This window comes from Nanorana parkeri, unplaced genomic scaffold (genome assembly GCF_000935625.1).
Source record: "Nanorana parkeri isolate BGI_ZX_2015 unplaced genomic scaffold, ASM93562v1 scaffold782, whole genome shotgun sequence".
Lineage (NCBI taxonomy): Eukaryota > Metazoa > Chordata > Amphibia > Anura > Dicroglossidae > Nanorana > Nanorana parkeri.
In genome coordinates this window covers 687,197-759,285 of record NW_017307050.1, presented here as the reverse complement: position 1 = coordinate 759,285, position 72,089 = coordinate 687,197, and positions in this window count along the sequence as shown.

Below are 72,089 nucleotides of genomic sequence, written 5' to 3'. Positions count from 1 at the left end.
AACATTTTTTAAAGGTTTTAACACACTTGTTGCATATTTTTCCTTTAGGGATTTTTTACATTGCTTTATCTTTTAAGATACACAAGACTGAAGTTCTTCGAAGGGTAGGTTGTGTTCCTTTTTGCCAAAATAGTTAACACCTTTAACTTCTGGTTTGTGTCTAAGATGATTACCATTTTCCTGTAACAACTACATGAGTAGAGCATGGTCAATATGGCAATATGAGGTTCATATACAAAGTACACAGCACGAGATTTCTCTGCCCATGCTAAACACTGTGGATGGAGGAATCTTTTATATTTTTTTGCTTCAGCCCACAGCTTGAACATAAAATAACTATAACTGTGTATCCCCTTACTTAAGCAATGATCATAGCAATTTATTTGTTGGTATTTGTTAGGGTACACTAAATATAGAAATAAACATTACTTAATACCAGATACTGATCTGATCTTGACTATTTTCCACTGCAAGATTCAGGTTTTCTGCTGCTGAGGGAAAAAGGATAGTTTAGCCTATAGATTAAAATGAGCCAACATACACTATATATAATTATTTTTTAGAAAGGCAAATTAGACTGCTTTGCAAGGAAAACTCAATGGGGCCTAATTATGGCTATTAATTGGCTAATTTGAAAGTGCAAGAAAAAGTACTCACAGAATATTGAGCATGTGACAGCTATGGGACATATGAGAAAATACACCAATCAGACTTTGTCGAATTACCCTAATAAGAGTACGGTTTGCTAGGCGTATAAAGTAGTTAAAAAGCAGACAGCATGAAGATGCATGCTAAGACATGTGCAATATGCTTTCATTCCCGCAATCCTGCGTTGGCATTTAGCATTAAGCCGCAATCCATTTTTTTATATAAGGTTAGATATATGCTAAGATTTGGTTGGCACTATGACCTTTATAAATGATTACTTTAAAAAGCTTGGTCTTCAACATTTAATATTTTGTTGCATTCCATGCCATTGTGCGCACGTTACTATATGCTCATCATGGTGTGATATTTTATAGCATAGGTTTGTTTTGAACATGATTTTGATAAATTCATCCCAGTGTGTCTGTGAATCAGTGTAAATATGGATGTTTTCTACAATGGCCACTAGCATCTAACTGTCCCTGTAAACACTATCAAATCTTTCTGTAACCTGCTACATCACTGTACAACAAACTGTTTATGTGTCTGGAACTACAGGAAAAAATATGAGTTTTGTTTAGTAATATGCACCAGCACTATGATGTACCTTAACCTGCAGTCTGTGAACTTTCCCTAACTACACGCATCCTCCCACACTGAACAAAGGCTGCTGGGAACCCTGACTTTTATAGGGAGGGGGCTGGCACATTGGAAAACCCCCATGATTGGCCCTTCTAAGCCAGTTCAGAGGCTAGAAAATACATTGGTAATGAGTTGCTATGGAAGCAAATGATGACAAAGGTTTGCCATTTTCTTGAACTGCAAACGGTTGGGTTCAGGTTGAACTCATGGTGGAGCCAAACCTGAAGTTTATCTCTAGTGACAGGGTGACAATGCAGCAGAACATATTTCTTATTTTGAATCAATTAAAATAAGAAATTGTATATGAATACCATGTTTACTACTTACAACCAAGAGGTGGATATCTCTATAAGAGCAGTAGCTATCTGTAAGTTCATGTAGCACTTATTGTACTGAAATAAACCCTAACAGCAGTGTACTGAAATAAACCTGAACAGCAGGGAGATCAAATATACCCTGCTTAATAACCCTCAGACAAGGGACACACACCCTCCACCATAAATAATACAAACGTTTCCCTTTATAACGGTGAAGGAAAATTAATTAGAGGGTTATTGTATAGTATTTTTGTGTACCCTTTCCAGACTATTTCCATTTGTAAGTGCAACACAATGTTTGGCACACAATGGAATCCTATCTTTTTATACTTGTTTTTATTTTGTGGCTCAATATGAAGCATAAACAATTAAACATAAGTAAATCAAACTTCTTTTTTTCTTCTGTCACTCCTATATTTAAAACTGCACATAATTTGGTTCAAATTATTTTATCAAATCTGTCATTGCAGTACACAATATAAATACTAATACTTGTAGAAAGCACAGTTACCTTTCCTTGACAATAGTATATAAATGATCCTTTTTGAAAGTTTAAGGAGGCTCGGGAGCACTCAATCAAACTCCAGATGGCAAATTATTTTTAGTATAATATGTCTATTTTATATTTCATTGTAACCTGCCAAAGGAAGCTGGTTCCTGCCAAGCAGAGGTAATTTTCAAAATGTTACTTTGTAATTGTTTTACAAACCGTCCTGTGAACTAGTTTGTAGAAACCTATTCATGCTATTTTATTGCTATGTTTCTTTATTAAATTAAATGTTCATGTTGTTTCTTGGATGAATTCTATACTGCAGCATATTTTAATCTGCCTATACGATATGTTGCACTTTATTCATTTTGCTTTTGACTTATTTCAGAAAGGTACACCTTCATATTGAAGAAACATAAAATATTTTAAGGTTATAAATATAAGAAACACATTTTAAATCAGGAGTTGTCATATAAATTCTTAAAGATTAGTTATATTTTGCCAAAAATATTAATACATTTTACTTTAGATTTTTTTCACATTCTCCAAATGTTGTTTTCTATTTTCTTCTTAAATCAATATGTTTTTAAAAGGAACCGTTTTTGATTTAGATTTTTTGAGGTACCTACAAATACATCCATACAAATGTTTTCATGAAAAAATCTCTATTTTCTATTTACAAAATCATTAAAATTGTGATTTGACATTCCTCATGCTCATAGTTATCCCCAGAATGTAAAATACAAAAAGCTAAACTGTACTATATAGACCCTCATTTAATACACCGCCTAATCATGCTCAACATATTATGACACATAATTGCATGGATATAACTTGTAGGATAAAATCATCCTTTCATCAATATTTAGTAGTTCATGCACATCCAGTGGCTGAATGGGAAAAGATCTCTATGCATTTCATAGCTCAATACAATGCTTCCTCAGAAGATAATAGAGGTTTCTAGGAGGTATAAAATAACATTGCTCATTAAATAAACTACATACAGGTCTCTACAATAATTTCATTAACATTTCATATGTGAAATATTATCAATGTATGTGATATCAAATATCCATACCATCATATAGGAGTTTTGAAGGGGGCTGGCAAGGAAGCCTGACTAGATTAGTGGATTGTATAAAGAGATCTGTTCTAAATAAATATCATAGAATCTTTTTTTTTTTAGCAATATTGTTTATTGAAAGAAATTGAGCTTGTTACAGGTGATGTGATAATAAATTCAGGCATGAAACTCGATATGCATTACATGACATTCATCGTATACACTGAATCACATATTTTCATAATAACTCAGAAGTTGAATTGATATCAATTAAAAAATAACAAGGTATACAACATACTATACAAAGCAAATTAAGAACAGAAGATATGGATAGGAATAAGACCAGAGCAACTATATCAGAGGGATGTGCTTTTGCAGTGAATGTATTTGAGCGGGACATGAAACAGGGTTTAGTGGGTGTGAAAGGTCTAGATCTCGAATGTGTGGGGGGCAGTTAGGCTGGTCGCTAAATTAATGGTCGGCCGGTCGTAGTTAATATGAATGCACGTAGGTCCACTTTGTGATGCACTGATAAATCCTTGTGTATAAAGCCTTCCCAGTCTGAGATATAAAATTTTTGTTTGGTGGGTTGGGCGTTTGTCGCTAACAGGTCCATGGACAAAAATTTGAACATTATGAGTGTCAGATTAGATATACTAGGAGGGTCTTTTACTATCCAGTGTTGGAGTATGCACTTTTTTGCCCCGAGTAGGCATAGGTGTTCCCAGCGTAGCATCGGCGGGATGAGGTGGGTGCCTACTACTGCAGAAGAGTGGAGAAGGCATATCAGAGGGTGCTTGTCTCGGGTAATACCAGTGACATTATGCATGTATGATAACGTCTTCATCCAAAAGGATGCAATTTTTGGACAGTTCCAGAAAAGATGGTTCAGATCAGGTAAGGGAATGTCGCATTTAGGGCATGAGGTAATTCTATTAGTGTTAGCGGAGTTAGGTTTAAAATTGAAGACACAGTAGGCTCTGTTAATCAGTTTAAATTGTAATTCCCTCCATGTCTCGCTGGTGGTGACTTTGCGGATTCTGTGCCAGCTTCTTGTGAGCATGGCTTGAACCTCTTCCGAGGGAAGATTGAGGAAGAGGGCCCATTGCCTTACATGGTTTTGGGGAGAATGAGCATCGGTGGTGGTGTGATCTCTGAGTGTCCTTTTAGATGTGAGATAATGACATTTTCGTTGGTATGGATCGGGTAATCATGGTATAGGGGGTAGGTGGGGAGTTCCCATATGAGGGAGGCAAGTTTCCTCTATTGTAATGGCTGATCTGGTAGTAATGCACTGAATGGGATGACAGGATATTGTAATTTCTCTGCAAGGTATGAAATGGGATGCAAATGCCTTGAGGTGTAAGCAGGTGTTGTAGAAGTGATATCCCCTTCTCCTCCCATAACCGAAAGGGTTTAGATGTTGCCCCTTGTGGGAAACCTGGGGTTGATGCCACTGGCATGAGTGGAGAGACCTGACCCGGGATCTATAGTAGTTTGCGTGTTTCCCGCCACGTGATAATGGTGTCTCTGAAGAGGACATTATGTTTTATGTTTGCGGGGAGTATAGAGAGTGGTGTATGAAGAACCCCTGCTAGGGACCATGGAGGGGTAGCCTCCTCCTCCAGAGAAAAGTTAGAATAGTCTGATGATCTGAATAGCCAGTCCCGAACGTGTCTAAAGATACATGCTAAGTTATACAGTAGAGGCGTATGTTAGGTAAGTTAGTCCCCAGCTGTGAAGAATGTTTGTATAATTTGTGGATGGCTATGCTGTGTTTATTCCCCTTCCAGAGGAAATTTAGGAAGGCGTTTGTGAGGGATTTGATATCCCTATGTTGATATAGGATCGGCAGTAGTTGCATGGGATAACGGAGGCGCGGGAAGCTAATCATTCTGATAAGATGACTTCTGCCTAGTAGGGACAGGGGCAGGTCTCTCCACTTCTGCAGATCTTGTGTTATAGATTTAATGAGCGGGGAGATGTTGAGAGAATATAAATTAGTAGCCGAAAGCGGTATATGGATGCCTAAGTAGGTAATATGTTGAATTTGCAGACGTAAGCCATAGCTTTTGACCCATTGGGCTTCGGCGCTAAGGCAGGGCCCGTTGAGTTACATTAATCCACTTTTTTCCATATTCATTTTTAGTCCTGAAAAGGTATCGTATAGAGTGATGAGGTCAAACACATTTGAGATTTGGGCCCTGGGGTGGGATAGTAGAAGAATGATGTCATCTGCGAACATGGCCATTTTAAACTCTTTAGTACCAATCTGAAGGCCTGTAAATGTGGATGATGACGAGAGTGACCTAGAGAGGAGTTCTAATGCTATGTTAAAAAGCAAGAGTGAAAGGGGGCATCCCTGGCGAGTCCCCTTCTGTAGTGTAAACGGAGAGGAAAGCAGGGTTGAAGTGAAGATTTGGGCAGATGGGGCCGAGTACATTGTGGAAACCAGATTAAGGAATGAACCTGAGAATCACATTCTTTGTAGTACCTTCAGGAGCCACAGCCAGTTGACATTGTTGAAAGCTTTTTCCGCGTCTAGGGATAAAAGAGCCATAGGGATAAAAGAGCCATGGACAATCGGGCGTGTTCCATGGCCAGGATTATCTTTCTGACGTTTATGCCTGCTGAGCGGTCATGCACAAACCCTGACTGATTGGGTCCAATAAGGTGTGGTAGGATCTTGGCCAGTCTGTCAGCCATAATTTTGGAGAGAAATTTGGTATCTTGGTTGAGCAGCGAAATTGGTCTATATGAACCAGCTTGTAAGGGGTCTTTACCCTTTTTTGGTAGGAGTCTGATATAGGCCTGGTTAAATGTGGGCGGATATATGGAGATTTTCAAAAATATGATTGAAGAGTGGAGTTAGGATTTGAGGAGTTTCATCTAGTAGGATTTTAGCCTTAGCAGTTTGGTTAATGAGGTCCTGGACCTCCTGGGCCGTGATATCTTTGTTGAGGGCAGTTAGGTCCTCTGCAGACAGAGAGGGCAAGTCGACCAAGCCTAGAAAAGAATCTCCTCCAGTGGGATCAGTAAAGCTAGCAGTATAGAGGTTCTTGTAGAAGGAGCAACATATCTCCGAAAGTGATTCCGCGTCATGTCGGACATTGCCCTCAGAGTCTGTCAGGCGAGTGACGTGTGGAGAGGACCTTTGTCCCTTAACCGGATTCGCTAGTAGCCTACCCGATTTGTTGCCGTATCTAAAAAAGGCCAAATTGGTGGCTGATCTAATTTGCCTATGGAGAAGTTGAATCCAGTGATCACACTGTTTTGCCAACAGCCAGCGAGAGCGAGCTGCCTCAGAAGGGATATTTTTGAAAAGGAGGTAGGTTTTCCCGACTTTAAGACATGCTGCTCTGTATTTATTTTTTGCCAATTTCTTCTTGCTAGCCGCATATGCCAAGATCCTGCCCCTAAGCACTGCCTTAGCAGTTTCCCAAAATAATACATGGTCATCAATAATTTGTAAGTTATCAATACAATACTCAAGTTTTAAGGGCCTGGCAAAAATCTCCATCAGCACTCAGGTAAGTGGGAAATCGCCAAACTACTGGTGGAGTGGAGCAAATCAGACCCTGCAAGGATACCACAATCGGTGCATGGTCTGAGATGATCATATCTTCAATACCAACCGATTCGATTTTGTGAAGGGTGGAGGGTGCAGCGAGGAAGAGGTCAATCCTGGAAAAGCTGTGGTGCACGTGGGAGAAGTGCATTAAGTCTCTGTCTAGGTGGTGGTAGTAGCGCCACACATCTTCAAGTCCACTAGCAGACAGGGCGGATGCAAAATGTTTGTCCTGTGGGGGTCCAGGTAGGATTCGAGCCATCAGTCCGTCGGCGGTCTTCTGGAGGGGAAGGTGACACATTAAAGTCCCCTCCAACTAGAAACATAGCGTCTGAGTGTTGTGAGGTCGCTTTGTTGAGGAGGAAGTCGCAAAAGTTCTTGTTGTCTGAGTTAGGTCCATATACGTTGAGAAGGTCCAGTTGTCTTGTTCCAATGCGTAGGGAGAGAAGCGACCACCTGCCCTCTCAAGTGTCCTGTTGATGATGAAGGACTTCATGGGGGAGGTGTTTGTTGATAAGCGTGATCACGCCAGCTTTCCTCCCTATGGCCGGGGCTCCAAACACCGCTCCAACCCAAGATTTCTTGAGTCTCTGGAAGTCGTCGCATGCAAGGTGAGTTTCCTGGAGAAGTGCTACATCAGCCTGCAGTTTTTTGAGGTGTCTAAGAATTTTGGACCGTTTGTGCGGGGATCTTAGACCTTTCCCATTCCAAGAGATGATCTTCAGGGGGGGTCCCATCAGACAGACCTAACGATGAAGGTCCAGGTAGAAGGATATGTTGTGAAAGAAAGGTCGTGATAGCTAGGTGTCCCAGTGCCCCTAGTCTCCCCTGAAGTATCATGATCCGCAGATTGTGGGCTGGTTAGTTTGGTTGCAAAATTTGAAAAAAACTGTGATGGCAGGGGTGCCCCATGCTGTATCCCCGTTAGCCAAATAATGGTGGTACTCTGGTCGAGAGAATGAGAGAACAAAATAAAATGCAAAACATAAACCTGCAAGAAGCAGCAACATGTCGAGGTTAAGACATCTAGTGGGTGACTTCCTTTTTTCCTGAGAGCTCGCAATCGGCTTGTAGGAGGTATAGATCCCCCCCAGCATGTAGGCTACAGCCAGGGCCTCCAACAATGAAAGATCTGCAGAGATTGCCGGGTGCAGAAATTAAGTATAGGGTCTCAGTCCCGCCGGATGATTGATAGGTGGTGTAGTGCACCACAAGTCCTCACGGGGCAACATCTGACCTCTTCTTGCGTGGGGGGCTCTTGATAGGTGAGGATGAACAGGCGTCCGCCATGTACTGAAGAAAGATTTGTGCTTTATCTGGAGTTGAGAAGGAAGAAACAGTGCCATCCGAGCAGATGATGCGCTGTATGGCCGGGTAAGCCAGGGCGAATTTAACCTGCTGATGGACCAGGGCTTGCCATATCTCCTGGAATGATTTTCTACGTTTGGTAAGTTCGGCCGAGTAATCAGCAAACATTAGGATTTTGTGACCTACCGCCACCAGGTTTCTCTGCGTGCGATAGGCCTGGAATATTTGATGTTTGTCCTCAAAGTTCAAGTATCGGGCGATGACCGGCCGTGGTCTGTTATCCTCTCTAGGAGCACCTAGCCTGTGGGCCCTTTCCACTGTACAGGGATGTGAGAAACCTAATGCCCTGGGTATTGCTTCCGCACAAAACTGGAGGAGGTCGCACGGCTTTACTGATTCAGGCAGGCCTATGACTCGCAGGTTGTTACAGCGAGCCCTATTCTCTGAGAACATAATCAATTTATATGAGGCGGCTTTGAGGTATGTGCTGTTATCAGCTGTATCGGATTCTAGGCTGTCAATACGTTTTTCCGCAGAAGACAGTCTTTTATGGTGAGAGTCTATTGCAGAAGATATGTTCCCCAGATGCAGTTTAATGGCATCCGCCACAATAAGGGATATATCATTTATCAGGTGAGATGCTACCTCAGATGCCAGCTTAGTGTAATCAATGGGGAATAGGGGTTGGGAGGTTTGCATCTCACCTTCCGAATCTTCTGTGGCACTGTGTGAGGTGATTGCAGCCGGCGCCATCTTGGCTGCAGTGTGTTCTCCCTCAATGCTGTCTGATAACGATCGTTCTGGGGCCGGGAGACGAACTTGTCCATGGCTGGCAGCAGGGTTGTGTGGTCCGGTCGGCTGGATTCTGACATGAAAGGTGCCATTGTGTGGATCGATCGGGTGTTCGGCGGGACGGAGAGGACGGGAGCGCCGCTAGCTCATCAGGCGCCGGAACCGGAAGTCCATCATAGGATCTTTACAAGCTTTGATAATCTGTTAGACACAGATTTTCAACTTTAGTTAATATTTTGTGGTTACCTGATGTTTTCTTTTTAGCTCTACAACATTGCAGTTGAAACACCCCCCTGAAATGGATACCAAGATAGAAAGGACATTGCACTCAAATGCTTTGGTATATGTGTGAAATGAATAGAACCCAATGACGAGGGATTAAACTCATTTTGCACATGCCCGCTCTACTTATTCTAGGATTGATCATATTTTTGTTTCCTTTTCCATATTACCTTCAGTGGCATCAGTCCAAGAAGATAAATGTCTCCCACATAGTCTTCTCCTTTGTAAAATAGTAAATACCCAACTACAGCTTAATTTGGCTATAACCACTAAAGCCAAAAAAAAGCATTAATTGGTCTGAAACCAATGGGCACTTAACATGCAACCAAACTAACCCCTAGTCATCTAAAAGAAGGTGTGCAAATGGTGCTTACTCCACCAATTGTAAAATGGTACATCAAAAATATACATTTTACGAGCCCTTATATAGTCAATCTTCTGATTCACTTGACTTGGCAATTAAATAGTTCCTTTGGGGAATGGGCGCTGGAGCCGGGTCCTGCAGTTCCTGTGCTCGCCTGCGGGTGTCTCCAGCAGCCAGGAACTGTAAGGAACCTGCAGCTCCAGTACTCACCTGTGGGTGTGCCCCAGCTGTGACTGATCATCCCATCACCTGGTGCTTCCTGGGAGGGTATTTAGGCCCTCCCTGCAGTCAGGAAGCTGGGTCAGTATTGTGTTGCTAAACCTGACTGATGCCCATGTCCTGAACCTTGCTTCCTGAACCTTGCTTCCTGAACCTTGCTTCCTGAACCTTGCTTCCTATCTGAAAACCTGTCACCGACCCACCTTGTTACACGACCACTCTCCGTTGAATCCTGTTCCTGTACCGCGCTGCCCTCCTGTTGACGACCCGGCTTGCACCTGACCACTCTTCTGGTATCCCGAGGCCTGCTGTACATCTGCAGGCCTGTTACCCCTCTTTGTTGGGTTTGTAGTTTTGTTGATGTGGAACCAATAAACTGTGCATATAACCCTATCCTGTGTGGGCATATTCATTTGGTCATCCTATGTGGGTACCTGCATGTGGTGTGAGAACGCCTGTGCAGGGTACCCTGACGTGCACTATTTGCTGATGATCTATTGCTACTCCTAACTTCCCCACTTCCTACTATCCCAAAAGTATTACATATTCTAGATTAATTTGCAGTTATCTTAGGTCTTAGGCTTAAGAATTAATTAATCAAAATGTGTGGCCTCAAACGTCAACATTTCAATTGGATTTATGGTCCCATCTACAACTGCACTTTCACTTCTTGCAGCAAAGGTCTTCACTTAAAAAGCTATATCATGTTAACTTCCCCCTTTCTTCAGGCAGTTGATTGGTGACATGGACAGGTGAGTTTCATATAATCTGCCCTGGCTGGGCAGAAAACATCCAAAATGCATAGCAGACCATTATCTTTGATCTAGCAAGGCATCCCCACAGCTGGTCCTCAAGAAAATAAGTACCATTTACCCATTCATGTGAGAAGCCAGGTATCTAGGGGTCCCATATCTTAAAGGGGGCTTCCATAATCTGATAAGTCCCTCCCCACAGACCCCCACATCCTCTTGGGGACCATATGTGAGGATGAGGCCCTTATTTTTACTTTTGCAAGGCGTTTCCCTTAGGCTGGTATGGATCTTTTTTTTTTTTTAAAGGGGTAAAAAATTCATACCAAATCCCTATCAAACCCACACTTTTTAAATGTTTTTTTTTTTCCTTTGCAGAACATGAGGCCTAATATGTTTAAGAGGATGGGGGTAACATGACAATTAAAAAAATGAGCCCCCCTTGATAAGGGTCTGGTATAAACTGTGTATTTAGTTGTTTGCCTTAAGTTAAGCTTTAAATATATACAATTGATCTAGGAACTTACGTTTACTCAGAAATAGACCAACTGAAGTGTAATAGAGAGAGTAAAGGGGAAAAGGAAAAATATAAATACTGGTATGCTGCTAAAGCAAGTAATACAGTATGGGTTTTGCTGTATAAACACCACCAAAGACATAATCAAAGAACAGTAGCTGAAATCAAAAGCCTTTATGTATTTTTTTATTTTTCTTGTGTCAGACATGAAAACAAAACCCAAGATCTAGCTTGGTCTCTGGAAAAGAAACTGCAATTACTGAAATCATAGCTATTAGTGGCATGGAATACTGGTATGTTTTCATAATTCCTTTCTACCTCCGGCTAACACACATATTAAGTGATATTTTTTTCCATCTCTCCTACTTACACAATGACTCAAATTTCCACTGTGATGTTGCAATTCAGAAAAGTATAGTTTTCCTTCAGGGCAATTTGATTACCAGACAAATCGAGCATGAAAAAGACTGTTCCACTCTGATAAAATTCTTGTTAAGCTGTTGGGCCATTTATATCACAACCCATTATCTGTCAGTACTTGAACTTTTTCTATTTCCTTTTCCTGTACTAGTCCTTAATAACCAAAATTTCAAGGCTAATAATAAATGCGTTTTGCTCTTTGGAAGTGTAAATATATCATTGATCACTATGGAAGACATTTATTACAACTGTTATTGAAAAAAGCTTGAAATAAAATGAATGACATTATACACTAAGCAGTGGATAAAATGGTGTCCTTTATTCTATATTGATTGATGTACATATGCCTTCATAAAGCATGAGACATCATTAAGCTGTCCTATAAATCATCAGTATAGGGCTCCTTATAAGGAAACTGGCTACTCAGAAACTTCTAGAATTCATGTTTCACTAAACTAATGTTGCACATTTTCCACTAAAGTATTTGCAAGGACATGGCTTATACTATGGGTTTGTTGCTAGGCCTGTAAATTACCCATGACACCAGGACAAGGTGCCTTGAAGAAATGGTTGTGTAACCAAAATATGGATTTGGCTTATGGACTAAACAGCAACAGACACTTAATATACCTTTTATAGAAGTACGCACATGGCAAAATTATTTGCGTAACTTATTCCATTAACATGCCAGACATTCCATTGGCATCTGCTGATGTCTGAAAGTGGGTACAAATAAAATATAACACTGCAAATCCAGGCAAAAACTGGTGTAACTCATTTAAAGTGGTGTATTGCTAAACAATTTGCAGAGGCATTAGCCCTGCAGGTGCATACATTCTGTGCGAATGAAAAAAAAAATTAATGTCATTAGCATATTTTCTTTCCATGTCAAATGTAATATTAGGAAATACCTCATAATGGCTACTAGATGTAGCTGAGGAGCATACAAAATAAACACTTCTTTCTAATACTCTTTAGCTTCATCTAGTGGCCATAATGCAGTAATTACCTGATATAACATATTTTACCCAGGATAGAAAATCTACTAACAAAGTTTGTTTTTGCTTCTATTTAGACAGAATGAATGTACATGCAATTTCACAGGATGGATGTCTCTTTGAGTGTCTACTTTTGCCTGCCATCTCCATCTTTTCATCTACTACAAAGGCTACTACCGTAATGGAATTTTTTAAAATTACTTTATATTGACTACCCTTTTTCTTGTATATTATATAAACTTTGCCATAATATTATTTTTTTACATTTGACTTTTTGTAATGCTATCTTTCAAATAATTTAATGAGATAACCAATGATAGTATGGTAGCTGGACTGGGGAAGTCTTCCAGAATTGGATTTCAGTTACTATTATATTAGTTCAATACTAAACTCATTGACAAAGGATTTAGACTCTCCAGAAGAGTTTTGTTCTACAAACATATAATCTCTGACAAGAAAATTGATCCCACTGCAGGACAAACATACTAAAGACCTCTAAGATTTCTGCGTCACTTTTTAAGTTGTTAAATGGAGGGGAGTAATGCTTAATAATTTTTTTCACTCTTGAAACAATTTGACCACCCCAAGCAACAGGTTTACATTTATGCTGACTGTACAAACAATTCACCTTCAATTTGTTTTCCTAAATCTCCATCTGTTAACTGGAGTAAAGGGATATACTGTACCCAGTATTTCCAGGTACAGGGGAGCATGTCACTCACTCTCCTTCCTTCCACATGACATGACAGTGATTGACTGTTTAGACATAGGCATGGAGTATCCTCAGCCCTTTATAAGTACTAAATTTCCTCCTGGGGTGTGTACAAGACGTCCCCTATCTCCCATAAGCAATAGGAGTATTGTGGGAGGGAAAGTACAGTATATATAAAGACATATCAGTTGTTACCATCATAGTAAGAGGACTGCACATGTTATCCAGGTGAAGTGGATATGTAAATATATTTTAATCACTACAATAATATTCACATACACCCCTAAATCTGAGGATTCTTAGACAAAATAAGTAGTTCAATCAGCAATGTACATTTATTGGTAGGGTTACATATTTACAAATAACACACAAAACAATATTTACAAGACAATGTACAGTACAAGTATGGTAGAGTTTTACCTCCCAGCTACTCACCTGTTCATACTGAATGCCTTTGTGTCCTAAGTAAAAGAGAACACATGGCTTGCTAACAATATACCCTTCTTTCTGTACAGTGGCTACCAAATGTACATTGGGCGTAACTTGATTGGAGGATTTAAATAAGGTTGCTGTTTACCCCCCATTTGAGATGCGATAAGCAAACAAAATAGCTAGGCCTTTAAAGAAGACAGATTCACAGTCCCATAACATGCAGATAGTTGCAGATATATATATATATATATATATATATCAACATATCTAATGAAGATATTACACAATCAAAACTTTATATGGCCACACACACTTGCAGCCCCCTAGCCATGGGCTAAAATAATCCATATATTTGATGTACCAGGGAGGTAAAAGTATGCCTTTCTACGTTAGAAAAATGGAAAAAACTTAAGGAAAAGCATAGAAATTGAATTACTGGCAGATTAGAGCACAGAAGGGAGATTGCAAGTGCAAATCAGACTGCAGAACAGATTTTTAATTATTGACTGATGATGATGTTCTGGCCAACACATCAAAGAAAATATACAGCATCTGTCCCAGGTAATTGATTTGCTGCTCCTGTGCTTGAGCAATATTCCTATAGGGATTGGATGATCTTTTTGGTTTTGTTGATTGTGGCAGGACCTTTGCTCCAAGTGCCAAGCATTTGTATTCTATTATACATCTGACAGACTTTGGCTGTGATGCATATGGCTCAATACATTCATCTATTTGTTGCCTCCAGAATTATTTAGGTGTCTTTTGATTCTCAGTTTTATGTATTCCCAACCATACCAAAAATAAATATCCATATATTTATTTCAGTACTTTAGATTTTACATTAACGTATTATGAGGAATGATATTGTTATTTTTTATGTAATACTTACAAAGACAAATGCATCCATCTTTTGATTCTCAGTTTTAATGTATTCACAACCATACCAAAAATACATATCCATATATTTATCTCTGTGGTTTAGATTTTACCCTAATGTATTATGAAGAATGATAATGTTATTTTTTTATGTAATGTTTACAAAGACAAATGCATCCATCTGAAAGTTCAGAGCAAAAATATGATTTTAGTAGTTCAATGGTTGACAGCCCACCATTAGTAGCTTTCAGGATTGAAAACAAGTTAAATTAAAGTAAAGCTATGACCCCTAAAATTAACCTAGTCCTTAAAGGAAATTGGTACAAAAAAATGAGGTTGTCTTTCTGACTCCTTGTACAAATGTTAAGCTGCTTGACTTTCCAGGGTGTCAATTCTTGAAGTCAATCATTATTAAGAATTTATGATTTTCATATTTTTGTTTGAGGCCTGTACCACGAGTTGTGGACTTGTAAATCAGCATGACAGCCAGACAACAAGCATTTCCAGTATGAAATGTTAGCAATGGCAGTCTCCGTGTTTCCATATTCCTTGGTTTCTAGTAAGTTGGCATTAACACTTAACCCTACCCTCACCTGAACCCTAAAACCTAGCCTAGCTTCACAAATAAACTTCATACACTTATCCTTTAACCTCTAACTTAACCCCTAACCTAAACCTGGAAAAGAAGTTATACAACTCAGCCTAAGCTATTATTCTGTTTATTTAATTGAAAACTTTAAAAAAAATGTATTGTTTAAAAAAAAAATGAAACATGGTAAATTACAGCATTCTAATACTGGCAGTGATTCCCAGTAAGGACTAAATAATTATTTATTTCTTCTGTAATATAATACAGTAATTAGAAGTCAAATATTGCTTACTGCACCAGTGAACTACTTTCCAAGAACCATTTAAAAACATATTAAAGAATGTAGAAAATTTAAGAAAACAATGTATGCAGTGTTAAGTCCAGCATTTGTTCAGTTCAGTTTTGTATATATGTTTCCAAACGATTTGTATTTCCCTGCATAACACATAGCCTGACTGAGGAAGAAAGTAAATTTTTTAAAATGGACCAGATATAACTTGAAAAGTTGTAGAGCAATTCAACCTCAACGTGAAGTCAATGAGATTGGATGGAGAATTCTGTTCATTTTGTTGATCAGCTTACAGGACAGGGAAAACATAGCCAAAATAGAGACTGCAATGTACACCGTATATTGAAGGAGCACAGGGTTGAATTATAAAAGATTAAAATCAATCTTTTACCATTTTGTTACTGGAAATATTGATTTTGACTACATTGTGCATTTATAAAGCTGCTCTGGGCAATTTCTCTGATCTCGTTCACAATATTTTGACAATACAATCTATTGAAATCTGTTTGGTAGACAGATTAGTAAAGGCATTTTAGTTGAAAATATATACCACCTCAATATGATACTTTAATGAAGAAAATCTAGCAGAGAAACCTTATTAAACCATATATGCATTTGTGTCTTTGTAATAATTCTCCCTCATTTTCACAATTAACCATTGCATTTAAGCATAATACTTTTTCTAATACTTTTTCTTTTTCTCTGTCATAAATTAATGAAAAATTGATGAATTAATCTGTAGCAATATTGTGCAACATTATTGTGACTTTTTGGGGTTGATTTACTAACCTTATAAACACACCACGAACATGTATACACCTCTGTAGTGTGTTCCCTCCCAGCATGATCTATGGGTGGAATCTAAACACCTTTGTAGTGTGTACACACCCAGCAGGTGTGTTGTGCAAAGCCTTGCATGAATTGCAGGGTGATGTTGTGTAAATTAGCTCTATGTTGTGTTGCTTGTGTTGATGAATGCAGGAATGTAAATGCATGAGCTAACCATTTTTGTCTAAACTGTGAAGCAGCATTATATATGCATCATGTGCATGATTTTTCCATATATGGCATTAGTGGAAAAATGCTTTTAGAGACTTTTTGGTTGATAAATACGTTTTGCTGTGTAAAAATCACACGCACCTAGTGCGTGCATGTGTTTAGGTTAGTAAATCACCCCCTTTGTTTCATTAACCTCTATAAATACACCCCTTATATTTATTTTTTAGACATTTTTTAGGTTTCCACTTTAAAAGAGTAATTCTACTTGTGTTGAGAAAAAATAAGTTGCAAGGATTTGAAAAACTATGTTGCAGTTTCCTATCTGTTTCTGTGCTGAATAAATAGTTGTTTGTTACAGCATGTCCTTTCCACGCTGATGCCTGGATGGGAGGGCCTGGGTTCATTATAAATCATCTAGTGGGGATCCTGTGTTGTAAAAGAGAAAGGTGCATTGGTGCTATCCGTTTAGTAGTAGTTAACCCTTTGGGAGTATCTCCCCAAAAACGAAATCTCTATTACAAGGGGGTGCCAAAAATTGTAATCTAAGTTCAGACTTCTGGGAAAATCAGTTGGCCAATCACAGAAACAGGAAGTGACATTTGTAGGGGAGTTCTGTAAACCAACTGTGTACAGTTTCATTTTTTTTACAGATTTAGAACATTTCAGACGCTACAGTTTTAAATGGAAAGCTAATTTTTAATATTAGATTACACAATTGATTGTGCCACACTTGTATATACTATAATAATTTTTAACATGGAGTTACTCTTTAAATTGTCTGTAAACCCCCCACAATGAATTATTCTTTAAAGTTCTTGCGTCAATATCTTTAAAAAAAAAACTTTTGGCAAAAATGTTAAATGTCTTTTGCTCCTGTTAATTTGTTTCTCTTCCTAGATGCATGCGACTACATTACCTGCAGGTTCTCTACCTGCTGAATATAGTCACACATGCCCATCATTCATCCTAGCAAAGCTGTGGCTCTGTCTGCCCTCCCCTTTAACTGAGTGAAGCATAGCATATGACAGTAGCTCCTGAACACTAGAAACATACAAAGCGTGATGTGGTGTAATACCACTCACTCTCTCAAGCACTACTGACTTGTAGAATTGGATAGTGGTTATGTGATTACTGTAATACACCCAGAAAATGGTATTTGTAATGTTTTTTTATGGCAATGAAATTGCAGCGCTTGCATAGTTGTATTTTTTAACATTATATTTGGGAGGTGACCCTTCACAGAAACTTTAACTGTAACTTCTGAGCTTGATTCACAGTCCCTCCAAAATGCTTTTTATGGACTAGCTTTTGTTGAGTAAGGAGCAAGCAAAATAAGGGGCCTATAAATTATACTAATGGCTGAACTCCAGTCAGCTAAAAATCCCCTTTTGAGAGCCTCCTTTTTCTTCTGGATAGTAAGGTTTTAATGCATATTTAGTCTAAGAGCCAAAGATTTGGCAGACTTACTTACTTTATTACTCATTCCCTCATACTTCCTCCCCACTTGATAAATGGTCCAAAACAGGCATGCCCCATTGCCCACCGTGCAGCCTCAACCACATTATGGGGCTGAAGGGGAGGTGGGGGAGTGATCAGTGTTGGGGAACCAGGAAACCAGACACAAACTAAAGTGCAGGTTAAAATAAAAGGAGTTTATTGAAAACAACAATAAACAAAAATGGCACAAAACTATGGAGGAAGTCCAGAATGTTGTCAATGCCAAGCCAGAGGACAGATACCAAAGCAGGTAGTCAGCCGAACCAGGTCAGAGAACACTGAGAGCAGGATGAACGGAAACAGTAGCTGGAGTCAGGAACCAGGGTCAGTTAGCCGGAGCCAGGGTCATACAAGGAGAACAGGAATAACAGCAGAGCACTTGGTAGGTCTGAACATACGCAAGGGCAGAGACTGAATGGACAAGCTGATGATTAAATAGTGAACTGCTGTCGGTTCATCACTCTGAGACAGGAATTTTTCAGGAGTTTTCTTAGAGTTGAGTATTATGATGTTTACAAGTTTGGTCAGAAGAGGAATACACAGTGTCAGACACACTGCAGACAAGAGAGGCTGCAAGCAACAGGACTAAAAGGGGTAAGAAACGCTAACACTCAGCTGTTTAGGGAGTGAGGAATAAGGTTAGGGTATATCTTATAAACTGACTAGAGGTCAATGTTATTAGATTTTAAAGAAGTCTCAAAGGGTATTATTTTGCACATGCTTTTGTGTGATATAAAAACTGAGATGCAGAAATTGATAGTTGACACTTCATTCCCAACCACGCTCTTCATTGGAGATGGACTTTTGATTGACAGCCCTTATCTCACTGTCTCTACACTTTCCCAACAATAAAATAAGGCTCCTCTTCCAGTGTCCAAAAGTGCAGAGAGAGTGAGAAAAGAGCTGTCAATCAAGAAGCCATCTCCCTTGCACAGCATGGTTGGGAATGAAGAGAAGTGAACTGTCAAAGCCTGTCTCTTAGTTTCTACATCGGACAGAAGCATGGGGTGCAAAACAACATACACTGTGGGTTAGGTGACTGCACTGTGAAAAATACTACAAGTTAAAGCTTCTTCTTTAAAACGTTTTACAGGGTTATTCACTAAAAGGTGAAGAGTTTGGAGAAGGCAGGAGAAGTGAACAATCTAGGCCAAAATAGCTGATTTAGAAAAATTCTCCAATTCAGCTCACTTTCCAGTTCAGCTATGTTGTCCTAGATTGTTCACTTCTCCTGCCTTCTCCTAACTCTTCACCCTTCTGTGAATAACCCTGTTAATTTCCAGTAGCCATCAAATATGAACTTAATGTATATAACACAATTGTATTCTTTCAGTTACATGATTTTTTTCATGTTTTATTACCAGCTGAAAACCTTACTTGTTTAGTATTATTCAGTTTAATACCCCAGTCTCTACTTGGTTCTTAACATAAGTAACACTTTTAAATATATGGTAAATGTGTAAAATCTCTCAGCTATCCCTATGAGACTTATTTTTTTTAAAAAAATCAACTTTACTTCCAATTTAACCTCAACAAGTAGAAGCAAGGAAAACCAACTGTCAACCTGTATACTTGCACAGACAAATGATTAGCAATATGTTGAGACTGCTTTCAAACTTTACGGACCTTTATCGAATAAGGCAGTATATAAACTTGTTTTGCAGATTTAGTAGTTCTGCAAATATTGTTCTTTGTTAAAAGCCCTTTTATAGCTTGTACTTTATTCAAGAACTCTGTAATCCCATATACCTTGGGTTGGGAAAATGCAACAAGCACCTTCTGCATTGCATTCAGAAAAACATAATTATTTCCCCTGTCAATGTACATTCTGTTTCATCCCCTTCCAATGTGATAGTCAAATATTCCAAAACTAAACACCCATACATTTTGCCTTTTTTTTCTGTGTTGACCTTTCCATTTTAACCTATAATGCATTTCTGAGAGTTTGATTATGTTAATTGCCTTTAGTATTTTCACTCTCATTTCATTTTTGTATGATAACGCTAATGGATCAACTCACAGCTGTGCTTTAGCATCTGAGCAGGCAGAGAAAGTGGCTAGACTATGTTGCGATCAGAATGACAATGGGATTTTCTGTTTCTTAAATCATTTTAAACAGTTTCTCATCTTCAAATCGACACTGTAAAAGCACTAAGGCTGAATATGTAAACTAGAGGCTTGCCAGTGAATAATTATTGAAATTGTATTTCAACATGAAAAAATAAGACAATCCAACTATTTTTTTTTTTTAAGTGATTTTTTCCCCCCCATTTTTATCGACATTATCCAACTCCCGTACTCATGAGACCATACACAAGACAGGGTTTTAGCACATCTCACTGAAAGCCTTATTTGCATAATTTGCAGTAATTATATTTAGTTAAGGATAATGAGCATATGGTTTGGATTTCTGGAATAACTATCCTGTTTTTTGCCGTAAGACTGTAGTCATACACCAGTTTTAAAATAATTAAGTTTGTCAAAGCAGATTTTTTGAAAGCCTGTAAAATAGGAACATGAGTGTATTTATCAGGGCATGGAATGGTATTTATCTTATTTTGCACATTTTGAAATGAGAAGGATGATGAAAGAACACCTGTCTCATGCCCTTTTACTATATTGTCATGTTTACTGTAATTTGCTTGGAAATTCAGTATATGGCATCATATTTAAAATCTGCACATGAAAATTATTCTGATGTTCTGTGCATTGCTATATATTGAGTAAGTTCTTATTGTGATGGTGTGACCTTAGTACTATTACTGCATTATAAATTACCATGTGATATTAAAGATAAGAGATTATGAAATATTAGGGCTTTGTAAGAAAAACCTGACTAAATATATGGCTTATTAAGCCATGATACATCCCTCATTCCCTAGCATCTATTTACTACTAATACAGACATGGACTAATTTGTTTTTACCATTACAGTTCATTGAACCAATGCTTCTTTCCTCCTGAAAAATTAATACATTAAAAATTAGACATGTGCGCTGCCAAAAAATTCGTTTCGTTTCGTTTTAAATTCGGATTTGTGTTATTTCGTTTTTCGGGATTCGGGTGTGAAAGTCAATTCGGATTCGGAATTCGGATTCGGACAAAATTCGGTAGCGTTAGGTCGAACGTTCGTTTCGTTTTCTGTTCTTATTCGTTTCGTATTCTGTTCTTATTCGTTTCGTTCGTTCGTGACATTCGAGGGGGAAAAAATATTTTTCTCCTTCTTCTCTAATGTCACTTTGCTCCAACGCACGAAACGAATAAGAAACGAATAAGAACAGAATACGAAACGAACGTTCGTACTAACGCTACCGAATTTCGGAAATGGAAATTCGGATTCGTTTGCATTCGTTATGTCTGTAATTCAGAATTCGGATACATCCGAATGTCCGAATTTCCGAAAATTCGTCCGAATTTCGATTCGGAACGAAACGAATCGCACATGTCTATTAAAAATAACTGTCTCAAGTATACCTGCATGCCTTTGGAATGTCATAGAGTAAAGCAAAGCAAGTATGAAAAAAAGATACATTATTGCTTATTTTACAAAGATATATTTTAAAATGGTATGGACAGGTTTGTTGGTAACCCTAGAAAAGATTACAAATAAATGGATCATAGTGATATTTTAAACTAACTGTTTTCTGTAATTAGTATCACACATCTTGTAATCAGTCAGTCAGCCTATTTAACCTCTCTCCTCTTATGCTGCAGCGAAGGTATGTCCCTGGCATCCTCAATTCCAATACACAGTGCATTGGATGTGATCACTCCAGGATCCTTAGGATCAGTGGAGTGCAGTGGAGGGGAAGTGAAGCTGGAAGAACTGGTCTAAGAGACAGCTAGCTCCAAAGATCAGGTGAGAATAACTTTTTTGTTTTTGTCCCTAGACACAAACAAGCAATTGACACTTGCAATGTAGGTGTGGCCCCACTGCAAGAGTTGATAAAAAAATGTTGCCCAGAGTTCTTTTTTAACTGTTTAGCCACCAGTCAGCAGGCATGAGAAGGAGAAAAACAACACTATATTCCTTTTGAGATCTATAGCTGGAACATAAAAAGTGGTGTAATTTGCCTGGCTGTGTTGTGTGAAGAAGCTGTGTAAATCGCACAAAAATACGAATACATTGTTGGGAAAAACAGCTTTCATATATGTATTTCAAACCCAAATCATTGTCATTCCTCATGGTGTTAAGAATACATCTGTCTGTTACTACTGCCCAATCTCTCTTTTAAACCTAGATGTTGAATATGTGAAAATCCTAGCCAGCAGAATAAAACATTTTCCCCCCAAGTTGATCCATTAGACCAAGATGTTTCCACACCATGAAAGAAGGCAAGAAAACAACAAACAGATGCACATACAGATGGAGAAAAAGGTATTTTATTTTGGGAGCAGATTAAATCTGCTGTGTGTAATTTTGGCTTCTAGTACTGTATGATGAACACGATAATTGCTTTATACTTTAGCCTTTCAGCTCAGGTACAAATTAATGGGGCCTTTCCCCACCCATGCAGAATAAGCAGTGGAGCCAGACATATCCTTTTTAAATATTTAAATGTTTACATTTTTTTTCCTCATAAAGCCTTTTTACTTGACCAGCGTAGGGACAGCAAGACTGTAATTAAAAACCTTACAAGTGTTCATACTATGATTATTGGCTTTTAAGGATCTATCACTAGCTGGAGGTGGCCCAATTTGCCATTGAGGTACTTGACTGCTCTGATGCACATGTCATGTCTGTGGGGGGCCGTCAGTGCAGCGGGGAAGCTTACCCCACAAGGACAAAGAAAAGATGCCACTCTGGGTCTACCCGATGGCCACAACTTGTGAGCTGTTCTGGACTTTGTTGCGGAACAACTCACATGTTGTGGCCATCGCGTACACCCAGACTGGCATCTTTTCTTTGTGCTTAGAAAAATAGGATTATTAGTATTCAATGTAAAATCCTTTTCTATGCCTTCTTTGGAGGACACAGCTCTGCATTGGATAATCACCAATTGCGTATATCTCCCACCTGCAAGAGGACGCTGTGTATATTAAAAAAAACAGCCCAAGGACAGCCCCTACTGGTGGCCAAAACCCCAACCACAGCTGTGGACAACTCATGTCATTGCAGTGCAAATAAGAAAACACATATTTACACATATGGGCAGCAGAAAGTAAAAAAGGTAGGTGATATTTCCTGTAAAAAATGCAAAAAAAAAAAACTTTGTGTACAAAAAAATCCTGTTTTCTCTTTTCATTCATTAGAGGACACAGTTCTGCTTTAGATAACATAGTAAAGCAGTGCCACAATGGGACAGGCAAAAAATAGAACAGAAAAATAGACTAACCATCTTAAACAAAAAAGAGACAGGCCAGTAAAACTGCCATCTACAAAACCTCACACCCAAAATTGACATCGGCTGATGCTGCCACATCCACCATGTAAAACTTAGTGAATATATACATAGATGACCAAGGGGGCATGGCTTGGTGCATGGCAAGCTAAGAAGCATCTTACAGGAGCTCCTATGCCAGCATGCTTCTTCCTGCAGCCAGCAGCATCACATTCACGTTACATCGCTGGCAATGGGTAGGGAGAGGAGGCAGACCAGCGGAGGGGGCAGAGAAAGGGGTATCAGCTTTTTCTTCAACCGCGGCTTCCCTGCTGACTCTGAGTGGCTGGAGCTGCCACACCACGTGCCCAAGATAGTGGACACAGCTCCTTTATCCCACCAGTCCCCCCCAGGACTCTCCAAGCTCTCAGGTGAGATCGACACAGCACCCTCTCTCTCTGCATGGTTCTTCTGCTTCTACTCCTCCTCACTCCCGCAGTATGTCCCCAGCCTCTAACCACTCTAAAAGTGGCTGGGATATGGAGAGTCACATTAGGGATCTACCTACTAAATGGAACATTGAGGCTTACGTGCTACACCAATTGGGGACTTAAAGCGTGACATGGGCATTCGTTTTGAGGACATTGATCGCACTACAGAAAGATTTAAAAGCTCAAATTCATGTCAATGATCTTGCTCTTAAAAACCATGACGTTTTAATACACCAGTTTATTATGCAACAGGATGACATTGTAAACCAGAACAGAAGGAACAACATCAGGATTCGTGGTTTACTGAAATTTGTTGAACACAAGGACCTGGCTTCTGTTGCACAAGCTATTTTTGATCAACTTTTGCACAAGTCTAAAGATCATGAGATTGTGTTTGATAAAATTCACCACACTTTGGGTCCTAAACGCACAGACTCTGCCTTTCCTAGGGATGTTATATAGATTCCATGGTAGCGAGTGCACAAGACAAGATTATCTTTAATGACTCTGTGATACTCATATTCCAGACACACGCTATCTCTGTGGCAAACACTTAAACCACTTATGGAGCTGCTACACTCTCATAACATCCCTTACCGGTGGGGCTGCCCTTTCCAGCTCATTGTTTCTTATCAAGGCAAAATAGCCATTTTCCGAGAGTTGGGGAACTTACCGAACTCACTGGGAAAATTTGAACGGACACAGGTGGCTCTTCCCCACAGGCCTCTGAAGCCATAGCCTCCCGGGCTGCCGACCCGAGCGGATTGGCAGCAACGTCAAAGTAAGAAAGGCCACCAAATTGACTCTGCCCCTCTCTACTTGATTGTGGTCAGAGTGCTCCTTCATTACTATTACTCTATCCAAAACAAAATTAAAGCATATCTTAAAAAGCGAAATATATATGTATTTATAACATCATACATCATACACATATGGTCATTAATTTTCTGTTTACTCCCATGCATCTTCTATTTACATTCATACATGCTTCACATTATGAAAGTGTAAATATGAATTGCATTAAAAAAATTAAAAAAAAACACACAAAGCAGGTTTATTTCTTGGGAGAGTACACAAAAAATGACTAAGAAACTTAATGGTTCAATAGGAAAGCAAGACTGTATTTAGCATAACAATCAATATATGATAGTTATTCAACTGCATATATCCAACTTTTTACTTTCATAATTGACCTCCGGGTTGTGTAAATTACTGCCTTTGAAGTGGTTTAATTACTTCAAACATATCAACATACATAGTGATCTTTTCATCATGATTATACAAAAGACTGGAGGTCAGCAAATGAGTTTACAAGAAAGGTGCTTTCATCTTCAATCTGTGCCCAGTGTGGAATGACCTGACAGAGATGATGACATCTCAGAAGCTCAGTGAATTACATAAAAAAGTTAGATATGCTTGAATCAAAGGAAATGTTACAATATGCTGAACTGCTAGTGCTCATAATTCTCATTGTGGAGTAAGAAAAATGGTTTACCTGGTTTTTTTTTTATGACATGTACTTTTACTTTTCTCCCATTCATTAATATTAGTAATTATGAAGCCTAAGTTATTATTATTATTATTATTATTATTATACATTTATTTAGCACCAGCAGTTTGCACAGCACTTGACAAAATAAAGGGAGACAGTACAATTACAATGTAATTTAGGACAAGAGGTTTAGGTGGGCCCTGCTGGTGAGAGCTTACAATCAAAAATAGAAGGCCAAGTGATGCAAACAGTAGTAACTGTGTGTGTCAAAATATAAACTTTCAGTTGGTAAGTAGAGGTGAGCTAGGCTTCTCTGAAGAGATGAGTTTTCAGGGTTTGCCTCAGGGTTTGGTAGGCAGACAGAGTGGGAGCTAACCCTACAGGTTGGGGTGGGGAGTTCCTGAAGATGAGAGAGGCTCCTAGAGGCAAGCATGAGAATAAGGGCTAGTTCGGATGATATTTTGAGATGTTGGTGATGTACCTGGGGGCACAATTGTGGATGTCTCTGTATGTTGTTGTTTTTAATTTTATTTGTTCAGTGACTGGAAGCTGGTTGGTAAAGTGAATGAGTCGGGGAGCAGCATTCATGTAAGACTGAAGAAGGGAAAGCCTGTGCAAAGGTAGGCCAGTGAAAAGGGTGTTGCATGGCAAGAGATACTGTAACAAGCGAGTGAATTATTAGCTGGGCACTGTCATTGCTTAGGAAGGGCTGTATTATGGAAATGTTACAGGTGAAGGAGGCAAGATTTGATCAGCAGTTGAATGCAGGCCTGATAGGAGAGATCAGAGTCCAGGATTGCACCTGGCATGAGGGGAGGGAAGGATAGAACCCCAGGGCCTCTTAAATGTGTTCCTTTTAAATCGCTTTGTTAAGCAGCTGCTGTTCTAAAAACATTTATGCTTTTTGAGAGATTGTAGCATCCCAACAGTTCAGAACCTCTCCAGAGAAATAAATTCTGCTAGGTTCAAGTGACTTTGCAGCAGAGGCTTTGCAGATCCCATCAGGCCCCACAGCGTGGATATAGCAGGAACGTGGACAGCTGAAAAAGGGGGTGCAGGGTGAAGGTAAAAAGTTATCTATAGCCAAAACATTTGAATAGAGTAGGGAAGGGTAACATGCTGTGACATTGGTGATCAGGACAATTAGAGACGGTGGATCTCCCTAATGGGAACACAGACAGAAATAACAAAAAAACTGACCGTGGTTCTAACACTCAAGACTCTATCAAAAATGTTTAAAAAAAGTTATTTTACTATACACAATGTAATTCAGGTAGGGGGAAATTAACAGGTTTATTTATAAAGACATAAGCTTGGCTGATGTCATTTGCACAGCACTAATGTCCCAAGATGGCACTGAGAAATATAGGAAATTGTCTTCACCAGTTAGGGACACTAGTGCCATGCGAATGGCATCTGCCCAGCTATACAGCGGGCAGATGTTTTATAAATAAACACGTAAGCGTCAGAGGTGCTTTACTTTAATGGCCTGTTCACACCACTTTTAGAACTATTTTTTAGTGATTGCACTGGACTGGAACACAGGCTTTGATTTGCCACTCGTTCTGGTGCAGGCGATTGCACTGCGGGTGGTGGGCATGTCTTCAAAGCACCGCCAGGCCCCCTCCAACCCCAGAATACAGGGAGGATTTTCTAATGCGATCCAGTGTGTTCCAGCAGCTAACCTTTTTGGAACACACTGGAAGTGGTCAGGCCCTTAGGCTATGTTCACACTATGTCTTGACCAGATCTGGAGCAGATCTGCAAGTGCAGTGCATTTTGCCGTGTTATGATGAATTTTTGTGTTTACAATTTTAAAATTGGCTTTCAGGTGCAGTACAGTGCGTTCCAATGTGTTTGCATGCATTTACATGTGTTTTGGTGCATTCCAGACCAGAAACAATAGTGCATGCAACATTTTTTCCCCCTACACCGGAGCAGACTGCACTGGTGTGAACAGAGCCCAGAAATACTATAGGAATACATTAGTATGCATTTTGGGTGTGGACAAAAACTGTTCAAGTTGTTGAAATTGTTCTCTTGGAGCTCATCATAGCACTGACTCAACAGCCTTCTAAACTGTTAACCTCTAAAGGTCATGTGACACCTACCATCCTAGTAAACACAGAGCAGGTACTCTGAATGGAGGAGCGATGTGAGCTGAGCTATTGAAAGAATGACTTGAACAACTTCAATGTTTCTGCTGTGAACTTTGAGAATGAATTGCTCCACAGTACCTGTAGCTACAGAGGTTAACGAGAGCTTGTTTTAGTTTTTTTTTTACTGTTATTTATTAATATTTAAATATTTGAAAGGCCAAAACCTGACCACAGGTTCCCTTTAAGGGCAACATTTCAGGGCTTGCACACAATTAGGCACCCAATGACACACAACAGCTTTAAGATTCAGCCAGGTCACCAACAATTACATAAAATAAATAAATAAAGCCAGGGCCATGAAAACACATTTATTCATTGATAATCCTCTCAGAACAAGAACTAGTCACAATTTACATATCCAAAATTTTGAATATGCATTCTTAAATTATTTTGTTAGGCTTAATTATATAATGTATTTCACTTTAAGGGCAACTGTGAAACTAAACATCAGGGGTAGGAGGCCCCTAAAATTGCTGCCATGTCAACTGCCATTACTCATGTTTATGACATATCTTAACATATGCTTTCTCCCTGTTCCTGAGAGTGCATACAATCATCAAATAACAAAGCCACATAGTTAGCTAAATTTTTGCTACTATGCACACTCACAAACCAGCAGACCGCATGAGGTCAGACAACTGCCTGACCTCAGGGGGCCTTTCCGCTCCTGAGTTATCAGGAAAGATATACAAGGTTATTCACAAAAGGGTGTAGAGTTTGGAGAAGGCAGGAGAAGTGAACAATCTAGGACAACATAGCTGATTTGGAAAGTGAGCTGAATTGGAGAATCTTTCCAAATCAGCTATTTTGTCCTAGATTGTTCACTTCTACTGCCTTCTCCAAACTCTTTACCCTTTTGTGAATAACCCTGATAATGATGAAAAAAACATGGAAAATCATCCTCATGTGCAAGCAAATACAAGTCAGATTGAAAACATATCTAAACATTTTCCTATATCTGAATTTTAATCCTTACTTAAATTCCTGTACAAATAGCATACGATCATAAATATTTTCAAATCATGCTAGTTACAGCATTTTAGTCTTTTTTGTTATCGTGACCTGCAGCGACAATTATTCACATTCCAATGTATGGCTTAAATCACCCACAGACATAATCTTCTACTATTTTTGATACACTGCTAATAACAACTAAGCCATTAACAGTTATATAAATCTACATTCCTAATACCAAACATGTTAACAATTAAAATGTGATGAGAGAAGTCCCAGCATTAATCTTATAGGTGTTATTGGTGTCACGACAATATGCATGATAGAGAAATAGATAATTAATGGTAGAAATGGCATACGTGCTCTGATAGCAAATTGCACACTTGCCATTTACAAGATGATAGTCTTTATAGTGGAAATATAATGGTAGCACTATTACACAGAGAATTTGTACTCATTTTGCATACTTGTGAAGGCATGAAGCAGATACTTGAAATGTGGAAGCTAAAATCATTTAAGTGTATAATTAAAATTGCTTATTTTAAAACCATTCTTATTACTGGAAGACACATACCACATTCTACTTTTTTTTTTTTTTTTAGGAATGACTAAACCAAATATTATATATGCACCTTCTATGTATAACCCAAAAAGTTACACCCTGTCAGCTTAGTGATTGCCCCAAACGCATCCTTTACAAGTCTTTTTATTTGTTTTAAAGGATGAGAGCTTTTATTCTTTATTTTCTCACACACCCCATCCCCATCGATCACCTTTACATATAGCAATACTGACCTTCGATCAGATATTGATATTGTACTGGTGCTGTGGTCTATGCCAGACCAAGCACTGTTTTTTTCTTTCAGACCTGAATGCCCATCTTAGAAGGTGCCTTGAAAATGTACAGGTTATATATAACAAAAAGAAAAAATGATATATGAACGTAAACAGTAGCAGGAAAACCTAGATTCCCAGAGCAAATTAGCAACTTCAGCATGTATCGGTTGACCTGATGATAGCTCTATTAATAATTTGCCAACCTAAATAATTTTTACATTATGTGTTAAGAAAATGTATGTCCTTTAATTGGTAAACTTATTATTATGTATGTCCTTTAATTGGTAAATGATTTATTATGTTTAATTAAATAAATGTAATCATTAATACATGTATTACATTTTTTTTATATAAAAATGCATTTTTGGCTATTTTACACAGTTTACAGTTGCACAGCAAGTGCACAGAGAAAGAGGAACAGTGCCATCTGCAGACTGGAGATGTTTAAAAACAAACTTCCAGTAATTGGCTGTTATAGAGAACACATGATCTAGAGCTACACTGACTGGTGTAGGCGAGTCTGTGCCTTTAGCTGTCGGTAACAACTAGAAGCACGCACAGGTACAATGTAGACTAGTGTTTTTATGGCGTGGGAAAATGTGCCTTAGAAAACTGACCAACAGATTGTGATTGTCTGATGGTTAAGGAACCAGCAATAAAAATGTAACATGTGAGTAACATCAAGTCTCAGCTTGCATATATGTGCAAATATAGCAAAGCCAGATAAACCACAAGGTAATCTAGACAGTAGCCTTGGACTTGGTGGATTTTCAGGGGGCTCCACTACAGCTTTCATGATTCTACAGTAAACAGGGGGATTGCACAATTAATCAAATCTAAACATCTTATACGCTAATGGTAGTAAAGACAATGAAGATTGAAGTGCTCCTCTGTGCTTATTACAATCCATATCAATGTCAATGAAAAAGACAGAAGGGGGCAAATCTGATACCTTGTCTAAGCACCCATTCTGCCTTTGGCTGGGCACACACCTTACAACCATCGCAAGACTTTTGTAATTTGCAATGGTTGTAAGGTAATTTAAAAAACATACGATCTGCCTATCTTGGACAGGCAGATCGTACTTGCGATGACCGCAATGCCGAATGGGCAGAGTGCGCTTGCGCACACCGGCCCGTCCAGCTTTTATCTTACGAACATGCTACACACCCGCCAAAAATCGTGCAATTCTCGGCGGGTTTTCGAACATGTTCGGAAGATAAAAGTCGTGCTTGTTAGAGGTTGCACGGCTTCCACACACCTTACGATAATCGTACGATCGCGGGATTTCCCACGATTATCGCATGATTATCGCACGATTATCGCAAGGTGTGTGGGCACCTTTATTCTGTATCTAAAATATAGTCACACGATAGCATCAAGGTGCATTTGTACAGTATCATGGATCCTGCCTTCCTTTTTATGGGTTGCATTTACACATGCAGCTGCCATGTGCGAGTCTGGTTGGACAACTCTAAACATTATGTTTGTGAGTAGAGATGTTGTATTACACAGGTCCTTTTATATGGTTTTAATTAGTTTTAAAATTTTCACTAAATCGTGGGAAAGCTTTATACAACTGGTCTTCTTGTATATTGATGTTACTCCTGTCACCTGTTCATTGTCTGCTCCGATCTGCTTCCTGGTTCCTTGCCTACATTGGTCTAGCAGCAGCTGTGATCTCTAGCCTGCGTTTGCTTATAACTTAACCTTAAAAATTTAACAGTTTTAAACTTTAGCTAATAACCTGCCTGATCATCAGATGTCATCAAGGGAATAAATCCAAGAGCCAGATATGAGTTTGTGAGTGGAGATGCTATTTTAAACAATTCCTTATATATGTTTTATTTAGTTTTCAGACAATACATCCTGCTTAAGTATTACACTATTGGGACACTCTCTCCTCCTTATTTCTATTCAGAAAGTATAGAAAAGAGCCACCTATAATCTACGGCTATGGAAGTGCTGGTGTAATGCTGGTACACAATACAGGTGCCTACAGCAGTGGCATTTACTGGACTGGCTTCAATGAGGCAGTGAGAAGGTTGAGTTGGAATTTTATTTAAGGGCTGGTTCCCACCAGCCGACTGGGGCCGAAATGCACTGGATCGCATTGAGGGTGACTATAAACTCAATGGCACTGCAGTGCGATCGGCCGCACTGGAACACGTCATTGCTTGCAGCACATCAGTGCTTGCAGCATTTTTTCTGACTGGACCAGAACTTTGTGGCAGGTGGCTAACTACTGTGGCTGGTGTGAACTACCCTAACTTAACTAACTTACAAGGTTTCTTGTTAAGTACCTCAACATGATTGCATCAGGAATCCAACACATCTAGAAGTGTTTGAATTTTTTTACAGGCAAGACTTTTTTTTTAAATAAAAAAAGTTCCGTCCGTTTTTTTACTACGGGCGGACGGCAAGAGGTTAAACTAACCACGAAGTCACTTTAGGCTTCATTGCTAAGAAGCTGCTTGAAAACAAACAGGGCTTATACACTAATGGGTGAAGAGTTTGGAGTAGGCAGGAGAAGTGAACAATCTAGGACAAAATAGCTGAACTGGAAAGTGAGCTGAATTGAAGAATATTCCAGATCAGCTATTTTGGCCTAGATTGTTCACTTCTTCTGCCTTCTCCAAACTCTTCACCCTTTTGTGACTAGACCTGAATGTTTCTCTAACTGCTGGGAGACATTTCACAAGAGACAAAAATACAACAAGAAAATGACTGACAAGAATCGATTCTAGTTGTTTAATTGAACAATCATGCAGTTAATATGACATGTCAGCTTAGCTTTAACTGGAGCCAATGTCATCACCTTCTTATCATTCAGGTTATCACATTGTAATAGGAAAAGTCCACCTTTTAGGAATTTCCCAATACCAATACTAGTACCTAAAATCATTAGTCTGTATTGTTTTAGAAAGAATGCCACGTGTCCCTTAAGAAAAAATATCTGTAATTGGTATCGGTAAGTAGCTGAAAGTACTTGGACTTGAAAAAATTGTATCAGGACATTCCTAATATTTTCTTTCTTCTTCTCAAAGGACAGAGAAGATACTGCCTGGTTACACAACAAAGACAATGAGAGGAAGAGCCAGGAACTCTAGTGGGGACATCTTACCATTGGAGTACCTTAACTTGTGAAAAGACAGTGGGTGATACAATCCACCAACATCTATACATAAAAATACTAGTATTTAGTGAACTGACTCAAATGCTTACACTTATGGACTCATTATCATCTTATCACACTCATTCCAGTGCTTTTAATCTTCCAGCTATAAATCATTGTTCCTAAATTGTGCTGACTGTGACGCTATTTAATTTCTTCTCTTATGGTTTAATTTAGTAACTTTGCCAATAGGTATACTTGCAGTAGAACTGGTTTTCAAAAGTCCTTTCAGGTTAACTCATTGCTTTTTATACCCTGCTTTCTCTCTTTTTCAATGCCATTTAAGTGGTTGTGCTATTGCTGTAGTTTATTATATTCCAAAATGGTTTGTTGCTGTGCTGTATTTCCACCTGAGTTAATAGCTAGTTTTGGAGGTGACCTGACAGGTAGATACACCAAGCTTGAAAAAAAAAACTCAAAAGCAGGGAGCCTGTTTTAATTTTTATAGTGGTGCCTAGTGACCTTAGAAAAGTCACTGTGAATTGAATATGTTGTATGCTTTCAAATATGTGCAAGCAAAACTTGAACATAAAATGTTCTCTAAATCATATTAAAATGATTGGCAAGGTTTAGCAAAGTGTTGCATTCCCTAGATGTGAAAAAAATACATTTAGAACAAAATATAGATAATCTCTAGTGATATCTTTTTGAAATAATATTTATACAACACAGGTGACAAAATCAAACTTATAGGGGAATAATGCATCATTAGCATGTCTCTACCCTTAGCAAAAGGGACTTCTCTTTTACCTATAGATTTAACACATTTTCTAAATTTAAAGAAAAAGGATGGCAGCTCAGGATTCAAGTTTTCATTATGGCCTACCTAGAATGAGTCTCCATTCAAATGTATGTGTGGTCTTGCTTGCTGCGGGAAGGTACATTGTGCCAGGTACATCATGTACCACCAACACAGTCGTGAAGTCTGCTTCCCAACCTCTTTATTAATTATCACTGCAGGCATAGGTTCCCTGAGATCCTTAATAAGTAGTGTTTGTTTTGCATTTTTGCAAAGCCACTTGTAAAATATTATGCCCAGGGACAATCTATACTGCATCACTTTCCAAGCTCTGTTGAGAAAGCTTAAGAGTTCTGTAACAAGGGTAGGAAGAATAATTATTGTCTGTTGTAAAAGCTGGTCAACTCCAGGGAACAAAACCTTGCAACAATAAATGCTGCAACATTTGTAGCCACATCAATCCATTACACACAAAATTAACCTTCAGTGTTTCAGGATCATACAGCTGCACCTCCATAAAGGTGGTGGACCTCATTTAATGCAGCAAGTGCAACCAGAGATGTTACATTGGTGAAACAGGACAGAAATTTCAAAAAAGAATAAATCTCCTATTCCGTAACCCACTTTTCAATTCCTTATCGGACTAACTTTTTCACTTGTATTACTCTGTGTATGTTTGTGTGTTTGTTATTTTATTTTTTCCTCAGAGATTGTTGTTTTAATATTTTGCTGAACCTTTGTATATCAATACTGGTTGGACTGATAAGTGGGGAAATGACACAAAAGCTTGATCATAAAATGTAATTGTTAATGCTAATAGGTTTTATGGACAGTACTCAACTGTGGTGTTTCAAGTGCACCAATATGGGAACAATCATCTTTGCAAGAGAGATTCCTGGGGACAGAAGGCAAAGAGTAGAAATGTGACACTGCTATATTCTTTTTTCTATTATCATAATGTATTATTTTCGGTTTTTCATGAGAACAAAAAAATGACAATAAAATTAAGATAGCACATTTACGGTCAAGGTAACTTCGTGCATAAGGCTTATCAGCTGAACATATTCTCTTATCTTTCATAGCATGAGAACTATCTATAACGATCATTTTAAATTTGCACAAACTCATTGGAGGGGATTTATCAAAACTGGAGCAGACACAATTTGGAGCAGTTGCCTATAGCAACCAATCAGCTTATCACTTCAGTTTGTTCAGTTAAGCTTTGAAAATGAAAGGTGAATGCTGATTGGTTGCTGTGCACAGCTGCTCAGGATTTTGTGTGCCTCAGTTTTGATAAATTCCCCTCATTGTAATTTCTGGATAACAGAACCCTGCCCCCTTTTAGATAAGTCCCCAGAGTTGCTATACATTTTGAAGCTGTTCATCATTTAGTATAAAATTCAAGCAAAAATCCACTTTCTGTAATATTACTTACACACCATTTGGTATTTCTAGAGGAATTCCAGGAATGTAAAAAGTTAACCCTTGCTGTGGGGCTACACCAGTACTGCATGGGTAAACTACTCACTTTGGTCTATATACTCACCTGATCCTTGAACCAGTCTACAAACCCTCTTCTCCCTCGGGCTGTCTAAGCCCTCCTGATGTCATCATGTCTAATGCTGTCCATTCACCTGCATTAGACGTAAGGACACTGAGGGACAAACCATAGCTGGAGTAGAGGAAGAGAGATGTAAGTGGTCACCGCCACAGAGCCAAGGATCAGGTGAGTATATCTTCTGTATTCTGGCCCCGCAGAGAAAAACGAGCCCCAGTGCAACAGTTAACTTTTTACATTCCTGGAGTTCTTCTTTAAACTGAATACAGCTACAGTCTATTATTTAAGTTTAGTGAACAATCACTTTGTAAGATATCCTTTTCCTTTAGTAAATCAACAAAATGTAGAAAATACATGTTATATGTAGAAATAAAACAGTATGACCTGAATCAGTGGTTCTCAACCTGTGTAACCTCAGGACCCACATTTGTCCTTCGTCTTTAAGTCGCGACCCAAGTCCCACTGCAATGGTGCGTATGACTGAACTGTGGGCAGGAGGTGTGTTTGGGGTGTCATTCAAATAAATGGCAACGCAATGTACCTGCCACAACGGAACACGTAGTAGGAGCATTTGCGTGGTACAGTGAGATAATCGCAAGGGGCTGTTCGATTAACGCATTGCACTAGTGTGAAATAGCCCTCAAAAACACTGACAGACACACATAACCACAGACAAATCTCACACACTCGCAGGCATTCTCAACCACACATACAAACGCCAATTCTTTTTTTTTTTTTAAGGTCCACCCAGTCTGCCTAGCTTATGAGAACTGGAGTGGATCCTCAGCCTTGGGGTCTAGTGTGGGCTGCTGTGCTGTGGCAGAGCTCCATCCATATGGGCATTGCTTGTACAATTCCCTTGCATGCCCTGTAGAGGTGCTGGGAGCAAGAATGTGACGTCATTCCAGTCCAGGCACCTCTACAGGACATTTTAGGGAGCTGTAAGGAATACATGTATGGATGGAGTTCCCTCGCGGCCATAGCCCCAGCCCACCCCACCTCAAGCTGACATTTGGCACCGGGCAGCATATTTTAAATGGCTGCTTGGCGTGAGAACTGACAGCTCTACACTAGGGGAAGGCTGAGGAGCCTCTCACCTAGAAAAGTGGAAGGCATGCGGTGACCGACTGAATATGGGATCGCGACCCACTTTTGGGTCACGACCCACCAGTTGAGAACCAAGGACCTAAATGATACTGGGTGTATCATTAAGGAGTGTTCTTAGTGTAAAAAAGTTAAAGGGAATTATATATGCTAGATAAAGCGAAAAGCCAATAGCATAGGCAACATTTCATAAAATCTTGTCTTAGTATTAAGAAGTAAACTACTTTTTCAGTTGCCTGCAATCAACTGCTCCTGTATATAGGCTTAGTAATCATTGTCCCCAGAGGAATGATAGCAATGGGAAAAGGTAGGCTAATATTGCATTGTAGTGATTTTCCCTTCAAATGTAAATTTCCCTGTGATATATCCGCTGAAGAATTCATGAAAATGCATTCATATTCCACTAGTACTTTTTCAAGAAATGATACATCTATACCAGATAAGGCTATCATTTTCTTCAATTACTATACATTACAGGCCAATCTGAACACCTGTGGAGTCCTAAATTTAAATTGCCAACTATGCAATTGAAAAGTTAATGGATAGATAGATAGATAGATAGATAGATAGATAGATAGATAGATAGATAGATAGATAGATAGATAGATAGATAGATAGATAGAGAAAGACATATGAATAGATAGGTAACATAATTTGTATTTATTTGTGATTAAATAAAAACAGTGACATAAGAGTTTTACTCTTACTACTGGATCAGCAAAAAAATTTTAAATAAAGTGTTTAAGTGGTTTTGTTTGTATCATCAGCACACAGAAAAATTTTAATTTTTTTATTTATTCAGGTAACCGTGAAACATTGCACACTAATATTTTGTATTCAAAATTCCACCCAGCAGGTGGAGGTCTAGGCCCATTTTTCTCATGTTTACCAGTCTATCATCAAGACAACACTATCCCCTTAGCAAATAAATCCCACATTAGGAGCTGTCAGCTGAACAAGTAACTCAATGAGTATATAATGTATCAAAAATAGTATTTTTAATTAACATAGAAGTAATACAAATCTTAAATCACCTAATACACAACATTTAAAATCTTTAAAAGGCTTCCCTTGAATAGCCCAAGTATTGGACACGACAGTTGGGGTTAATTAACCACCAAACTAACAGGCAGTCACTGGTATAAGTAGATGTGCTATATGGAAATATGGCTATCATTTTCTTCAATTACTATACATTACAGGCCAATCTGAACACCTGTGGAGTCCTAAATTTAAATTGCCAACTATGCAATTGAAAAGTTAATGGATAGATAGATAGATAGATAGATAGATAGATAGATAGATAGATAGATAGATAGATAGATAGATAGATAGATAGATAGATAGAGAAAGACATATGAATAGATAGGTAACATAATTTGTATTTATTTGTGATTAAATAAAAACAGTGACATAAGAGTTTTACTCTTACTACTGGATCAGCAAAAAAATTTTAAATAAAGTGTTTAAGTGGTTTTGTTTGTATCATCAGCACACAGAAAAATTTTAATTTTTTTATTTATTCAGGTAACCGTGAAACATTGCACACTAATATTTTGTATTCAAAATTCCACCCAGCAGGTGGAGGTCTAGGCCCATTTTTCTCATGTTTACCAGTCTATCATCAAGACAACACTATCCCCTTAGCAAATAAATCCCACATTAGGAGCTGTCAGCTGAACAAGTAACTCAATGAGTATATAATGTATCAAAAATAGTATTTTTAATTAACATAGAAGTAATACAAATCTTAAATCACCTAATACACAACATTTAAAATCTTTAAAAGGCTTCCCTTGAATAGCCCAAGTATTGGACACGACAGTTGGGGTTAATTAACCACCAAACTAACAGGCAGTCACTGGTATAAGTAGATGTGCTATATGGAAATAGCAGATACAATTGTATCAACACACAGCAGGGTTACTCACTTAATATGTGGCCACAAAAATTATATTTTTTGCTGCTTTTATTTTGAAGATAATAGCTGCTTTTATTTTGAAGATAATAGCTTTTTTTTTTTTTAAAGATGATGACATCACTCAGCCCCCATGCAACAGCCATAATACATGAAACCGGGCTGGCTGGTTAGTGCCACGTTTGTGCTGGTTTGTGCCGTAAAAATTAACATTTGTGCTGATTTTAGTTTTAAGATAAAAACAATCGTTTTTTTAAAGATGATGACATCTGTATGTAGTAACTGTATGTAGAATAGAATTACAGGCCTACAATATAAACAACAAATTTCCATGCAAAAAATTGTACCGCTTTTGGTACAAAATTCCTGACATAATCATACCGCCAGGGAGGTTAAAATACACCCTAGAAATACCCTTCTTTATGTATGTCACATGATGTTTATTTACTTGCTCCGCACTGCACTGTGCGATCAGTGGGTGAAGCAAGCAAATATCTAATGAATCCTGCAGACATCACTGCAGAAAGCTTCAACCAGGTTTAAAAAATAAAATAAAAATGAAAGCATGCAGGATGGAAAGTTTAGTACACAGGTAGAGGACATCATTGGAAATAAGCACACAAACAAAAAAATGGTTTTAATGGTACTTTAAAATAAACCTGTGTTTTGGTTTGCTTTAAGGTTTGATCCCTATATATAGTATCTGAGGTTTAATAAAGACATATGTTCATCAAGTCCAACCTAGTGTGTGTGTGTGGGTCCTTGATTCATCTCGTTCTTAGGAGTACCTGTACCCCTGTATATTACCGTCTCTCAGGAAATCGTCCAAAAGCTTCTTGAATGATTCCACACTATTAGCTGAAATCACTGCTTGTGGCAATGAGTTCCAGACCCTAACCGCTTGAACTGAGAAGAACCCCCTTCACCCCTTGTGTTTGAATTCTTGTTCTGCCAGTTTTAGGTGGTGGCCTCTAGTCTTCGTTATAAAATTAATCTTAAAGAGTTTGTTGCTAATGTCGCTATGACTATAGAATATTTTGTACATGAAAATCATGTCTCCCCCCCCCCTTAATCTCCTTACTTCCAGCGTGAACATATTTAAATTTAGTAGCCGTGTCTCATAGCTCTTGTCCTCCATCCCTTTGAGTTTGGTTTCCCTCCGCTGGACTCCCTCCAGCTCAAGGACATCCCTTCTGTGCAGCGGTGCCCAAAACTGCACCGCATACTCCAGGTGAGGCCGAACCAGTGATGTGTAAAGTGGCAAAATTATATACTTATCCCTGCAAAACATTCCCTTCTTGATGCAGGACAGGATTCTGCTTGCTTTGCTTACAGCAACCTTGCTACTCCATTCATCACCAGGAGCCAAAGAAAATACCAGCACTTCTGGGTATAGATGAAAGCATGACTGGCTCCATTTGAGAGCTCTGGTCCAATCAGTCACACAGGAAGTGCACAGCTCTGAGTAAGTTACAACTTCCGCAACTAGTAATCTATACGGGACTTTCTTTTCAATCCGAGTAGCAGAGGAGGGAAATAAAGGGGTACATGTTACAAGTGCAAAGCACAAATTCACTTCAAGATCTTTGTATTTCTGGATACATTACCTACATGAAGCCAGCTAACAATGGCTGGAGTCTTCCACACCAGCACTCTTACAAATCAGCTAAAGCTGCAGAAAAGTCAGCTGGCTTGCTGAAAATGATGGTTACTCTTGTCTGAAGAGCTAGTTATAGAAGTGATGGCATGAAAAAACCCTAAACATTCCATACACACTATGCATTGCAGAGGAGCAATTGCTTGGGTCACAAAGTCCTAATTTACTGTTAGCAAGACTACACATGGTTGTCAGTTGATTACTTTGTCTTTTTTATTCCCTTAGTTTTCCTTTCTATTTTGTTTTGCTCTACTTCTTGGGCATACCATGTCATTCTCTTTCTCACTTATAAAAGGTGAATTCTGAGCTGTTTGAAATACTGAAGAACTATCTTTCTACATATCATTCCTGAAACCTGTTACAGGGTTATTCACAAAAGGGTGAAGAGTTTGGATCTGATTTGGAAAAATTCTCCAATTCAGCTCACTTTCCAGTTCAGCTATGTTGTCCTAGATTGTTGACATATCCTGCCTTCTCCAAACTCTTCACCCTTTTGTGAATAGACCTGTTAGATTCTTGCCTAATGAACAGTGCAAGCAGTATACTGTTTGTATATGTAGCGCTATTGTTGCTGCCATCTAATAAATATTGTCCTTTAGCTAGGCAGTTACCCATATTATGGATGTCCCAAGTGCACATACATGGTGGAAATGCTTCAAGCACATCCAGTCTCATAGGTAGCTCTTCTCCAGGCTGTTTAGTAAAAATGGGCAAAGGTAAGAATCCAGAAACCAAAAATCAGTTGATTTTAATCATTAGACTAGGCTAAAATTCTCTTTAAAGGTCTTACCTACTATCCCTCACTCTGTTCCTATAGACTCTGTTGAATGGCTACCTTGTGAACGTCGCTCCTAAGACTAAGATTGCAGTGTTGTCTTGAGCCTAGATTTTTAAGGCAGGAGAACTAAGACGATTGTTGGGGTATCTTTCTACTTAGCCAGTCAATAATCATATCTGTACAGTTTGAAAAAACGCAGGTGCTTCTTCAAGGCTCTGCTTCCAGCAAGTCAGCACCTTCAGGGGCCTCCCAGGAGGAGAGAATCCTGCACAACCATTCTCCTATGGCCAAAGCCCAAGAGGCTAAGAGATAACTCAGCAACACATCCTCCTAGGGCCTACACCCAGGAGAGAAGACCACAAGACTGGAAATGTTCCAAATATTCAACACCCCCAGCACACATCACTGAGGTCAGACTCCTAGTAATGGGCTGGATTGTTAAATATTCATAACACAAACCATTACTCCTCAAGTACAGACTGCTGGAGAATTCTAAACAGCATCTGGCTTAGGAACACTTGCCAAGAGAATCAATTAGGCTGGCTACTACCCACTACTACCTACAGATCACACAAAAATATGAATAATTCCTACATATGCATCCACTGCTATCTTTTATGATTCAAACTACAAACTACCGTATATTTTCACTATTTCCATCAGTCCATCATACTTTGAGATGGCAAAGTAGCAAAGAGTTGAATGGTTTAGAAGAAGCTTTATTTAACATGTTAACTAAGAAAAAAAAGAAAAGAAAAAGCTGCAGAGTACTAATGCATGAGTTCTCTGCTCTCGATCTGCATTTTTTTAACCAAATGAACTCCCTGTTTGGACAATTACTGACACTATGTTTCCCCTAATATTGAAATGATAGTACACCATGCTTCTATTCTCTAGTATGTACAATGCATCTCCTTCAGGAGACAGTGTTATCCACACTAAGACATGCTTAACCATCAATTTTAAATGGATAAGAAATAATGTACATCATTAGATATTCATCATCGTACAGTTGGCAGGAAACCGAACTAAAGCAGCAGTCATAAAAAGTAAGAAACTACACAGACAAGGAAAGTGCAGTTAAGGATGGATGCATGGATAAGAGAACTGTAGCAATACTGCAATGTTATTAGAACTATAAATGGCAGTAGTGTTGGAATCATAGGTCTATTATCTTTAGTGTCAACATACAATCTTTCTCAGAAGCAGAGACAATGCAAGGAACCTCACATGGTTCTTTAATAATGCTATATTACAGCTTCCATAGTCAGAAAAGTCCTCTTTTCAAAATACTGATTTTTCTTATTTAGTGGAATTGGAATAATCAACTAAACACTTTCATTCAGGTTGTCCCTGCTAGGCACCTTCTGAAAATGGTAAATTCCTAGTTTTGCTGGTTTCAAAACCTTTTAAGTCACTGAACAAAAACACATATGCAAAGTAGGCAAGACATAAAAGTTAGAAGCCCTCATTTGCATACGTCATCCAGGTCTAAGACCAAATGTATAGAGGTAAAAGTGTCAAGGTTATAGCTAGGGATCACGTGCAGGTTCACTGCTACCATGGATTCGAGGCAAAGCCTACATGTTAGAAGATTGCAGTCTGGCGAAATAATGTGGGAAGTTGACGAACCAAATTATTTGTAACCATATTGCCTTATGGCCTTTTAACTTATGTCAGCTGGCTTTGAATGGCCAATAATAGTGGCTTTGTTATGTTCCAGCCCCCTCACCTATAAAAGAGTGGGTTCCCAGCAGCCACTGTGTGTTGGAGCAGTTTAGAGGGAGCTGACAGTCTGCATAGGGATTTATTTCTTATATGGTGCTACTGTGCTTTATTGCATTAAAATACTGTAGATTGTAGTGTGATGGGCTACATATTATCGTGTACCACCCTGTGTTCACAGTGTCAAGCCCAGTGGACACTACCATGATTTATTGTAAATATTTTGTTAATTAGTGATTGGGGGTAGTAGGCACATGGTATAATCTTGCAGCAGAGGTGGCAAGATGATGGAGTTGCAAGGGTTAACCGGGTTTCAGTGAGAGATATCTTGGATGCAGTGAAGTGTAAATGGGGTTTATGTTATACAATTTGTATCCTGGTGTTATGGGAATTCTTTTGCTTGAACGTTTCCCAGGTGGCTTAGCCAGGGACACTCCAGGAGTTGACCCTGCCAAGGACCCTCCAACAAACAAAGGGGGCTTTATCCCAGCCCCTTTATACTAAAGTACTAAAGGTTATATTTAAAAGATTAAATGTATATCCAGGGATTCACATCTGGGTGTCCTAGTGTGTGTGTGTGTGTGTGTGTGTGTGTGTGTGGTACCCCCCTTATTCCCAGTAAAATGTCAACACACAAGGCTGGGAAGAAAGTCAGCTACTGTAGGTCTCAGACTAACCAAGTAAGTCCACGGAAAGAGACAATTCTGCTGCGTCTGAATATGTAAATATCATATATGTCAGACTCATACCCTGACATATTACCTTTAAGTTATATATGGGTGTTGTCAATTGAAAAACTCCTTTGCCAGATGTGAAATAGGCAGGGGCTTCAGGTCCTTATCTCTTAGCCACTCCTGTTCCTCCACCCCATTCAACCCAAAGGTTGTATTGCAACCTGAATTTTTTGATCACATGACTTGATGCAGGGGGTTGACTTTGGTCATGCATAAGCAATCAGCAATTAGAAATTTCAGATATTAATGATGAGGCACATAGGGCCATGACTCTAGAGCAGGGGTAGCAAACCTCCGGCCCTCCAGCTGTGGTGGAACTACAAATCCCATGAGGCATTGCAAGATTCTCACAACCACAGACATGACTCCCGAAGACAGATGCATCATGGGATCTGTAGTTTCACCACAGCTGGAGGGCCGGAGGTTTGCTACCCCTGCTATAGAGACAGTTATGTTCCAGCTACTGCAGTATGAGCTCCAGTGTTGAGAAGGGGGTGTAATTTTTTTTGCAGGGGTGTCTTGTAGAGGACTAGAGGGAGCAGCCATTCTTATCCATCTGGCAGCATTGCCTCAAGGTGCAGGCCACTATTTCCAGGCTGTGGTAAATGTACCAGCCATTTAGGTACCACATGCATGAGGAAACACTGCAAAAAAGATCTTATTGGTCCAGTAGGCATAGGCAGAGACAGTAAATATCCTTCGGGGTACACTGGGTCAATCTGCTGGCAGCTGGTAAGCATACAGTATGAGGCAAACGACTGGAGCTAGCGATGTTACCATGTGTCTTGTCCGATTATGACAATGCAGTCACCTGCACTCTCAATGGCCTCATCCTCTGACTCCTCTGAACTATCAGTTCCCACAAAGTGCCCCAGAGCATGTGCAGCATCAGAGGCTAAACACTTCCATGCGGTGTTGCAGCTTGTATGCCTGGGGAACAGGAGCCACTCTGGGTCAGAGCTGCTGGCAGTTCTCTAAATACATATTATCATCTACAGCTAAGAAATTGTAGTCCCCTTAATATGGTGAATGCATACAGAACACAGTTAAAACAGGCTTAAAAAAGTATTAAAACACATTTTAAAAAAAAACACACCTCAACAGTGACGAAACTGCACAAAAACATTCTGAACACAGTACTGTGAATAGGATCAGTCCAAATACACTTCACCTGGTCCTGATGCTAAAGAGCTATGAAAAAAAAATCATTTTACATCTTCTTGCACCAGGGACTTTGAAGGCACTAAGATCTAATAAAGGCTGGGACAAGGTAGGCTCTGGACTCTTAGACTTGGCATATTTCCATGGCATGCTATAGGTAGCCTTCCAGTTTTTGTCTTTTAGCTATGATAATGTTAAAGTGAAAATGTACTTGCAGCAGTATGTAAGCAGGAGTGCAAAGTTAAATTTAGCTGTCAGACTGTAATCAGTCTGATGCTGATCTATAGTCTATGCTCATTTGGTTCCCCTAATTAATCTGTTATCGTTTGCATCTGCCTGCTGCTATGTGTAACCTTGCCACCGAGCAGATCAACCAATAAGGGATTGTTATGAATATCTTTGTCTCCCTGGCCATCACTCAGAGGCGGCTCTAGAGTTTGCGAGGGCTTAGGCGAAACCTAAACATGAGGCCCCACTCAGGCCTGTGGGGTCTCACCAAGGCTCTGTGGGGTTTAACCAGACTGGTGAGACCCCACGGAGCCCCAGTGAGACCCCACAGAGCCCCAGTGAGACCCCACAGAGCCCCGGTGAGACCCCACAGAGCCCTGGTTAAAGTAGTGCTCTGTGGGGTCTCACAAGTCCTGGTTAAATCCCACAGAGCCCTGGTGAGACCCAACAAAGCCCTGCTTTAACCAGGGCTATGTGGGGTCTAACCAGCTTGGTTAAACCCCATAGAGCCCTGGTGAGATCCCAAAGAGCCCTGATGAGATACCACAGGGCCCTGGTTAAACCAGGGCTCTGTAGGGTCTCACCAGCCTGATTATACCCCTCAGGGCCCTAGTGAGACCCCACAGAGCCCTGGATAAACCTGGGCTCTGTGAGGGTCTCACCAGGGCTCCGAGTGGTCTCACCAGCCTGGTGAGACCCCAAAGAGCCCTGGTGGGACCCCACAGAGCCCTGGTTAAACCAGGGCTCTGAAGCGTCTCACCAACACCAGAACTCTGTGGGGTCTCACCAGAACTAGTGAGACCCCACAGAGCCCTACTTTAACCAGGGCTCTGAGGGGTCTCACCAGGGCTCTGAGGGGTCTCGCCAGGGCTCAGTGGGGTCTCACCAGCCTGGTGAGACCCCACAGAGCCCTGGTTAAAGTAGGGATCTATGGGGTCTCACTAGTCCTGGTTAAACCCCACAGAGCCCTGGTGAGACCCTACAAAGCCCTGTTTAACCAGGGCTCTGTGAGGTTAAACCAGGGCTCTGTAGGGTCTTACCAGGGCTATGTGGGGGTCTCGCCAGCCTGGTTAGACCCCTCGGAGACCTGGTGAGATCCCACAGTGCCCTGGTCTCCCCAGGCTCTGTGAGGTCTCACCGGGGCGATGTGGGGTCTCACCTGGGCTCTGAGGTGGTCTCACCGGGTAGCAGGGCTCTCTGGGATCTAACCAGCCTTGTTTGACCCAACAGAGCCCTGGTGAGACCAGGGCTCTGTGGGGTCTCGCCAGCACCAGGGCTCCGTAGGGTCTCCCCAGGGCTCCCACCATGGCTGTGGGGTCTCACCAGCCTGGTTAGACCCCATGGCTTTGTGTGGGTCTCACCAAGGCTCTCTGGGGACTCACCAGGCCTCTGAGGGGATCTCCCCAGGGTAGCAGGGCTCTGTGGGGTCTAACCAGCCTTGTTAGACACCACAGACAGCTGGTGAGACCCCACAGAGCCCTGGTTAAACCAGGGCTCTCCAGGGTCTCCACAGGGCTCTCACCATTGCTGTAGCCTGTGAAGGCTGCCTCTCACCAGGACTGTGCAAGGAGCGTCTCGCGTGCGGGACCAGGCGTTGCTGACTACGTCTCCGTCCATCTGGCCCTGACGATCCGCCCTCCCAGCCAGATTGAACTGCGCCCTCCCAGCCAGTTCGGGATCTTTGCGCGGTGGAAGGGAGGGGTGAGGTCTCTTCCCATTGGCAGGTGGGCGGAGCTCCAGAAGACCACCAGCCGAATGGACGGACCGAGGAAACGGATGAGCTCTCAGCCCTGTTGCTGTCAAACTGAAAGTCTGTTTGACAGCGACAGGACTGAGAGCTCATAACGTTACCTGGCTGCGGGGTAATGTGCCGGCAGGGCAAATTTAGGCGGCTGCGAGGCCCTCTGGAGCGCGAGGCCTAAGGCGACCGCCTAATTTGCCTAATTAAAGAGCCGCCTCTGCAATCACTAGGAGGTTCATGGACAGTGGTGCATGGTGGGAGAGGGCATACATATTTGGGGTGGACCATGTGAGACTCCTTTTCTCCCCCCAGCCCTGCCTGGGGGGAGGCTGCTACTGACTGATTGTTACTGGCTAGGGGCCAAGCCATGTGCTCATACTAACTCCTGAGTCTGGGTCCCTGTGGCTGATACTAAGGATGAAGATGACACAGTAACTTCAACAGACATGGGGAACCTGAGAAGTGAGCTTCTGCTGAAAGTGGAAAGTTTGATTGGTGACTTCTGATTCAAGTACTGCTTAACCAGGTGCTCTAAACACATTGCCACATTTGGCTTAAAGGTCCTAGTCTGTGGAGGCAGAAGTTACTTTGCTCTAACACTTAAAGGAGTCCACACCATCCTGGATGTCATGAGCCCTAAACCTCTCTCCGTGAAGTTATACCATAAAGTTTCTTTAGCATCATATCTACAGTCTGGATCTCACTTTCATCAGTCACCACAGAAGGGTGTAAGTGCTATTGGGGCAGCCAGGTTGCTAAAATCCCTAGACAGGCTAATGAAGAAGACCCGTTTTTCCAGCGGCTTCTTCGGGGTTGAGCGCTGCATACTGATTTAACAGTGAGAGCATGTTTTAAGCTATTTCTGTAGTTTTTAATGTTTAAAGAACTCCAGGAAAATTATTTTTTAACCATTCACTGCAAGGGTTAACTGCTCATTTTTGTCTAGGAAAAAAAGTTATACTAACCCAATGCTATGACCCTCTTGTTGTTAGATTGGTCCCTGGAGCCCCCATTCCCCTCCGCTGCAGCGGTCTAAAGTCCAGTAAATCATCACATCTATATAAAGTGCATAGACATGAGGGTGCTGAGAAAGATTCCAATGCTGCAGCGGAGGAGGAAACAGGTGGCACAGCAGTATCAGTATGTCATGATATACAGCCTTTGCGGCAGGGTCATGTAGGCTAGGGGTATGCCTGACAGAATTTTTGCTGGTAAAGTTGCTTTTATTAAAAATGTAGCTGGAGCGAATAAGCACAATTCTGTGACAGCTTCTGTTTACAGTCTGTTGGAAAAATTGCACTGGAATATAATCCGACAAAGCAGAAAATGCTGTAGCATCACAGATGTGAGTGGACATGCTAGATAGAGTCTGGCATTCCATATTGATTTACTGCTCAGAGACTGCAAGGTTTGGAATTGCAAGTGCTTGTTTAGAGGTATTTTAATGCATGTTAAGTACTTGTAAATAGTTTGATGTCCAAAGCCTGGCCACGAGTTTACGTTAAGTAATTTTACATTTACATTTTTACATGCTGCACTTTCATTATTAAACTAAATTTAGATATTTCAAGATTAGTCACTAAAAGGATCTATTATTCTGCCTCCGTGAACACCTTTTGGAGGTAAGATATCAACTTCATAGGTAACACATTGTGGAACATGTATTAATGCATATGCCTCTGTTTAAAGATTGATGCTACCATTATTTTGGTTTTCTATTGTTTCTGAAGTGAATCCAACTACCACTACTCAATTTTTCCCAGAAATGCATCTTTTTTTTATTCAGTGTATTTATTCAGTGTCAATTTTCCTCACTCTGTCACACTTGTTTGAATTGTGTTACTGCAAAGAAATTCAGATTGCTTGTTCTAAGTATTGCTTAACATTTTATTTATTTAATTGTTTATCAAATATCATCAAAAACATAATTTTGCCCTAGTGGTTAGATTCACATCTAACCACTATGGTGTGCTACGGTAATGCATGCACGTTAATGTTAGTGCTAACCATGGGGGCCAGGGGGTGCTATTTCATTCATGTCAAGGCAGCAAAAAGGCATTCACTATATACTGCTCCGCAAGACCCGGAGTTTACGATTCCTGGTGCTCCAGTGACCAAATCATGACAATGCATAAAAGGATGATTTTTTTAACACATTATTAAAAAAAAGGAAAATCACTTGTAATGTGTGTCTTTGTTATATACTAAAGCAATTATCAAGACATTCAACCATGAAATAGAAATCGGGTATCTAAAATCACATAATTCCTCCCTTTTACTCTAACGGATTCTGGCTATGATTATAAGCTCTGAAAGAAAAAAAAAAAAAAAAAAAACTACACTGGAGAATTTCACATAGAAAATTGTAAAAAATATTTTCTCAGAAAAAGCTGAAATTCTGAAATCCTTCTGAAAAAGTTGGTTGACTGACTCTTATGCTTCAATACCTCCTGAGTCAAGTATGCAGTTTAGAAAAGTCAGAAAAAGTCATAAGTCGCTATCTGCATACTTTAATGGGTCAGAGACTAAAAATATTGAAGTCAGGATATTAGCCTGCCAGCTAGTATTATGAGATAAAGAGGTCACCAATGGTAGCTTCCAAAAAAAATTTAATGAAGCATTTCTTTGAAAAAAAAACTCCAGGTTCTATAGATGTCTTTATGGGGATACTGTGGGATACTTACATCTGTTCCCTGGATCCACAGATCTTTATATGTAAACTTTTGGCAGCTGATACACTTCTGCTCTTTGTACACCATGCTCTAGGCAGCCAGTTGTTGGAAAAGTCTCCACAGACTTCTATGGAGCCTATAATCAATTCTGGCTACATGCAGAACACTATGCTGGCTGCCAAAGCAAATTTGCTGCCAACGTTTACTCATGAAGATCTCTGAATCAGTAGAACAGTGGTAAGTACAATACAAACAATTATAATTAAACTGCATGTAAACCCAATAAGTCATGTTTTTATGTTGCTTCAGATGCACACTGTAACCATTATAATTGAATGATTTGTACTTTTGCCCTTTTTTGCTTATTTCTGCCATAGCAGTTCCTGGCACTCACTTCTCCAGGGACAAAGAGGGCCTCTTCAAGTAATTGTAGGAAGAGTTGAAGTCTTAGACAAGCGATTGACATCACCTGAAGTGTTGTGCCAATGGACACTCTCTCCACCCGAGCCGTTGTGTGGAGAGAGTGTCCATTCACACAACACTTCAGAGCCAGCACAGATGGAGTTGGTCAAAAAACAGTCACATGACTACTCTGAAAATCAATCAAAAATGTATATATATATTATTCTGATTGAAAGTGTAAACCACTTTGCTTTAAAACAAAACCCCATATACTTTTTTGACCAATGCCTTAACCTCCATGGTGGTCTGATTATGCAGTATTTTAGCCTGCCAAAGCGGTGCATTGTTTTTCATGGCAATTTGTTGTTTTATATTGTAGGCCTGTAATTCTTAGTAAATCTAACTCACCTAGATCTGCCCAAACAAGTCCAGTAGACATCCCGGGCATGATAAAGTTTGAAACACGAAATTATAATATAATAATAAAAAAATGGTCCAGTTAATGGGAATTCTGGGTGTGCTGCCTGATCCATACCACAGTCAATAGAGTACCAAGTTTGCACATCACTGAGCTCGGTCGCAGAATAGTCGCTGTTGTCACTTTCAGTGTCTGATGATGAATTTGCCAAGGAATCGCTATTGCTCAATTCTGCAAGTGATTCTAATTTACTATCGCTGTTTTCTAGTGGTCTAAAACGACTTTTGACCTGAAGTGACGCTTTTTGGATGCCATGGACGTTCTCAAGATTATAGGCAGAATGAACAGTAAAAGTGCAGGCAGGGCACTGGACAAAGCTCTAGGGACAAAATTGAAGTGAAATAGTTTGATACAAAATTGTAGTCAAGGTAGAGAAACCTGAACTTATATGTTGGTGTTCCCATTTACACAGCATACCTAAAAATAATTTGTAAAAAATACATGTTTTACCTGTAATGGTGTTTCTTTGGAGCTGAATTATACATAAAACTCTTCTATTGCTTTGAAAAGATGGCAATGTGGAAATAAGGGACTTTTTTTTAAGTGCATTGATATGCAATGGGGGGAATTTATCATAGCAATTGCAAGCGTTTGAACAAAATATATTTAACGCACTTTGCACCAGATTTATGATGCTAGTGTAATGTTGTTCATAAATTAGGTCAAATAGACTCCAGGAAAGAAGACTTGTAACTTCAGGCAAAAAGCTTAACTGTCGCTTCTTGATGAAGTGGTCATGGGGACTTTCTTAAGTTGTGATTATTTTGTTAGGTGATGCTCCAGTTTAAGACAGCTGCAGAACAAGTCCAGATGTAAACAGTTGCAAAACTTTCATAAAACAGGCACAAAACACGTGCAATCGAAAACTACTGCAAGCTCTGGTCAAAACAGGCGCAAAACATGGGCAATTGGAAAACCAGTGCAAGCTCTGGTCAAAACAGGTGCAAACACGGGCAATCAGAAAACTAGTTCAAGCTGTGGTCAAAACAGGGGCACATGGTAAAAGACAGATTTTCACATAAAAAACATGATCTAAGAGGCTAAAACTGTTGCAATTGCTTTGATAAATCCCCCACCCCCCAATTTATCACCCAGGACTCAATTCCAGGACAGCTGGCTAACAACTGATAAAGAAATCTGTCAGCACAATACTGGTAGGGTTATTTATGGCAAACGCAACTCCCCAGCCCCATCATTAGCATTACATAGAAAAAGGAAACAAAGTAGGATTTTTCAGTCCCTGAGTTTTCAGAAAACATTATGTTTAAAAGTAAGCAACAATTTATTAATTTTTTTAAGTTACGAGGAGGAATCCATTGAGTACCCCATCTATGATAAACAGTTCGGATGGAGGAATGTCCTCTGCCAGATATTGTATTCAAGCAGGAGCGGCACCACAGTTTCCTGAATACCTGAAAACTGACTGCATCTAATAGCCAATTATTGTCCATCTGGCTCATTTGATTTTAGGGATGCACAGATACTTTCCGAGTACCAGTGCAGATACTTGGCATTTTCATGAGAACTACCAGGGTTGCAGCATTTGCAGCTGGGACCTGGCTCTGGCACTCCACCACTGTCCTGAAATCATTAGTCTGTATTGTTTTAGAAAAACTGTCACATTACAAACAAAAATGTATCAGTACTCATACTTGTAAGTACTCAGCAAGTACCAGTACTCGTACTCGCAAAACTGGTATCGGTGCATCCCTTATAAAAACAAAATTGTACATTAAAACAGAGATGCACAAATCCCAGGAGCTCCTGTGCTCCTTACAAATGACAGCTGCCTCCTAATCTTTGAATTTTTCTCTAGTCTAGTCTTGGAGCTCAAAAGTATCCGTACATGTACTCGTACTTGTACCGAGTACTGTGCTTGGTATCTGTGCAACCCTATTTGATTTTTAAATTTACTTTTGTCAAACCAGGTGGTACTGCCAGGGAGATCCATGACTCGAATTCCATCTGATTCAGTAGGAATTGGCTGAAAAGTCAGCCATGTATGGCCAGCTTTATTCAGTATGGCAGATCAAAGAGCAGGCGGTATGCAAGCTGCAGTGATGCTGGTACGTTTCCCACCAAGAGAACTGTAACCTGATTGGCTGTCACCTTGTCATGGCTGCACATCATCTTTCCTCTTTGCACAGTATCTACTCTAAATGCATCTTTTTATGGAGATATTGTGTATGTACTGTATCTTTCCAATACAAATGTATTGCCATTAAGTACATCTTATTAAATTGACATGGCATTATTTAGACAGTCATCTATGGCTGCCAGTATTAAAATATTTTTGCTTTCCCCTTTATTAGAGCCCTTTAGATCCCTAATTCTTATTTTGCTGCATGTTAGTAACACAAGCTATTTATTAAACATTGCATGTGCTGTGCCCTGTTCTGACTTGACAGTTTATGCAGTTAAACTTGTTGCTGTCAGAAGAAATAGCGTTGTATTTATGAATGCAAAGCGTGGTGAAATGTATTTGGAATATGGGTTGGCTCTATGTCACCTGCATTTATAAAGACGCTCCATCTGGAGCATGGCACATTCTGCTTTTGCTTTGCCAGAACCATGCAGTACAAGACATTCAAGTCTCCTCATATCATATTTTCATTTTACATTTATTTTCCCTTTATCTGCATGAGGAAATGTAAAACTGACAAACAAATGGCTGAATAGAGCAACACTTCCCTCTAGTGAATATTCTATGTCAGAAATTAATGACAGTTAAATGTCTTTAAGGGGTTTGTAAGGATCAAAATAATACAAATTTGATTTCACTTTTCATTTTGTTTGGATCAAATTATTTTTTACTTCTGTATTTTCAAACACAATGTACTCTGAAGTCTATCCCAAACCTCACACAAATTCTAGTAGCCCCAAACATGACAACTAGAAAATAAATATGATTTTAAAAAAAAAATAAAATGGAAACCTTCTGCACTCCCTCATAAAAAATATGTAAAAACTGTCCCACAGCATTAACCCTCTACCATAAAGTGTATTTCCACTTTTGCAGTCAAATTTGAGACACTCCTCTATATGTTTGTGTATCTAATAGGAATTGACCAATATGGATTTTTTTAGAACCGATACTGATTGGCCAATAACCAATATCGGTTACCAATATTCTGTTTACATTCAGCTGCACCAACAGCTGAATATAAACGGCAGGCAGGCGCCTGATATCGGTCGACCTCTACTAAGCCTCTGCCCCCTCCCCGCCCTATTTATCTGCCCATGGCAGGATTCTGCAGCCAGCAGCTGAATGTAAGCAGAAGGCAGTGAGTAGTGCAGTAGCCAGCCTGCTATTGGCTATTTCAAATTGCAATAGCCAATAGCAGGCTGGCTACTGCACCCGCCCACTGCCTGCTGCTGTGGATCTGAAAGAGAACTTTCTCCTTCTCCTTCATGTCCTCCTCTGCTGATTGACAGCAGGCAGCAGAAGACACTATCAGAATACCCTACATAGATTTTCTGACTGGCTCCTTCGATCAGCTGATTGAGGGTTGCCAGCCAGACAGCAGCACCCACTGTGCCAAATTCACAGTGTTTATTATCTGCAATATTGGTACATTAACCGATATCGAAAAATTTGAGAATATCAGTAGATCCGATAATCGGTTGACCCCTATTATCCACACAGCAACAGGCAACATGGCTGATTGCATGTTTTTCTCAGCTCCTTCAAAGTGATCTGTCCCTATAGAAAGACATAAGACTGATATTTGAGGATTGTGTTTCTCTCATTGCCTATATCATTGTCTCTCATTGTTTATTGCCTATAGGATCGTATAAGTCTCTTGCATATAATTCAGACTGTTTCACCACAAGCTTGTTCCTGTTTGTGCATGCTTTATGTGGACTTATGTATGGAGCACATCATGTTATAGGCACTTTCTTGGTGGTTAATAATATCACATGTGGCTTGTCTCAGATCCTGTGTGTTTATTATCTCAGAATCTTCATAAGTAGGAATGCACCGATACTGGTTTTTCGATATCGAGTACCAATATTTTTTCTCTGTACTCACCGATACCGAGTATCGATACTGGTGCTGTGTGCTCCGATTATCAGGCTGCCTAGCAACAAGTGAAGCCAGCTCCCTAGCAAATCAGGAAGCCGGGCGGTATGTCATGACCTGCCTCCCAGATTCCAGATTGGCTAGGAAGTCAGCTTCACTTGTTAGGCAGCCTGGCTTCCAAACCAATCAGGAAGCCAGGCAGCAATCTGGAATCTGGGAGGCAGGTCATGACATACCGCCCAGCTTCCTGATTGGCTAGGGAGCTGGCTTCACTTGTTGCTAGGCAGCCTGGCTTCCTGACCAGTCATGACCAAGTCGCTTTATACTGCACCAAGATCAGTGCGCCGGTTTCCTATGTTTTCTTCACACTGCTAAAATTAGAACCTTTAACCCAGAAGACAGAGTCCCAGTTTTGGTACCCATTGTAGGCAGTACATGTTTGGCAAACTGGGAGGACACCTATGAGATACTACAAGGTATACCTGCTGGAAAGAGCAAACTGCTACAAATATACTACAGTAATCTGATCAATCCTGGATTGATGGGGAGGCTCTCTTAGCAGATGGGGACCCTAAATGGGTGATTTCAATTATTCGGACATTGATTGGTCACATGGTACCGCTCATTCTATAAAGGCTGGCCATTTTCTAAACCTGTTGGGGGACAATTTCATGGATCAGATGGCTAAGTTTCCAACCAGGAAGAATGCAATTCTGGATCTATTAAGCTCTAATAATGCAGGCCTGGTCGCAGACCTAGCGATTAGGGATACATTGGGCAATAGTGATCACAGGGTGGTTAATTTTAATGTTGAGTACAGAAAAGAGAAGTGTGTTGGTTTGACAAGAACGCTACATTTCAAAAAGGCAAACTTTTTCCTCCACGTTTAGATATATCTTCTCACTTACTGTTGTATCTTTAAAAAAACAAAAAAGCAAACTTTGATAATCTGCATCATCTAGTGTATGACAAGAAATGGGACAAATTATTTCTTACAATAAACACTGACCAGAAGTGGGATTGTTGTAAGAATACTTTGTATAACGCTATCACCATGTGCATACCATTGGGTAACAAACATAAAAGATTGAGAGCTAAGCCTGCATGGTTAAATACAATGGTGAAACAACACATCAAAGAAAATAAGCTGGCATTTAAAAAAATATAAGATGGAGGGGACTGCATTGGCATTCCTAGAGCTACAAGGAATGTAATAAGATGTAAACACGAAATCCGGGCAGCAAAAATAGATTACGAAAAGCATATAGCCAGTAAAAAGAACCCCCACAAATTCTTCCAATATACAGGTGAAACTCAAATAATTAGAATATCGTGCAAAAGTTCCTTTATGTCACTAATGCAACTTAAAAGGTGAAACTAATATATGAGATAGAATTACCTGGTTAAACTAATGTAATTTATCATGGCATTGTGACATTAGAAGTTACAGAAAATACACTCTGATACGGGTTTAGTTAGTGGCTCAGACAAGCAGATGTGTTGATTGTTTTACGTAATAGACTTGTTGTACAAAGCCCTCCTGCATTGATTATGTTTATATGATGAGTTATATGAGGAATTGCAGGACACACCTGTTTGGACCCTTCTTGGTTGCTACAGCTGAGGGCCGGGAGATTGAGGGGGGAGGGTAGAGAGAGAGAGAGATATCTGTATTTTGTAATTTAAAACATTTCAACTAATTATTTACTGTAGGTGTTTTCTCATATGCTAACATATTTTATAGTCCATATGAAGAGTGTAAAAAAAGATTTAATCATTGGGCTTTTTTCAATAATGGTAGCTGTGCCCTGCTACAAAAATGAAATAGGTTATCGGTAAATGTTGCTACTCAGCCAGCAGTGTAACAGTGGTCACTAAATACACTTTATATAGAAGATTACAGTTTCTATTAACAATAAAACTTTCTTTGTGTAATGTTCTTGGAGTTTCATGTGGGGAATTCTAACTATATTATTTCACTGGTGCAGAATGATTTACTTTCTACAATGTTCAAATGTATTCATGAGGAATGATGATCACAAATAAGGGGTTATTTTACGTAGATATTTATTACTCAGAAAAGAGCACAAAATGATGTCTACTCCAACAAAAACTCTTTTTATCAAAAGTTCTTGACATCATGACTCACTACTTTTTGACATTTCTATGTACCTTCCTGAGTAATACCTATCCATAATTACATAAAAGATGGGCTAGAAATACACTTTAAAGCCTAAGCAAGGAGGTAAGGTCCACCTATTCACTGTGCCCCCTTCCCCCCATGGCCAAATGTTTAAAAAGTAATTTAAAAAACCTATAGGAAAAAAAAAGATTGCTTATATCTACCTTTCCCCTAGTTTTCCTACAGCGCCTATGTGATGACTTCATGCTTCTTCCATTGATATACTGGGTATTGCTTAGTAACCAAAATATCATGAAATTATGCTCATGCACTGTGCTTGAGCATTATCTAGTGAGATCTGGGCTACTCTGCATTTCCCGTAATCTCACTGGAAAGAATGTGACATAATCCCTTGCAGTATGGAAATTGAGTGGATTTGGATAGAGTAGGGAATGGTTAAGTCTCAGAGGGGGGGTTTTCTGTTTGTGTCCTGTCAGGAAGATTTCTTTTTATGTTCTATTTGTCCTTACCTGTTTCTGTGACAACTCTAAAACTTTAAATTACGCCCTACTTTCAGTCTTGGAGATAATGGCCACCAGTACAAATAGACATGACAATTCTCCCCAGACAGCAATAAAAACCTGACAGGAGTGTTAACACTTCCACACACTATAAAAAAATAGTATCAAGGTCTTGGTGTGTTTTACCTTAATGCATTCTGATAAAAACTGCCCAGTACTTTTTTCCACCCCCAGTCCCCCCCACACTTACCTGTCAGCGACACTTGTCCCTGCTGCCGGTCCTGAAGCAATCCTCTGTTCCCCAAACCTCCTGGTTGCAGGGGGAGGATACTGATTGCAGAGGAGCCATAGGCTCCTTCTGCCATCATCCAAACTGTTGGGTGGAGAGGAGGGGCGTGGCCTACCACAGGGCTGTGTGTCTATGGACGCACACAGCAACTGTGGGCATGAGCGCGCACGCGTGCCTCCATTAGCCAACAGAGGCTCCCGTGCAGGGGGCGGGAGGAAGAATGCTGCGGGAACCCACTTGAAAACAAGGCATTTAAAATTTTTGAAGAAAACAACAATAGACCCAGGCAAAGGTGAGCCTCGTTATAACAAATATTTTTTTTAAAAGAAGCTTTATCACTTTAATTGTTCTTTTAAATGTGCATTGAAAATTTTTATGAAAGAGCAACGCTTATTAACAGTAAAATTAACAGCATTAAAAAGGTATTCAGCAGGCATTTTCAAGGCATTAAGGAGGCATCAAAATCGCGTGCAAAATGCCCTGCAAGTAGGGGAGTGTTTTTAAAGTGATGTAATAAAGTGATGTAATAAAGGGAAGTGACCAGCTTTGAGGTGTGCTTAGGCTGTGGTGAAATTTTCAGGCATTTTGTTGGTTTTCTGTGCTGTGTATTGTTGTTTGTATGACTGGTTCTGGCTGGTACTTGCAATGCTTGTCAATGGTATGGCTGGCACTGCTGAGCTGCCACTGGTAGGGCTTTGGTTGACACTGAGATATAGCTGGCACTACAGGGTGGCATAGGTCAGGATGTAACAGGTTGCAAGTACCTGGCTAGAAGCTGTCCTCCTGCTGGCAAAACGCTGACTGTGTGCAGATAGGAAGTGGCACCTGCTCTGTCCACTCACTCTCTGATTCCAAAGTGGTTTCCGGAATTGCAAAACCTCTTGTGCCTCCCTTAAAAAACGTGTGCAATGCTTCTTAAATGCCTGAAAACTGCTATAGGAGCACTGAAGAGCATTCAAGGGGTGTTGCAATATACTTCAATGGAGGCATTTGTCTAGCAGCAATGCCTCCAGAACGTGACATGCGCTCTATCTTTTGACACACAGCAACAGAATGCTAATGCCCATGTTTGAATTGCACTGGGCAGTTGCTATTGCATTATCCCACAGCGCTAATAGACGGCAGAGAGGCATTTAAAACGCTTCTCTAATGCCTGGCTTTAACACATGTGTGAAAGAGGCCTAATGGTCAGCATCTTTTTGTTTTATTGTTCTTTCAAAAACTAGACACAATAAACAAATAAGGCCAAGACTATAGACAGAACACCTGCAAGAACCTCTCTTAATCCTTAAACTCTTTGTCATGGGTATGGGAAGCCTTTTAAAACTACAAGCTTGCTAAACCTCTATTTCTCCCGCGACTATAACTAAAAACTAAGTAATATCACCTCCAGAGCCTACTTCAACCATTCAACAGTTCATTAAGAGAGCTTACATTGGTCACTGAAGCTTTCACATAAAACATAAATGAGGGGTTTATGGCTTAGCTCCACAGGAGGTGTAACGTAGCTCTAAATCATGACAGAAGTTCAGTCCAATGTATAGAATTCTCACAGGGCGATGCTAATCTTTAGGCTAACAGAAAACAATTAAATAATTATCAAAGGTACATTCAGAAATGTACCAATATTATATGAGTATTGTCATCTAAGTACTGCACTGGACAGTTTCACATTATTTTATGCTGTGGGAAAGGTAACAGAAGAGAATTAAAGTGAACCTTTTTATTATCCAAGCATATTAACAGTATTTCCATAAAGCCCAACCCAGAGTGGCTGAAAATGACCCTTGCAGTGGCTCCCCCTGCACTGCAAGGGTTAAATGCACACTTAGTCTAAAAGTAGAGGAATATGCTGTAACACTTACATCTTTCATCACTCCTGCATCCTTCCTCTCAGCTGCATGACTGGCCCCCTGAAGCTATTTATCTTGGCCTCTCTACCAGCCGCAGGCACTCCAAAGTCATAACTAGGGATAAGTAAATTTGCTTGGTTTCCTTTCTCAGGCCATTTTTTTAACCCATTGTAAAGTTAGAAAAATGCAAACTTCATTTAAGTCTATGAGGGGAGAATCTTGAAAATGAATTGGCCATTTTCATGGCTAATAGGCAAGGGATTGTTAAACAGAGGGCATGGAGAGTTAAACAGTTGCATGGGGGACATGTACTAATGTATCATTACATTTATAAAAAATACTATTCAGCAAGGAGAAGGTCATTTTTATGTAAATTCCAATACAGCAGCAGCACCATAGTCTGGCTCATTAGAACTTGAAAAAAATCTTCCTTCAGACAGAGGGAGTCTGGATTGGACCCGTCTATTATAGACCTGATGTTGTGTTTGTTATATACATTTATTATACATGTGTTTTTGACATATTTACAAAATGTACATATTTACAAAATTAATTTGGACACATCCTTTGCACTGAAACCCCTCTCCTATAATCTAGTGTTACATGCCTTGCCCTCCTCCTCCTTTTAAGGACACTTAGCAGACATGTATTTTGGGCCTACTTATGCACTCTTTTACTCCTTCTCTTCAAGGACTGAAAAAAAGCCATCAAAATATTGTAGTGACATTATTTAAAAAAATACACTAGGTCACATTTTAAACAGGACACAAACCAACCAGCACTAAAAAAATCAACATCAGCGTGTATTCATTTGACTTAAAAATATTGTAGTGACTCTGTGACCAGTATTTAAGCACTCTCACTAGACCATTTTTTTAAAAGACAGATACCAGCCAGCATTTAATAAAAACATCAACAAAAGAGTAGCCATAACTACATGCACAGTATTAAATGACTTTCACCAGGTTGATTGTTTTATTAGGACAGACACCAGCCAGTATTTAATTAGAGAAATCAATATTACATATTTAGAGTATATTTAATTGACTGAAAAGCCATCAAAATATTTTAGGGACTACATGCAAAGTATGTAATCACTTTTTACTAGGCACCTATTTTTACAGAAGAGACATTAACCAGCTTTTAATAAAAAAGGGAATCACAGTGTATTTATTTCACTTAAAAAACCCAAAATCTTATAGTGAAAATGTGTACAGCATTTAAGCACTTCCACTAAGCCACTTCTTTAACAGGATCCATAACGTCAGTTTTACTCAAATAAGGTTCTACTTACTCTAAAAAGCCTACCAAACATTTCAGTAACTATTGCTCAGTATTTATCAATTTTCACAACAACTTTATAATGTATTTATTTATTTCACTAAAACAAGCCCTCAAAATATTGTAAGGAGTATGTGTACAGTTTTAAAACCTTTTCACAAAGCCATTTTTTAACATGACCCCCACCAGCCAGCCAATTTTAAAAAAAATGCAATATTAGAGTGTATTTATTTGACTTTTTGGCTTCCTACAAATGTTACTTGAAGATGAAACAACAATTAGGAAAATGTGCATTTTGCCATGGTGTAAACTGTGAGGTCATCATTTTACAATTGTTTTTCATTTTTATTAAGTCCATTAGAAAAGGGGGTCCTTATATTTAGAGATATATTTAATCTAATTATGGATTGTCAGTGGTGCATTTTCTAACACTGCCTTTGCAATCAATGTCTGGGGGTGTGAAAGGGGACAGTTTGAAAAATATTTTGAGATTGGTAATGTATCAAGTATATATATCTGAGTCCTTTCTAAACACACTCCATCACAATAGCAATATGTGGTATATTGTAGTCTGCATTTAAAGATGGAGAGATGAAAGATTTTTGATCCATAAAGAAAAAATACACACACAAAGAAATATTACAGACCTCTTTCATATCATGATCCTTTTTTTAGTAAGGCAGGAGATGGTAATGGCAGGTGATTGTGTGCAGTAAACTGGATCACAATAGTGGGCAGTCATGTGCTGCTAACTAAGGGCAGCTTTATATGTGTCACCAACAAGTTTATGCTGCTGACCCCAAAAAGAAAAAAAATAAAGACACTATCAAAATAATATAAAATAAAATTTGCATCCCACAAAAAATTAAATCCCAAATACCAAACCTAAAACAATGGAACTCGAATCCCTATTTCTTTGTATTTTTTTTTATTTTGCACAAAATAAAAGTGTAAAACTAAGAAAAATACCTCACAAAAGGGGGGAACAGCAGTAGCTTTAAAGCAACAGAACATGTTAAATGGGTGGTACACAGCCACACCACAATTCACAGTATGGAGCACTGATACCAGTAAACAGCACAGTGAATACAGGACTGGTGGGGATAACACTCAACTCTCTGCAGCCCACCACACCACAATTAAATGTAAGTGGCAATATGCAGCACTGAATATAACACTATATAACTAGCACTGTGCAAGTAGAACAAACTGCCTTTCCTGACAAAGCTTTCAGCTGTCCCTCACCAACTCCAACACACGCTGACTGAAAGATGCTGGGAGAGCTGACTTTTATAAGGAGGGGCTGGCACATTCCCAAAACCCCATTATTGTCCATACATTTTCACAGAAGTTAATAGGTCAGGCAACACATTATGGGGTAGGAAAACTTGCCCACAAGTATGCTGTTGGGGAGAACTATGAACATACATAGTTTGCCACAAACCCAATTCAGTGGCGAATGCAAATCTCCTCCTTAGACATAATTGGGTATCCAACCTGACTGGGTCGGTTGTGTGCCAAAACTCAAATTTTCCCTTTTTGAAGAGTAAATTTTCTAATGCAAAGCTGAGAAGAATTACAACTTTGTAACACCTGCATTCACTTATTATCCAGGCTAAAGTTTACTCATTTCTAAAACAATTAAAAAACTGATCTGTCACATCAGCTGATATTCTTAGCCATTACTATTCCTTGATCGAAGCTGCAAAACTAAAGCCAGCAAAGTGGGAGCCTGTGTCAGCATTGCCTATCCTTTAATAGTGAATAAGCTGATCCATTTGGTGTCCTCTGCTTATAGGGGGTTCCAGCCTACTGTATGTTTATCTCAGGGCTGTAAAATAGCTAGCCATATATATGCAGGTTGCCATGCACAAGAATGGATTGACGCTGTAAAATGAGACCCAGGCGTTGGGGGGGGGCGGGTACTGGGCCTGGCGATAGATTTTTTCTTTTAAAATAATCATATATGGGCTAGGTGTGGTAGTGTGACTACTGAGTGGCTGAGATTTAGGATCTTATTTTGGTCCATCCAAAGACTGAGTTCTGAAGACTGACAAAAGTAGATTAAAACTCAGAGGGGGGAATTTATCAAAGCACTTATGACAGTTTTAGCCTCTTAGATAATGTATTTAATGTGCAAATCTGTATTTCAACATGTGCCCCTGTTTTCACCTGAGCTTGCACTACTTTTCCAACTGCACGTGTTTTGCACCTGTTTTCTTCAGAGCTTGCACTACTTTTTCAACTGCATGTTTTTTGCACCTCTTTTCATCTGCACTTGTTCTGGGATGTCTTAAACTGGAGCATCACCTAACAGTCACAACTTAAGAAGTCCCCATGACCACTTCTTCAAGAAGCGACAGTTAAGCTTTTTGCCTGAAGTCACAAGTCTACTTTCCTGGAGTCTATTAAACCTCATTTATCAACAACATTACACTAGCATCATAAATCTGGTGCAAATATTTTCTGTGCAAGTTCAAACACTCGTAACTGCTTTGATAAATTCCCCCCAGAGTATGTTTCGTTCAGTTTAAAAGTGCACGTTTTTCTATATTTTTTTCTTTTTTGTGTCACTGTTATGATTTTTTTCCATGAATCTTAGTAAAGCATTTCTCAAAAGTTTTTTGTTTTAGATAGAATGGAGAAATATTAGAAGACCTGTCATGCTTTTATTGCTGTCTGTGTTTCCGTTAGAGAGATTCACCCTATTTGTCCGGGCGACCATTATTACTGAAAGTGAAAGACAATATTAAACTTTTTCATCAGAACAGGAATAGAATAAATATTGCAATGGGAACACTGGTTCTGGTGACCCTGCTGATCACCCTCACTTTAGAGGGATTTTCTCTCACTTCCTGTTGTGGTTATCAGACAGGAAGTGTAGGGAAATCTCCCCATGGGACATAGATGGAAAATAAAGCTCTCAGAGATTATACCCTCCCTTATGCCAACCAAAACTATAAAAAATGTTGGTTTCCACTCTACTATAAATTACTGGCTGGAGAGACAGAGACCACCCACAAATGAGTGGGACAAGAAAATTATCTATGTTGTAAATGCATTTTATTGAAGTTGTTGCATTTTTTCCAAGACCTATGCACATCAATACCAATTAAATCTTTTTTTTGACCTGGGGACGCTGATCTTTTGTTGACCTAAATGACCTTGGGACGCTGATCTTTCATTAAACAATAACAACTGGGCAGAGCCCACCATGACATCATTGTACATGTTGCAATTGCATAGGTAGTGGGCCTGGCATTGGGTCTATAGGAAGAAGCATTGACTTATTTCAGTTTACTTCCAGCCCTGTATATTTCCCCAAATCCAAAATTACGGACATAACTTCTATCAAGGACTGATTAGTATCTGCCAAAAAGATCAATGTATCATCCACATATAATAACATCTTCCTCTTCCCCACGCTTAAATCCCACTACTTTAGATGATTTTCTAAGTTCTCATGCCTAGTTCCCCTCGTCAGCCTAAAGGCTGAGCATACCGACTTGTTCACTTGGATTCTTGCAGATGGACTGACATACAACAGCCGAACACTCAAAATAAACCGTGGACCAAATCCAAATGCTGTAAGTATTGCCCATAAATAATCCCACTTTACGCTGTTGAAGGCTTTTTGCAATATCCAAAGACAGGTAAAACTCTGTTCCTTATTTGTTCGGAGGGCACTTGAATATTTAAATAAACTCTCCTTAAATTATCAGCTGTCGATTTTATTAGGCATAAAGCCACTTGATCAGGATTTATTAACGTATGAATTATATTTGATAGCCTATTTGCAAGCACTTTTGCAATAATCTTGACATCTGCTCCTAACAAAGAAATAGGTCTGTAAGATTCTGGCAATAATAAATCCCTTTTTTCTGTAGGACTATAATTGTGGCCATGTACTTAGATTCGGGTTGCCTTCCTATCTTTATTGCCTCCTCAAATGTTTGCAATAAGGCAGGCAACAAGACAGAGCCAAATTTCTTGTATGTCTCTTTCGGAAGATCATCCATGCCCGGGGCTTTCCCATTTGGAAAACTAGCAACCACCTATTCCAACTCCTTCAAAGTAATAGGTGCCTCAAAGTTCTCTTTATCTAACTGGCATATTTTATTAAATGATATAGTGCCTATCAGTGGCAGACCTAATAATCAAAGGGCCCTGGTGCAATATTTTATCTTGCGCCCCCCTCCCAAGACGGGGGGGAGCACGGGAACGGATCTCACAGGCCCAAGAACCCCCCCAGGCAATCTCTAATGTTGCAGTAGCATGCTGGACTTACCTGAGACCCTGCAGAGCACACCATAGATCCTGCATAGCCCACCTGAGACTCTCTATGGTGGGCTCTGCAGGGTCCCAGGTGGGCTGGCCTGGTCGTCAGGATCCCTTTCCCTGTGCCTCCTCCCAACTCTTCTTACCAGCTGCTGCTGGGGCCTGGCCTCCTCCACCCCCTCCCCTGTCACCTCTGCCATGCCGCCCGGTACAGTTGATACCCATGTAAGAGGCCCCCCAGACCCCTCACATGGGTACTGGGCATACCCCCCTGATTGCAGTGTTCTATTAAAGGTTGTGACTATGTTAGAATGAGGTGAGTCACAGGACCCGCCCCCTCACTGAGAAGCCCGTCAGTGGCAGTGCACGATCCCGAACACCGGGACCGTGCACTGCCCCATATTGCAGGACCGGACCCCACTGAGGCTGTGGGGGTGCCCAGGACCTGACCCCACTGGGCCCCCCACAGCCTTGGGCCCCCGCACCGGTTGCACCGGCGGTAGTTCCGCCACTGGTGCCTATAAATTGCATGAGGTCCTCCCTTGTATGCATTACCTTAGTGCTATATAGCGCATCATAGAACTGCTTAAAAATCAATAGAATTTTATCAGAATCTGTGTAAATACGTTCGCCAAGATCCTTTAACACCTTCACATATGAAACAGAGTCTTGTGACTGTGACAGTTGAGCAAGCAGTCTCCCAGTGTTCTCCCCCTCTTCCCAATATTTGTGATTTACCAAAGAATAATTTATTTTTAGCTTTACATTTTCAATGTGTTTTAAATGCTCTTGGGCCTTACACCATTGTCCACACACCTTCTCGTCCGGATTTATTATTAACTGAGCTTCCCTCTTACCCACTTCTATCCGTGCCTCTGCCTCCTCCTTATTCCACTTCCTCCTTACCCTATTAATCTGTTGTGAAAAAATCTCCCTCATATATGCTTTTAAAGAATCCAATGTAATCCCTTGTGGCACCAATTTTGCATTTGTACTCAAAAATAATATCTCTCTTCCTAATTTATCCTGACCCGCTAACATATATAACCAACCCAGATTCAATTTCCATGGTAGCTTATAGTAGTGACCCCCATTTTCAATTATAGTGACTATTGGTGAATGATCACACAGTTATCTAGGCTGTATCTCAACCGACTTAATCAGTGGTAATCAATCTCTTGAACATAAAACTAAATCTATCCGGGAGAATGTGTTTATGTGTTTTAGAAAAACATGTAAATTGATATTCTACTGGGTGCAACAGAAGCCACACATCATACAACCCAGTTTATTTACAAAAATTATACAACTAGGTGACTTCACTAGAACCCTGGTGCCTCGTCACAGGGAATTATTTCTAATAATGCATTAATATAATTATTCAAATCCCCCATTACTATAATGTGAATAGGTGATTTATCCTTAATAAAAGCAATAATTTTCAGTACTACATAGGAACAAGGAAGAGGAACATATGCATTTACAAATATACATTCCATATCATAAATTTTACAGTGTATAATTACATACAGTATCTACCCTCTTTGTCACATTGAACCTGTAAACAGGAAACAGCTATATCTTTACTAAGGATGTTCAGATATCAGTTCAGATACCAGTGCCGATACTTGGCATTTTCACAAGAACTACCAAGGTTGCAGCAGTTGTAGCTTGGACCTAGCTGTGGCGCTCCACCACTGTGTCCTGAAATCATTAGTTTGTAATGTTTTAGAAAAACTGTTGCATGACCATAAACAAAAATGTGTCAGTACTTGTATCTGTGAGTACTTGTACAAGTATCAGTACTTGTTGTTCAAAAATGGTATCCATGCATCATATATATAGATATATAGATATAGCTATATATATTATAATTTTATAAAAGAAAAATCATACATCAAAACATCTGTGTAACTTTTTTTTTCCACTGCTCATCAGTCTCGTCTGCCATCCTGTAAAGTTCAGCTGGATCAGTCACCTCCAGGGATAAACGCCACTCACTGATAATCAGAACCTTCAGAGGAACTCAGCATGTCACTTTCTTTCCTCAGGGTCTCAGCATTCAGCCGTCTGCACTGTATTAGCAAGGCACCTTGCATGGCAGTCTGCCTTGCAGCAGCTCCGTTCAGACACACTGACTCTTCCTCCACAGCTGGCTAGATGACCCCTCCGACCAAACAGCCATAGAGCTTGAGCACTTGCTCCTCTCCTCACCCGCCCCTGGTCTCACTCTTTCTATTCACCCTGTCAGCCTGCAAACGAACGTCAGAACCATTTTAACAGCAAAGGAACACCGAGTGGAGCTGCACGTCCGTTCACATATGCTCCTTAGCCACACCCCAGTACCGATTTAAATCACAACAAAATAAACCAATTTGATTTTCAAGCATGCCTCCTATGCATTTGCAACATACTGTACCTAAGTCATTATACATGCATACAGGCAAAAAAAGACGTTTACTTTCAAATTGAGGATTCTCTTAGCTTTAGTATTTTAGTATTTTATTTTTTGCTGGCACATGATCGGATGATTAAAGTCAGCAGAGCCTCACCTCAGAGACTAGGATAAGGGAAAATTCACCTACAAAGTGAAATTCTCTTGCAAAGTGAACAACCTATTTGCCTTTAGTAAATCAATCCCAGAGTGTCTCAAGTACAGATGTATACAATTTGTTTTTTTACGTATTTACTATTTAAGTCATCTCAGATAGTAAAAGAACTTACCAGCCGTCCACTTTACAAAGTAATAGGCTAACTTGATCAGAGCGGGGAACTATTAAAATATATTCAAAACCATTTCTAAGAAAAATAATATACAGCATATATGCCCAAGAGAAATCAGTTCTTTGATTCAGAATATATTAAGTCACAATAGCCGGGGGAAATTAAAGACTGCTTTATCAGTAGACGGAAGTAGAGTGTTTTCTAGAGAAATGGTAGGATACTGGAGGGACAGTCGGTGTTAAGAATATCAGATAATTACTCTCTCTAACCTCAGAGAATGTAACTTTATTTTTTTTGTTTACTTTCTTGATGCTTAATTATGAGTCATATTTTAGGGAATATATAAGGATTTCAGATTTTAGGATTTAAAAATCATCAGCAACTAATATAGTGTATTTAATAACGTAGCTAATTTGGTGGAACACTCTTCATGTTGGTGGCCCCTTCAATGTAATATTAAGTTCTTAAAGCTTGGATTCCAAGGGTTTAAAGTGTCAGCTTTAGCTTTTTCTTTCAGTCAGAACAATGTATTGCTTTGTTAACTTGACACACAGCCAAAATTAGGAAGGAAGAGGAATTATACAATTCTAAGAGGGAAAAAAAACCAACAAAACATTTTTTTTCTAAAGGAATTAATAATTAAGTAACTGAAAGGAATTAATAATGAAGTAACTGAATGATCATAGAGTATAATATATTGAGTAATCAAGAATTAAGGACACAAAGCAATTACATATTAACAGAATATTGTGATTTAGTGTCTCTTTAGCTAACTCTGCAAACTTAATTGGTGTAAAGCTATGATTATAAACATATTGAAGGGAGTTGGGACTTTGAACTCTGACGAACAGTTCTTAAAGGAAACTTGTTTTGAAAAAGAAAGAAACGTGCCAATACTGATCTCTTCTGAAAAACCTTTTTCTTTCCATGGATGTAATGGTGATCCAAGGCTTCCGTTCTTTTTTAAGCTGGCCATACACCATTATATTTTTTTGTTCTTGTTCAGCCTGCAGGCTTAAACATAAAGAAAAAGATAAGAGATTCCTCCATCCACGCTAAACAGCCACCTGGCTCCTTTGATTCTCTAACCAAAGGATTCCAGACAGAAGAGTGCCAACAGGGGCACCCACTGTGTGAATTTAAGCCAGTTTATCAAAAAAACTGCCAAAATTTGCATGGTGTATGGCCAGCTTTAATCTTGGATTCAGAATATGGATTCAGTCATTGATTCAGACTATACACATTTTAGCTTTAGACTTCCCTCTAGTTTACTCCATCAGCATACTTGATCTAAGTCAGCATTATTAAGTGGAACTGAAAAGGGAATGTTTTCTATGTTCTAGGTAGCAAAGTATACATGTTGCCTAAGTGTTAATTTTGCCTAAGCAATACCCTGAAATATTTTTGTTTTGTTTGAAATTACTCCTGATATATAACAATGCATTTACTGGTATGTGAGTGTACATAGGTACAGCTGTGCCTACAACTTCATAGCTGTATATCTGCAATGCAAGCTCTAAGGCACTGCTGCCTCTGACTGCTAGTCATAGCAGATTTGTTGTAAAATTTGGCGATCTCACTGTCAATCTGCTCACTGTTCTCTTTGCTGGAGACTGTCAAGAGGAAGCAAAGCCTTGTCTCTAACAAAATGGCTTTTTTTCACACAGTGCAGAACAAGGCATGGTACATCAATAATGAAGAAAAAGATCAGCTGCAGAGAGACCACAGGCAATACTGCTGATTAGTCCCTTGTCCTCTGCATGTCTTTTTTTGGAACAACTTCCAGAGTTCAGTTCATCCCTAAAGTTTTGAATTCAGAGAAAGCTAGACAGCTGGAATTTGAGGGTGGTCAGCAGTGCATGCCCCCTTTTTTTTTTCTTACTACACGATTTCCCTAATGTGAATATAGAGAAAATAATCCACACATTATATATTTCCTCCCTGGCTAAATACATAGTTCCCTGATAGTTTTGGTATCTGAAACAGAGCTAATTATTCAAATAGCAGAAAACAAAGTTAAGGATTTAGCCTGAAATACAACAGAAATTTCAGCAGTGACATCCTGTTAGTAGATCGAGAGCTCAAGGCATCTCCAGAATAAGGGTGATTCAACTATGTACAGTGTTTGGTTGTAGAACTGTGGTATTTAATTATTTTTCAGGAATATAGTATATTTTTTAGGTAGCTTATTAGACTCTTAAGGCCTCATTCACACGAGAAAAGTCCGGCACGTACAGCTCTGTGCTGTGTGCACAGTCGTATCGGGCAGCTCCCCGGAAGGACAGGTGCTGCGTGCGATTAGTAAGCAGCCCCTGTTCTTCTCTATGGGAGTATTTGACCATATGCCGCCCTACGCTCACCCGCCCTGCACGTCCATGCGGGTGTCCGTACTTGTACGCTGACAGGATGGATCCTGTCTGCGTCCGAGCCGGGACACCCGCACCCGTACGGACCTGCACTTGGGGTGAGCGTAGGGCGACATATGGCCACATACTCCCATAGAGAAGAACAGGGGCTGCTTACTAATCACACGCAGCACCTGTCCTTCCCAGGAGCTGCCCTATACGGTCGTACACGCAGCACAGAGATGTACGTGCTGGCCTTTTCTCGTGTGAATGAGGCCTTAATAGGAGATAATCTATATGGAGGAACATCAAAATATGCCAATGAGATGTAGAAAATAAAATTTCACACATACTTTACACAAAATAAACATATAGCACAAATATTTAAAAACACCTAAATCTATCTGTCATAAGAATCATGGTATATAGAATGCCCATTGTGACCATAGAATGCGCACAAGTGTTAATCTAAAATACATGGTAATGGGTTGATGATACATATGTAACGAGAGTAATTAACCCACAGTGCTAATTTGGTCCCTCATCCTCAGGTCAGATAAAGAGTATGTGGGACCATAGCTCTAGGTCTCAGTATTGTGTCGTCAGCACCACCGCCTATGTTATTAGGCCACAAAACACGGACTCCACACTTGTAATTGTCCCTCAGGATAATATTACCATGCCATTGCGGATTAGCACTTGTGAATTCAAGTGCTTTTGCTTGTATAAGGTTGTTGCATCCTGGATAGATAAATACTGATATAGAACAAGGATTTATACAGATCTCTGTTGAAATGGACATTCTATGTAACAACATCATTATTATGCCATGCAAGGATAGATTTTAGATGGTTTTAAATATCTTTGTGATATATTTATTTTGTGTAAATTCTGTGCAATAATAATAAAAGGTAGATCGATTCTGAACACCTCATTGGGATATTTTGATGTTTCTCTATATGGATTATTCATTTTTCTTGGTGGAATTGAGATTCTAATAATCTAAAGCTGTGGAGTTAATATCCAATAGAGATAAGACCAAATAAAACTGGGTTGATTTTTGTCTGATTTCCAAAGACCTCTTTATATAGATTTTATTTTAGGCAGCCATAGTAGATGTAAATGGTTTTTGTTACCATTTAGGCACAACCTCTAAAATGTCAATCTTCAGATCAGATGAGAAATTGTCTGACCATCAGCTTTCTCAAATGTTCACTATGTGATCATTAGTCACCATTAGTCACCAAAATGTAACATTGTTACATTTTGGCCAGATCCATTTAAGAAATGTAAAGGTATAAATAGATTTAGCAAATTAAGGCTACTCTTTAGATCCAGCTCTCTTTCAAAATGTTTAGACTTTAAGAACCCAGGACCTTGCCAGTTTAATGCTATAACATTGCTTGATATTTGAATAATGATAATTAAACTCCACAACCTGTCATAGAGGTTATCACTAGCTATTATGTTATAAAGTGTACTTCTAGGCTAAAAGGTTTTGTATATACATTGGCCCCAAATGTATTCTGCAGCAGGACAATGACCCCAAATATACAGCCAATGTCATTAAGAACTATCCTTAGTGTAAAGAAGAGCAAAGAGTCCTGGAAGAGATAGTTTGGCCTCCACAGAGCCCTGATCTTAACATCATCGAGGCTGAGTGGGATCACATAAAGAGACAGAAGGATTTAAGGGAGCCTGAATCCACAGATGATCTGTGGTTAGTTCTCCAAGATGTCTGGAACAACCTACCTGCCGAGTTCCTTCAAAAACTCTGAAAGTTTTTGGAAGAATCCACGCTATTTTGAAGGCAAAGGGTGGCCACACCAAATATTGATATGATTTGGATTTCTCTTCTGTTCATTTACTTTCCATTTGTTAATTGATAAAAAAATCACAATAATCATATATATAATAGGCAGACCTGAGGAATTTGGGATACCCATCTCTTCAACTGTCCCTTTCCGCTTCCAGCAGGGGTGCAGTAATGAAGCAGGGAGCCTGGTAAGTGGTCATGTGACCACCGGCCTGGCTTCCTGATTGGATGGGAAGCCACAGCCATGTTCACTCGTAGCTTCCCAGGCACCGAGGACTGCAGCTGTTATGCGAGTAATGTAAGCGGCAAGTTCTGCTGCTCTCTGTATCACTGAGCTGGTCTCAGACAGAACTTTGTGGTCTCTCCATTGTCTCAGCAACTAAAAACACGGCATCTGCTGTTGCCGTTTCGGCAGGACAAGGGCAAGTATTGTTGCCTGCACAGACAAAGGTGCATTTTTGCCCCCCCCCCAGCACCCTCAGGATGCTGCCTATGCAGCCTTATGCTAGCACCAGCCCTGCCCCCCCCTCCTCCCCATACATTCCTGTCACACAGCATCCCCCCTCCCCATACATTCTTTTCATACAGTGAACCCCTCTTTTCCATACATGCCTGTGCCTTTTATCAGCTTTGTTTGTCCATGCAGACACATTTTGTGAAAGATTGAAGACTGATGTCTTATGACAAGGCTACAATCTATTATAAAAACATTTGGAACATTAAAAACAATAGCTTAATTTGGGGTGGTGACGCAGACAATGATTGAGAGGGGATATATTTATTCGGGGAGGTGAAGAACACACGCAATGGCATCAGAAAGAGGATGAGGACAGTGGGAAGCGATTTCCAGCAGAAGTAGTGGGGGTACTGCATCAACACCAATGCTCGGCTAATACGTTTTTAAGTTGCTTTAAAGGACTATGGGGTAATTTTGAATGGACATTGATTAAGCTATGCTGAATGCTCCAATGTACTTGTTATATTCATTTACCTCACCTGGGTATTTTGTGATAAACTAAATGGGAGAGAAGGTTAATAAAATTTAAAATGGGATTTATATATTTTGGACTTTTGGATAATGTGCTGCAAGGATTGATGCTAGTCTCCCTCCTATGGTTTTGTATATTCTTTTGATTCTTTGGTAAGCGAGAGGTACTGCTTGATGGTTTCCTCCTGTCTCCTCTCTGTGTTTGTCGGCCCCTCTGGGGCCCCCAAAAGGGGATCTGACGTCCTATTCCTGTGTCTCTACAAACATGGATTCATACTCAGCTGGTCTCACAGTAAGCCAAAATTATTATACATATACAATATGCAACTTTTGATTTGTTATCTGATTCTGAATAAGTATATATTTATATGATTTGTAGTTAGATGGATATGTCCTCCTGAGGAAGCCCCTTGGGCGAAACGTATCAAGAACCTTTTAAACACAATGCTTTTTGAACAAAATGGAATAATATAAATCATTCATGTGACAGCCTTTTGATGGTGGAAAACCTATACAATTGGCTGTAAAGACCATCATAAGCAACCACTGGTTTTATCAAATGTTTTATTGTCTTTTAAAATGAATTTGTAATAACAAAAATGTAAACGTTTTTTATTATTTTTTTCTGTACTAATTTGAGAGGGGAACAGCCGACCAGACCTTTTAATAGCTATTTAAACCTGCTCAGTGCACTTATGAGTTGCATGAGCAAAAACTTCTCTGAGCATCTTTTCCCAGCCTCCTACACCCATAATC